A 72089-nucleotide genomic window follows, 5' to 3' on the forward strand; every position below is an offset into this window, starting at 1 on the left:
TTCTAATACCAAACCACAGACCCGTCCTATAACTTGAGATGTGATATCCAAATCCTTCCCCTTCCAAACCTGAGACCTTTCCTTTAGCATGAGATGTGATATCCCAATGCTTCTACCAAACCTGAGACCTTTCCGATGGCCTGAGATGTGATATCCAACTCCTTCCCATTCCAATCATGAGGCCCTTTCCTATAGCATGAGATGTGATATCTCAATGCTTCTACCAAATCTGAGACCCTTCCTATAGCATGAAATGTGATATCAAACTCCTTCCCATTCCAATCCTGAGACCCTTCCTATAGCATGAGATGTGATATCCAACTCCTTCCCATTCCAATCCTGAGACCCGTCCTATACCATGAGATGTGATATCTCAATGCTTCTAATACCAAACCTGAGACTGTTCTATAACATGAGATGTGATATCTCAATCCTTCTAATAACAAACCTGAGACCCTTCCTATAACATGATGTGATGTCCAAGTCCTTCCCATTCCAATCCTGAGACCCTTCCTATAGCATGAGATGTGATATTCAACTCCTTCCCATTCCAATCCTGAGACCCATACTATACCATGAGATATATCTCAATGCTTCTAATACCAAACCACAGACCCGTCCTATAACTTGAGATGTGATATCCAAATCCTTCCCCTTCCAAACCTGAGACCTTTCCTTTGCCATGAGATGTGATTTCCAACTCCTTCCCATTCCAATCCTGAGACCCTTCCTATAGCATGAGATGTGATATCCCAATGCTTCTACCAACCCTGAGACCTTTCCGATGGCATGAGATGTGATATCCAACTCATTCCGATTCCAATCCTGAGACCCTTCCTATACCATGAGATGTGATATCTCAATGTTTCTAATACCAGACCTGAGATCCTTCCTATTGCAAGAGATGTGATATCCAAATCCTTCCCATTCCAAACCTGAGACCTTTCCTATTGCATGAGATGTGATATCCAACTCCTTCCCAATCCAATCCTGAGACCCTTCCGATAGCATTAGATGTGATATCTCAATGCTTCTACTATCAAACCTGAGACCCTCCCTATAGCATGAGATGTGATATCCAACTCCTTCCCATTCCAATCCTGAGACCCTTCCGATAGCATGAGATGTGATATCCAACTCCTTCGAATTCCAACCTGTGACCCATCCTATAGCATGAGATGTGACATCCAACTCCTTCCCATTCCAATCCTGAGACCCGTCCTATACCATGAGATGTGATATCTCAATGCTTCTACCAAACCTGAGACCTTCCTATGGCATGAGATGTGATATCAAACTCCTTCCCATTCCAATCCTGAGACCCTTCCTATAGCATGAGATGTGATATCCAACTCCTTCCCATTCCAATCCTGAGACCCGTCCTATACCATGAGATATATCTCAATGCTTCTAATACCAAACCACAGACCCGTCCTATAACTTGAGATGTGATATCCAAATCCTTCCCCTTCCAAACCTGAGACCTTTCCTTTGCCATGAGATGTGATATCCAACTCCTTCCCATTCCAAACCTGAGACCCTTCCTATAGCATGAGATGTGATATCCCAATGCTTCTGCCAACCCTGAGACCTTTCCGATGGCATGAGATGTGATATCCAACTCCTTCCCATTCCAATCATGAGGCCCTTCCTATAGCATGAGATGTGATATCTCAATGCTTCTACTAAATCTGAGACCCTTCCTATAGCATGAAATGTGATATCCAACTTATTCCCATCCAATCCTGAGACCCTTCCTATAGCATGAGAAGTGATATCTCAATGCTATTAATACCAAACCTGAGACCCTCCCTATAGCATGAGATGTGATATCCAACTCCTTCCCATTCCAATCCTGAGTCCCTTCCGATAGCCTGAGATGTGATATCCAACTCCTCCCATTCCAATCATGAGGCCCTTCCTATAGCATGAGATGTGATATCTCAATGCTTCTACCAAACCTGAGACCCTTCCTATAGCATGAGATGTGATATCCAACTCCTTCCCGTTCCAATCCTGAGACCCTTCCTATAGCATGAGATGTGATATCCAACTCCTTCCCATTCCAATCCTGAGACCCATACTATACCATGAGATATTATATCTCAATGCTTCTAATACCAAACCACAGACCCGTCCTATAACTTGAGATGTGATATCCAAATCCTTCCCCTTCCAAACCTGAGACCTTTCCTTTAGCATGAGATGTGATACCCCAATGCTTCTACCAAACCTGAGACCTTTCCGATGGCCTGAGATGTGATATCCAACTCCTTCCCATTCCAATCATGAGGCCCTTTCCTATAGCATGAGATGTGATATCTCAATGCTTCTACCAAATCTGAGACCCTTCCTATAGCATGAAATGTGATATCAAACTCCTTCCCATTCCAATCCTGAGACCCTTCCTATAGCATGAGATGTGATATCCAACTCCTTCCCATTCCAATCCTGAGACCCGTCCTATACCATGAGATGTGATATCTCAATGCTTCTAATACCAAACCTGAGACTGTCCTATAACATGAGATGTGATATCTCAATCCTTCTAATAACAAACCTGAGACCCTTCCTATAACATGAGATGTGATGTCCAAGTCCTTCCCATTCCAATCCTGAGACCCTTCCTATAGCATGAGATGTGATATCCAACTCCTTCCCATTCCAATCCTGAGACCCATACTATACCATGAGATATATCTCAATGCTTCTAATACCAAACCACAGACCCGTCCTATAACTTGAGATGTGATATCCAAATCCTTCCCCTTCCAAACCTGAGACCTTTCCTTTGCCATGAGATGTGATATCCAAATCCTTCCCATTCCAAACCTGAGACCTTTCCTCTTGCATGAGATGTGATATCCAACTCCTTCCCAATCCAATCCTGAGACCCTTCCGATAGCATTAGATGTGATATCTCAATGCTTCTAATATCAAACCTGAGACCCTCCCTATAGCATGAGATGTGATATCCAACTCCTTCCCGATCCAATCCTGAGACCCTTCCTATAGCATGAGATGTGATATCTCAATGCTCTTAATACAAAACCTGCGATCATTCCTATAACATGAGATGTGATATCCAACTCCTTCCCATTCCAATCCTGAGCCCCTTCCATGAGATGTGCTATCTCAATGCTTCTAATACCAAAGTTGGACCGTTCCTATAGCATGAGATGTGATATCCAACTCCTTCCCATTCCAATCCTGCGTAGCTTCATGTAGCATAAGATTTGATATCTCAGTGCTTCTTATAACAAACCTGAGACCCTTCCTATAACATGAGATGTTATATCCAACTCCTTCCGATTCCAATCCTGAGACCCTTCCTATACCATGAGATGAGATATCTCAATGTTTCTAATACCGAACCTGAGACCCTTCCTATTGCAAGAGATGTGATATCCAAATCCTTCCCATTCTAAACCTGAGACCCTTCTGATAGCATGAGATGTGATATCCAACTCCTTCGAATTCCAACCTGTGACCCTTCCTATAGCATGAGATGGGATATCCAACTCCTTCCCAATCCAATCCTGAGACCCTTCCGATAGCATGAGATGTGATATTAATGCTTCTACCAAACCTGAGACCTTCATATGGCATGAGATGTGATATCAATCTCCTTCCCATTCCAATCCTGAGACCCTTCCTATAGCATGAGATGTGATATCCAACTCCTTCCCATTCCAATCCTGAGACCCGTCCTATACCATGAGATGTGATATATCAATGCTTCTAATACCAAACCTGAGACTGTCCTATAACATGAGATGTGATATCTCAATCCTTCTAATAACAAACCTGAGACCCTTCCTATAACATGAGATGTGATGTCCAAGTCCTTCCCATTCCAATCCTGAGACCCTTCCTATAGCATGAGATGTGATATCCAACTCTTTCCCATTCCAATCCTGAGACCCATACTATACCATGAGATATATCTCAATGCTTCTAATACCAAACCACAGACCCGTCCTATAACTTGAGATGTGATATCCAACTCCTTCCCATTCCAATCCTGAGACCCTTCCTATACCATGAGATGTGATATCTCAATGTTTCTAATACCAGACCTGAGTCCCTTCCTATTGCAAGAGATGTGATATCCAAATCCTTCCCATTCCAAACCTGAGACCTTTCCTATTGCATGAGATGTGATATCCAACTCCTTCCCAATCCAATCCTGAGACCCTTCCGATAGCATTAGATGTGATATCTCAATGCTTCTAATATCAAACCTGAGACCCTCCCTATAGCATGAGATGTGATATCCAACTCCTTCCCATTCCAATCCTGAGACCCTTCCGATAGCATGAGATGTGATATCCAACTCCTTCGAATTCCAACCTGTGACCCTTCCTATAGCATGAGATGGGATATCCAACTCCTTCCCAATCCAATCCTGAGACCCTTCCGATAGCATGAGATGTGATATCTTAATGCTTCTACCAAACCTGAGACCTTCCTATGGCATGAGATGTGATATCAAACTCCTTCCCATTCCAATCCTGAGACCCTTCCTATAGCATGAGATGTGATATCCAACTCCTTCCCATTCCAATCCTGAGACCCGTCCTATACCATGAGATGTGATATCTCAATGCTTCTAATAACAAACCTGAGACCCTCCTATAACATGAGATGTGATGTCCAAGTCCATCCCATTCCAATCCTGAGACCCTTCCTATAGCATGAGATGTGATATCCAACTCCTTCCCATTCCAATCATGAGACCCATACTATACCATGAGATATATCTCAATGCGTCTAATACCAAACCACAGACACGTCCTATAACCTGAGATGTGATATCCAAATCCTTCCCCTTTCAAACCTGAGACCTTTCCTTTGCCATGAGATGTGATATCCAACTCCTTCCCATTCCAATCTTGAGACCCTTCCTATAGCATGAGATGTGATATCCCAATGCTTCTACCAAACCTGAGACCTTTCCGATGGCCTGAGATGTGATATCCAACTCCTTCCCATTCCAATCATGAGGCCCTTCCTATAGCATGAGATGTGATATCTCAATGCTTCTACCAAATCTGAGACCCTTCCTATAGCATGAAATGTGATATCCAACTTATTCCCATCCAATCCTGAGACCCTTCCTATAGCATGAGAAGTGATATCTCAATGCTATTAATACCAAACCTGAGACCATCCCTATAGCATGAGATGTGATATCCAACTCCTTCCCATTCCAATCCTGAGTCCCTTCCGATAGCCTGAGATGTGATATCCAACTCCTCCCATTCCAATCAAGAGGCCCTTCCTATAGCATGAGATGTGATATCTCAATGCTTCTACCAAACCTGAGACCCTTCCTATAGCATGAGATGTGATATCCAACTCCTTCCCGTTCCAATCCTGAGACCCTTCCTATAGCATGAGATGTGATATCTCAATGTTTCTAATACCAAACCTGAGACCATTCCTATTGCAAGAGATGTGATATCCAAATTCTTCCCATTCCAAACCTGAGACCTTTCCTATTGCATGAGATGTGATATCCAACTCCTTCCCATTCCAATCCTGAGTCCCTTCCGATAGCCTGAGATGTGATATCCAACTCCTCCCATTCCAATCATGAGGCCCTTCCTATAGCATGAGATGTGATATCTCAATGCTTCTACCAAACCTGAGACCCTTCCTATAGCATGAGATGTGATATCCAACTCCTTCCCATTCCAATCCTGAGACCCTTCCTATAGCATGAGATGTGATATCCAACTCCTTCCCATTCCAATCCTGAGACCCGTCCTATACCATGAGATGTGATATCTCAATGCTTCTAATACCAAACCTGACACTGTCCTATAACATGAGATGTGATATCTCAATCCTTCTAATAACAAACCTGAGACCCTCCTATAACATGAGATGTGATGTCCAAGTCCATCCCATTCCAATCCTGAGACCCTTCCTATAGCATGAGATGTGATATCCAACTCCTTCCCATTCCAATCCTGAGACCCGTCCTATACCATGAGATGTGATATCTCAATGCTTCTAATAACAAACCTGAGACCCTCCTATAACATGAGATGTGATGTCCAAGTCCATCCCATTCCAATCCTGAGACCCTTCCTATAGCATGAGATGTGATATCCAACTCCTTCCCATTCCAATCATGAGACCCATACTATACCATGAGATATATCTCAATGCGTCTAATACCAAACCACAGACACGTCCTATAACCTGAGATGTGATATCCAAATCCTTCCCCTTTCAAACCTGAGACCTTTCCTTTGCCATGAGATGTGATATCCAACTCCTTCCCATTCCAATCTTGAGACCCTTCCTATAGCATGAGATGTGATATCCCAATGCTTCTACCAAACCTGAGACCTTTCCGATGGCCTGAGATGTGATATCCAACTCCTTCCCATTCCAATCATGAGGCCCTTCCTATAGCATGAGATGTGATATCTCAATGCTTCTACCAAATCTGAGACCCTTCCTATAGCATGAAATGTGATATCCAACTTATTCCCATCCAATCCTGAGACCCTTCCTATAGCATGAGAAGTGATATCTCAATGCTATTAATACCAAACCTGAGACCATCCCTATAGCATGAGATGTGATATCCAACTCCTTCCCATTCCAATCCTGAGTCCCTTCCGATAGCCTGAGATGTGATATCCAACTCCTCCCATTCCAATCAAGAGGCCCTTCCTATAGCATGAGATGTGATATCTCAATGCTTCTACCAAACCTGAGACCCTTCCTATAGCATGAGATGTGATATCCAACTCCTTCCCGTTCCAATCCTGAGACCCTTCCTATAGCATGAGATGTGATATCTCAATGTTTCTAATACCAAACCTGAGACCATTCCTATTGCAAGAGATGTGATATCCAAATTCTTCCCATTCCAAACCTGAGACCTTTCCTATTGCATGAGATGTGATATCCAACTCCTTCCCATTCCAATCCTGAGTCCCTTCCGATAGCCTGAGATGTGATATCCAACTCCTCCCATTCCAATCATGAGGCCCTTCCTATAGCATGAGATGTGATATCTCAATGCTTCTACCAAACCTGAGACCCTTCCTATAGCATGAGATGTGATATCCAACTCCTTCCCATTCCAATCCTGAGACCCTTCCTATAGCATGAGATGTGATATCCAACTCCTTCCCATTCCAATCCTGAGACCCGTCCTATACCATGAGATGTGATATCTCAATGCTTCTAATACCAAACCTGACACTGTCCTATAACATGAGATGTGATATCTCAATCCTTCTAATAACAAACCTGAGACCCTCCTATAACATGAGATGTGATGTCCAAGTCCATCCCATTCCAATCCTGAGACCCTTCCTATAGCATGAGATGTGATATCCAACTCCTTCCCATTCCAATCATGAGACCCATACTATACCATGAGATATATCTCAATGCGTCTAATACCAAACCACAGACACGTCCTATAACTTGAGATGTGATATCCAAATCCTTCCCCTTTCAAACCTGAGACCTTTCCTTTGCCATGAGATGTGATATCCAACTCCTTCCCATTCCAATCTTGAGACCCTTCCTATAGCATGAGATGTGATATCCCAATGCTTCTACCAAACCTGAGACCTTTCCGATGGCCTGAGATGTGATATCCAACTCCTTCCCATTCCAATCATGAGGCCCTTCCTATAGCATGAGATGTGATATCTCAATGCTTCTACCAAATCTGAGACCCTTCCTATAGCATGAAATGTGATATCCAACTTATTCCCATCCAATCCTGAGACCCTTCCTATAGCATGAGAAGTGATATCTCAATGCTATTAATACCAAACCTGAGACCCTCCCTATAGCATGAGATGTGATATCCAACTCCTTCCCATTCCAATTCTGAGTCCCTTCCGATAGCCTGAGATGTGATATCCAACTCCTCCCATTCCAATCAAGAGGCACTTCCTATAGCATGAGATGTGATATCTCAATGCTTCTACCAAACCTGAGACCCTTCCTATAGCATGAGATGTGATATCCAACTCCTTCCCGTTCCAATCCTGAGACCCTTCCTATAGCATGAGATGTGATATCTCAATGTTTCTAATACCAAACCTGAGACCATTCCTATTGCAAGAGATGTGATATCCAAATTCTTCCCATTCCAAACCTGAGACCTTTCCTATTGCATGAGATGTGATATCCAACTCCTTCCCATTCCAATCCTGAGTCCCTTCCGATAGCCTGAGATGTGATATCCAACTCCTCCCATTCCAATCATGAGGCCCTTCCTATAGCATGAGATGTGATATCTCAATGCTTCTACCAAACCTGAGACCCTTCCTATAGCATGAGATGTGATATCCAACTCCTTCCCGTTCCAATCCTGAGACCCTTCCAATAGCATGAGATGAGATATCCAACTCTTTCCCATTCCAATCCTGAGACCCATACTATACCATGAGATATATCTCAATGCTTCTAATACCAAACCACAGACCCGTCCTATAACTTGAGATGTGATATCCAAATCCTTCCCCTTCCAAACCTGAGACCTTTCCTTTAGCATGAGATGTGATATCCCAATGCTTCTACCAAACCTGAGACCTTTCCGATGGCCTGAGATGTGATATCCAACTCCTTCCCATTCCAATCATGAGGCCCTTTCCTATAGCATGAGATGTGATATCTCAATGCTTCTACCAAATCTGAGACCCTTCCTATAGCATGAAATGTGATATCAAACTCCTTCCCATTCCAATCCTGAGACCCTTCCTATAGCATGAGATGTGATATCCAACTCCTTCCCATTCCAATCCTGAGACCCGTCCTATACCATGAGATGTGATATCTCAATGCTTCTAATACCAAACCTGAGACTGTTCTATAACATGAGATGTGATATCTCAATCCTTCTAATAACAAACCTGAGACCCTTCCTATAACATGATGTGATGTCCAAGTCCTTCCCATTCCAATCCTGAGACCCTTCCTATAGCATGAGATGTGATATTCAACTCCTTCCCATTCCAATCCTGAGACCCATACTATACCATGAGATATATCTCAATGCTTCTAATACCAAACCACAGACCCGTCCTATAACTTGAGATGTGATATCCAAATCCTTCCCCTTCCAAACCTGAGACCTTTCCTTTGCCATGAGATGTGATTTCCAACTCCTTCCCATTCCAATCCTGAGACCCTTCCTATAGCATGAGATGTGATATCCCAATGCTTCTACCAACCCTGAGACCTTTCCGATGGCATGAGATGTGATATCCAACTCATTCCGATTCCAATCCTGAGACCCTTCCTATACCATGAGATGTGATATCTCAATGTTTCTAATACCAGACCTGAGATCCTTCCTATTGCAAGAGATGTGATATCCAAATCCTTCCCATTCCAAACCTGAGACCTTTCCTATTGCATGAGATGTGATATCCAACTCCTTCCCAATCCAATCCTGAGACCCTTCCGATAGCATTAGATGTGATATCTCAATGCTTCTACTATCAAACCTGAGACCCTCCCTATAGCATGAGATGTGATATCCAACTCCTTCCCATTCCAATCCTGAGACCCTTCCGATAGCATGAGATGTGATATCCAACTCCTTCGAATTCCAACCTGTGACCCATCCTATAGCATGAGATGTGATATCCAACTCCTTCCCATTCCAATCCTGAGACCCGTCCTATACCATGAGATGTGATATCTCAATGCTTCTACCAAACCTGAGACCTTCCTATGGCATGAGATGTGATATCAAACTCCTTCCCATTCCAATCCTGAGACCCTTCCTATAGCATGAGATGTGATATCCAACTCCTTCCCATTCCAATCCTGAGACCCGTCCTATACCATGAGATATATCTCAATGCTTCTAATACCAAACCACAGACCCGTCCTATAACTTGAGATGTGATATCCAAATCCTTCCCCTTCCAAACCTGAGACCTTTCCTTTGCCATGAGATGTGATATCCAACTCCTTCCCATTCCAAACCTGAGACCCTTCCTATAGCATGAGATGTGATATCCCAATGCTTCTGCCAACCCTGAGACCTTTCCGATGGAATGAGATGTGATATCCAACTCCTTCCCATTCCAATCATGAGGCCCTTCCTATAGCATGAGATGTGATATCTCAATGCTTCTACTAAATCTGAGACCCTTCCTATAGCATGAAATGTGATATCCAACTTATTCCCATCCAATCCTGAGACCCTTCCTATAGCATGAGAAGTGATATCTCAATGCTATTAATACCAAACCTGAGACCCTCCCTATAGCATGAGATGTGATATCCAACTCCTTCCCATTCCAATCCTGAGTCCCTTCCGATAGCCTGAGATGTGATATCCAACTCCTCCCATTCCAATCATGAGGCCCTTCCTATAGCATGAGATGTGATATCTCAATGCTTCTACCAAACCTGAGACCCTTCCTATAGCATGAGATGTGATATCCAACTCCTTCCCGTTCCAATCCTGAGACCCTTCCTATAGCATGAGATGTGATATCCAACTCCTTCCCATTCCAATCCTGAGACCCATACTATACCATGAGATATTATATCTCAATGCTTCTAATACCAAACCACAGACCCGTCCTATAACTTGAGATGTGATATCCAAATCCTTCCCCTTCCAAACCTGAGACCTTTCCTTTAGCATGAGATGTGATACCCCAATGCTTCTACCAAACCTGAGACCTTTCCGATGGCCTGAGATGTGATATCCAACTCCTTCCCATTCCAATCATGAGGCCCTTTCCTATAGCATGAGATGTGATATCGCAATGCTTCTACCAAATCTGAGACCCTTCCTATAGCATGAAATGTGATATCAAACTCCTTCCCATTCCAATCCTGAGACCCTTCCTATAGCATGAGATGTGATATCCAACTCCTTCCCATTCCAATCCTGAGACCCGTCCTATACCATGAGATGTGATATCTCAATGCTTCTAATACCAAACCTGAGACTGTCCTATAACATGAGATGTGATATCTCAATCCTTCTAATAACAAACCTGAGACCCTTCCTATAACATGAGATGTGATGTCCAAGTCCTTCCCATTCCAATCCTGAGACCCTTCCTATAGCATGAGATGTGATATCCAACTCCTTCCCATTCCAATCCTGAGACCCATACTATACCATGAGATATATCTCAATGCTTCTAATACCAAACCACAGACCCGTCCTATAACTTGAGATGTGATATCCAAATCCTTCCCCTTCCAAACCTGAGACCTTTCCTTTGCCATGAGATGTGATATCCAAATCCTTCCCATTCCAAACCTGAGACCTTTCCTCTTGCATGAGATGTGATATCCAACTCCTTCCCAATCCAATCCTGAGACCCTTCCGATAGCATTAGATGTGATATCTCAATGCTTCTAATATCAAACCTGAGACCCTCCCTATAGCATGAGATGTGATATCCAACTCCTTCCCGATCCAATCCTGAGACCCTTCCTATAGCATGAGATGTGATATCTCAATGCTCTTAATACCAAACCTGCGATCATTCCTATAACATGAGATGTGATATCCAACTCCTTCCCATTCCAATCCTGAGCCCCTTCCATGAGATGTGCTATCTCAATGCTTCTAATACCAAAGTTGGACCGTTCCTATAGCATGAGATGTGATATCCAACTCCTTCCCATTCCAATCCTGCGTAGCTTCATGTAGCATAAGATTTGATATCTCAGTGCTTCTTATAACAAACCTGAGACCCTTCCTATAACATGAGATGTTATATCCAACTCCTTCCGATTCCAATCCTGAGACCCTTCCTATACCATGAGATGAGATATCTCAATGTTTCTAATACCGAACCTGAGACCCTTCCTATTGCAAGAGATGTGATATCCAAATCCTTCCCATTCTAAACCTGAGACCCTTCTGATAGCATGAGATGTGATATCCAACTCCTTCGAATTCCAACCTGTGACCCTTCCTATAGCATGAGATGGGATATCCAACTCCTTCCCAATCCAATCCTGAGACCCTTCCGATAGCATGAGATGTGATATTAATGCTTCTACCAAACCTGAGACCTTCCTATGGCATGAGATGTGATATCAATCTCCTTCCCATTCCAATCCTGAGACCCTTCCTATAGCATGAGATGTGATATCCAACTCCTTCCCATTCCAATCCTGAGACCCGTCCTATACCATGAGATGTGATATATCAATGCTTCTAATACCAAACCTGAGACTGTCCTATAACATGAGATGTGATATCTCAATCCTTCTAATAACAAACCTGAGACCCTTCCTATAACATGAGATGTGATGTCCAAGTCCTTCCCATTCCAATCCTGAGACCCTTCCTATAGCATGAGATGTGATATCCAACTCTTTCCCATTCCAATCCTGAGACCCATACTATACCATGAGATATATCTCAATGCTTCTAATACCAAACCACAGACCCGTCCTATAACTTGAGATGTGATATCCAACTCCTTCCCATTCCAATCCTGAGACCCTTCCTATACCATGAGATGTGATATCTCAATGTTTCTAATACCAGACCTGAGTCCCTTCCTATTGCAAGAGATGTGATATCCAAATCCTTCCCATTCCAAACCTGAGACCTTTCCTATTGCATGAGATGTGATATCCAACTCCTTCCCAATCCAATCCTGAGACCCTTCCGATAGCATTAGATGTGATATCTCAATGCTTCTAATATCAAACCTGAGACCCTCCCTATAGCATGAGATGTGATATCCAACTCCTTCCCATTCCAATCCTGAGACCCTTCCGATAGCATGAGATGTGATATCCAACTCCTTCGAATTCCAAGCTGTGACCCATCCTATAGCATGAGATGTGATATCCAACTCCTTCCCATTCCAATCCTGAGACCCGTCCTATACCATGAGATGTGATATCTCAATGCTTCTACCAAACCTGAGACCTTCCTATGGCATGAGATGTGATATCAAACTCCTTCCCATTCCAATCCTGAGACCCTTCCTATAGCATGAGATGTGATATCCAACTCCTTCCCATTCCAATCCTGAGACCCGTCCTATACCATGAGATATATCTCAATGCTTCTAATACCAAACCACAGACCCGTCCTATAACTTGAGATGTGATATCCAAATCCTTCCCCTTCCAAACCTGAGACCTTTCCTTTGCCATGAGATGTGATATCCAACTCCTTCCCATTCCAAACCTGAGACCCTTCCTATAGCATGAGATGTGATATCCCAATGCTTCTACCAACCCTGAGACCTTTCCGATGGCATGAGATGTGATATCCAACTCCTTCCCATTCCAATCATGAGGCCCTTCCTATAGCATGAGATGTGATAACTCAATGCTTCTACCAAATCTGAGACACTTCCTATAGCATGAAATGTGATATCCAACTTATTCCCATCCAATCCTGAGACCCTTCCTATAGCATGAGAAGTGATATCTCAATGCTATTAATACCAAACCTGAGACCCTCCCTATAGCATGAGATGTGATATCCAACTCCTTCCCATTCCAATCCTGAGTCCCTTCCTATAGCATGAGATGTGATATCTCAATGCTTCTACCAAACCTGAGACCCTTCCTATAGCATGAGATGTGAAATCAAACTCCTTCCCATTCCAATCCTGAGACCCTTCCTATAGCATGAGATGTGATATCCAACTCCTTCCCATTCCAATCCTGAGACCCGTCCTATACCATGAGATATATCTCAATGCTTCTAATACCAAACCACATACCCGTCCTATAACTTGAGATGTGATATCCAAATCCTTCCCCTTCCAAACCTGAGACCTTTTCTTTGCCATGAGATGTGATATCCAACTCCTTCCCATTCCAAACCTGAGACCCTTCCTATAGCATGAGATGTGATATCCCAATGCTTCTACCAACCCTGAGACCTTTCCGATGGCATGAGATGTGATATCCAACTCCTTCCCATTCCAATCATGAGGCCCTTCCTATAGCATGAGATGTGATATCTCAATGCTTCTACCAAATCTGAGACCCTTCCTATAGCATGAAATGTGATATCCAACTTATTCCCATCCAATCCTGAGACCCTTCCTATAGCATGAGAAGTGATATCTCAATGCTATTAATACCAAACCTGAGACCCTCCCTATAGCATGAGATGTGATATCCAACTCCTTCCCATTCCAATCCTGAGTCCCTTCCGATAGCCTGAGATGTGATATCCAACTCCTCCCATTCCAATCAAGAGGCCCTTCCTATAGCATGAGATGTGATATCTCAATGCTTCTACCAAACCTGAGACCCTTCCTATAGCATGAGATGTGATATCCAACTCCTTCCCGTTCCAATCCTGAGACCCTTCCTATAGCATGAGATGTGATATCTCAATGTTTCTAATAGCAAACCTGAGACCATTCCTATTGCAAGAGATGTGATATCCAAAAACTTCCCAGTCCAATCCTTGAGACCCTTCCGATAGCATGAGATGTGAAATCCAACTCCTTCCCATTCCAATCCTGAGACCCTTCTGATAGCATGAGATGTGATAGCTCAGTGCTTCTAATACCAAACCTGTGACCCTTCCTATGGCATGACGTGATATCCAACTCCTTCCCTTTCCAATCCTGAGACTCAGATCTCCCTAACTTCTCACCACTCCTAGCTCCCGGATAGATCCTGATCGCTGTCTCGTCTCTCCCTTCTTCTGCTTCCTTCTTCCATTAACCTACAGGTTCCTGACCTGGACTCTAACGAAATCTGCAACTCTTCATGCCGCTGGCCCTACACACTCTGCAGGGAATACTCCGGTCTCAGAACTCTAATTTAGACGCGAGTTCCCTGCCTTCTCTCCTCTTTCCGCTGCCTTCAAAACAACAAATGAGCTCCAAAAGATACAGTGCTCAGAATTCTTTATAACACTCATTATTCAACTTATAGCCGTAACCCGCTAGACGTATTGAAACGTGCTAAAAACTAGCAAAAACAGCTAGAAAATGTACTTTCCTCGCGTTTTGGTAAATGCTAATTCTGTTGCGTTTCCTGCAGTGTCCGTGCGTTTGTTCAGTCGAACCTGATGTTTTTAACCACTCGTCTCCTATACAAGGGGGATCAAAATGTACTTTGTTTACAGGCTGAAGGTATACTGCTGAAATCTTCAATGCATTATCTGCTTTCCTGACTGTTCTGGAACGTGTATTTGCCATCTTTTAATCCAGTCACCATGTGTCCCTTCTAGTTTACAGGCTGCACTCCCCTGATGATCCCGTTCTCTCCAAAGTAGGTTAATCCAGTTGCTCCTCTTCAGAGGCGTTCTTCCTTTGTATCCTTGCCCTCTGCATCGTTTCGCGTTGCAAACACTCGCTTCCCTGCTCTCTGGTTTAGACGCTGTTCCTCCTCAGAGGAGTTCTTCCTTTCTTTTCCTGTTCCCTGCAGTTTCGCGTTGCAAGTGCCCGCTTCCCAGCTCTGGTTTAGACGCGTGTTCCCTGCCTTCTCTCCTCTTCCCGCTGCCTTCTAAACAACGAATGAGCTCCATAAGATACACAGTGCTCAGAATGCTTTATAACACACATTATTCAATTAATAGCCGTAACCCGCTAGACGTATTGAAACGTGCTAAAAACTAGCAAAAACAACTAGGAAATGTACTTTCCTCGCGTTTTGGTAAATGCTAATTCTGTTGCGTTACCTGTTCGTAGTGTCCTTGCGTTAGTGCAGTTGAACCTGATGTTTTTAACCACTCGTCTCCCATACAAGGAGGATCAAAATGTACTTTGTTTACAGGCTGAAGGTATACTGCTGAAATCTTCAATGCATTATCTGCTTTCCTGACTTTTCCGGAACGTGTATTTGCCATCTGTTAATCCAGTCACCATGTGTCCCTTCTAGTTTACAGGCTGCACTCCCCTGATGATCCCGTTCTCTCCAAAGTAGGTTAATCCAGTTGCTCCTCTTCAGAGGCGTTCTTCCTTTCTATACTTGCCCTCTGCATCGTTTCGCGTTGCAAACACTCGCTTCCCTGCTCTCTGGTTTAGACGCTGTTCCTCCTCAGAGGCGTTCTTCCTTACTTTTCCTGTTCCCTGCAGTTTCGCGTTGCAAGTGCCCGCTTCCCAGCTCTGGTTTAGACGCGTGTTCCCTGCCTTCTCTCCTCTTCCCGCTGCCTTCTAAACAACGAATGAGCTCCATAAGATACACAGTGCTCAGAATGCTTTATAACACACATTATTCAATTTATAGCCATAACCCGCTAGACGTATTGAAACGTGCTAAAAACTAGCAGAAACAGCTAGGAAATGTACTTTCCTCGCGTTTTGGTAAATGCTAATTGTTAAGACGGATTTCTGAACTCTGTCCTGGTGGCGCAGAGGTTCAGAAGGCCAACCTAATTACTTGGAACAGGGTAACCTCTGGACAAGCCAGACCAATCAAGGTAGCGATCGCGGCGGTCAAGACTAGGTCTCAAGAGGGGTGAGTGTGACTGAAAGCCCACAGTGAGCACACAAAGCAAGAGCGCTTACAAACTACTCCAAACAGTTGTTTATATCAAAAATAGATACACATTTATTATAAGGCCTTGAAACTAATAACCACAGTAAAAGCAGCAACATACAACGATATTAAACCAACACATACACTATCCACCCAATATATATACAGAATACACAGTTTCACAGCATTAGCAGCACGAAATATGTTATCCACCTGCAGGGGAAGGAAAACAGGCAGTGCGAACCAATGCGAGTGATATGTCCGCCTTCTGAGGCCCCTAACTGGATGGTAGTCCAATCCCTACGAAGAGTGGAGCCTAGCGCTCAAAAGTACCTGCACACGCCGGTGCCAATGGGCAGAAGGTGAAGCTCTTCGGAGGACGTTGAACAGCTCTGTAGGGAGCTCTAATGAAGGAGAACACGGTCCGCGACTCTAGCGCAGCCTCCACTGTGAGGCAGAAGCAGGGCGCGAGTACGGACAAGGGGTGCTGTATTTACAGCGGGGAAAAGCAAGGGGCACTGCAGGAGGGCGACCAGATCCTAGCTAATCTACTCACCGGTCCCCGAAGCAAGCAGGCCCGAGCTTCTCCTCGATAGATGCAGCTTCTGGCAGGTTCTGAAGAGCAGGGAACGTCTCGTCGTCGTGCAGAGTAAAAAGACGTCCCGATCGAAGAAACAAGCACAGTTTTGTCGCCACCGCAGGGCAACGGGACGGCCGGGTGTATTCAAGCCAAACGAGCACCGCTCACCTCTAGCTTAGGACTGCTAAGCAAACGAAGCGTGTGAGCATGCCCCGGACTCAGAATACCACCCAACCTGTCGGCGATTACAGAGCAGGCCTCCTTAGTAAGCTGGTCAGTCAACTGGATGGCCCAGAGACACTTCCGAAGGCTTACAGCAGGAGTTGATGAAGGTGCCGGGAATAGCTGGTCCTGCTATTCCAATAGGTCGAAGCGCCAGTACAGGCCTTCTTGTTCGATCTTAGGTGGAAAGGGCTTCACCGGACGACAGCAATGAGGAGCAGAAGTTCTTCAGGGGGTCACCAGCGATTCCTCGGTCCAGCCTCGTGTTCGCAGGATACTTGGCTCCTGTATCCCTGGGTTCGTAAGAACTCAGGAGATCGACATGGTAGTGGTGTTTCCAGCTCCCTCTTATCCACGGTTCCCTTCGCGCCAAAACGGAGGGGAGCCAATGGGAGATCCGCTCATCAACACACATACCATACGTGGACCAATCACGGACCACAGTGGTCCCAGGCATTCACACCACCCTAGACTCTCTGGCACCCAGGATGTGTATTGGGACCAGACAGCCCAGCCCACATCCTGGGGGCACTCAAACGACATGTAGAAGCCCGCGAAAGCAACCGTGTTTCGCGGGAAACTACATGCCCAAATAAGGAAGGCCCCGGGTCGCCTGACCTGGGGGAAGGTAAAGGGAGCAAGACGGACAGTGGACTAGACAAAGGAGCCTCGTGGTCCGGCCATTTTGTGTAGCCGGGCCACCCTTTTGTGTTCGCGGCAAAAACGTGCTCAGAACGGCAAAAGGAGCTCAAAATAAACCAAATGATCGCTGCCACCAGCCCAGTCCCTGAATGACTTGCACCGATCCAAAAACCATCCTATAAGAGTGTCTAGGGTCTGTAGAAGGCTAGAGACCCAAGAGAGCTGTAACTTAGCTTACAGTGCCCTCTTGTGTCGTGTTGCACTAAAATGGCGACACGATAAAAGAAACTACGGGAAACAGCGTTCCCCGGTACTGACTGTCTTAAGGGCATGTCAGTTTCCCCGTAAGAAAGGAGCGAAAGCCCAGAGGAGTACAGCAGAAGGCTGCACTTCTCTGGCAAAGTCAAGAAAACAGGTTGAAAACAATAGCAAAAAGTTTAGGGGTTGCCACATGGAAGGAAAGTTCCCTACAATAACGAAATCTTTCCTAACACTCGCCCCTCCCAGACTATGGACAGGGGGAACTAATCCACCCCTGGATGAGTCTCTTGTTCAGGTCGGTAAAACATTCTGGACAACCCATCAGCATTGCTATGTTGGACACCTGGCCTATGCTCAATAGTGAAGTCGAAGCCTTGTAGACTTATGGACCACCTAAGCAACTTTGGATTCTCCCCCTTCATGTTCATTAGCCACTTTAACGGCTTATGGTCAGTCTGCACAGTGAAGTGGGTCCCATAGAGGTAGGGCCGCAGCTTCCTTAGGGCCCACACAACAGAGAAACATTCTTTCTCTACCGTGGACCATCTGAGCTCTCTGTCCTTAAGCTGGCGACTAATAAAACCGATAGGGTGTTCCTTACCCTTCTCATCTACTTGTGATAGTACAGCTCCTATCCCAGTGTCAGAGGCATCCGTCTGCACGATAAAAGGTCTTTGATAATCAGGGGCCCTGAGCACAGGGGCCTGGCACAAGGAGTCTTTCAAGCCATTGAAGGCCTTCTCACACTCGTCAGTCCAAGTTACCTTCTTGGGTTTCTTCGGAGTTGTGAGGGCAGTCAGAGGAGCAGCTATGGTGCCATAGTCTGCCACAAAATTGCGGTAATAACCCGTGAGTCCTAAGAAGGCTCTCACTTGGGTTTGCGTAGTGGGGGTAGGCCAGTCTTGTACCGCTGGTACCTTACTGGATAGAGGCTGTCTCCTCCCTCCACCTACTTCATGTCCAAGGCAAACCACTGAGCCTTGTCCATTTTGGTGAGGGGCCACTCGGACACCCTCAAAAGAGCTTTCTGAAGGACTGCTTTGGAACAGGTCAGGGAGAGGTTCAGACTCCTCTTCCTCAACGTCTGAAGCCAATAGCAGTGCTGCGATTTCGCCGCTTGGGACGAAAGCCTTCAGCCTATTCACGGGAAACACTTTTAGAGCCTGTCCAGGCCTTCCAAGGTCCACTGAATAGCTAACCTCACCCAGGGGCTCCACCACTGGGTAAGGGCCTGACCATTTGTCCTGTAAAGCTCGAGGCCTTATGGGATTCACGATCAGGACTTGCTGGCCATGTGTAACGTTGATGAGGGAAGCTTTCTGGTCGTACCAATGTTTCACCAGCGCTTGCCCTGCCTTCAATTTAGCACTAGCCAAGCCCATCAGAAGTACCATCCGTTTTCTGAGCCCTAGCACATAATCAACTACATTGGTAGTAACAGGGGGAGTGGGCATCTCCCATCCCTCCTTGACAATGGCTAAGGGTCCCCGTACGGGATGACCGAACAGAAGTTCGAAGGGGCTGAAGCCAACACCCTCCTGTGGTACCTCTCGGTAGGCAAACAGTAAGCATGAAACAAGAAGATCCCATTCTCTTCTCTGAGGCTCCTCCAGAGCCCCAATCATGCTCGTTAACGTCCTGTTGAAACGCCCCCCCAGACCATCGGTCTGGGGGCGGTATGCAGAAGAGAACCTGTAGGTGACCCCACATTCTTTCCACATAGCCTGCCTATACTTCGACATAAAGTTGCTGCCATGATCCGACACAACTTCTTTAGGGAAGCCAACCCTAGTGAACATGCCGAGTAAAGCTTCTGCAACTGGCTTGGCAGTTACAGTTGTAAATGGGACGGCCTCAGGATACCGGGTTGCATGGTCGACCAGCACCAGGATAAACCTATTGCCTGAGGATGTTTGCGGGTCAAGGGGACCAACCATGTCGATCCCTACCCTTTCAAATGGTACCCCCACAACTGGGAGCGGTACCAACGGAGCTTGGATTGTCGCGCCAACCTTACCAGACAACTGGCAGGCGGCACAACTCCTGCAGTGACTTTCTACTTGCACCCCCATCTTGGGCCAGTAGAAGTGCATAGATAACCTTTGCTTGGTCCTCTTCATTCCAAGGTGACCAGCAAGGGGAACTTCATGCGCCAACTGCAGGAGGAAGGGTCTAACAGAAAGGGGAACCACCAACCTCCTATGGTCTCCTTCTGTAGACTCTGTGGGCTCACTGTACAGGAGTCCACCTTCCCAATAAATCCGATGCTTCCCAGGAGGTTCACCCTCAAGCTGGGAGCAGGCCTGTCTCCTTAGGCCTTCCAGAGATGGGCACTCACGTTGGCCCTTACTGAAGTCGTCCCTATCAGGACCTCCTTCAACTAACAAGTCTTTTAGTTCAGGATGGTCGTTGGGGTCGAACACTTCAGGCATCGCCACCTCCTCGTCAGGCTCGGGCGATTGACCAACTCCCTCCACCGCAGTGGTAGGCGAGCTCGGGGGAATATTCTCTTTCCCCCGTCGGGACTTGTTGACTCCTTTCGCCTTGGGTTTCCCCTTCGGCTGGGGCGGCGTATTGGACTTGGCCAATGCTGCCCGTGCTTGAGACCGTGTGTAGGGTCTTTCGGCAGTGTCTCCTACGAGCCCTAGAGCTCTGAGATCATTGCCCAACAAGACCTTTCCCGGGACGTTTCTCTGAATGCTCACTGGAATCCTAACTGCTGTACCATTTAAAGTTAGATTAACAGGGATCACGGGAAACATACGGAGGGGGCCGTCAGCCAACTTAGTGGGCATCAGAGTAGCTCTGGCAACTTCCTCTGAGTCTACCAAGGTAGAATCCACTACAGTTCGACTGCACCCACTATCCCTAAGAGCTGGAGTATCCACTCCATTGATCAGCACACTGTCTTTAAAGTAGTGCTTGGTATTATCCGGAATCCTAGCATACGCCTCTGCGACTTTAGGCTCCCAGGAACCCAGGGACACTAAAACTACCTCAGCCTCTATTCCGCTGGGAAATGAGTCTGAGGAGAAGGATGCTCCTGTAATCTCTTCTTCCTCGTAGGAGGAGAAGGCCAGATTAGCGGAGTGGACCCCCAAAGGTCTAACCTTACAACGGGGATCCCCCTTCACATGGTCAGTTGCTCCACAAGAAAAACAAGCCCCATTGGGTCTGTTTACGTAGGGAGGCTTATTATAACCAGAGTTCTGTTTCGGAGGCGAACCTCCACTACCCTGTGAGTTCTCGGATGGCTTACCCTTATTTTTCTTTTTGTGGCCCTTATGGGAAGAAGATTTAGCAGATTCCCCACCCTCCACATCTTTGGACTTTTTCCCTTCCTCCTGCTTACCAGGATGAGTTTTGTCCTTATGGGACACTCGATGTGACACCCATAAATCTGCTGCAATGGCCAGCTTCTTAGGATCTATCTCCTTCGAATCGGCCAAATGCTGCTTAAGCTCCGGGGAAGAAGAAGCAAAAATGTGTTCCAGCATGACCAGATTGATCATGCCTTCGAAGGTAGAAACCTTATAACCTTCAACCCAGCCAGTCAAGTTTTTCAGGGACTCAGCTACATACGACACCCAAGTACCACCTTCCTTTTTCTTATACTCTCTAAACCTTTTCAAATATTGGGTCGGAGTCTTCCCAAACTTTAAAATGAGAGTCTGCTTCAACATTGCAAAATCAGCGCGCTCAGCCTTCGACATTTCCATAATGGCACTGCAACCAGAATGGGGCAGTCTGCTGAGTAACCATGCAATCTTATCCGCATTATCAACCTCTTGAACCTCGCATGCATACTCAAACGCATTTAACCAGTCCATAATGTCATTTCGTTCCTCATACACACTGAGCAGATCTTTTGGAAACCGTGGATGAGAGGAAGCCCCAGAACCATGTCCAGGACCCTTGGACCCATTTGCGAACTGAAGCTTGGCCAGTTCCAACTGGTGATCCCTGTCTTTTTGTTTTTCTGCCTGGTCGATTTTCAGTTTGGCTATGCTGAATTCAAGCTCCTGCTGCCTAAACCGCAGCTCTTGCTTCTTGAATTCAAGCATAGCCTCCCCATCAACACTGGCAGAGGAAACGTTAGACATTACATCCTCCCTGTCCTCGTGGTCGTGATGGATCAGTGCAGCGGCAGAACCGTCGGTTCTGCCAGTGAGAGCAGCCCCACCACCTTCTGCACTGTCCTCGGAAGTTATAGCGTCAAGCTGCGCTTCTTGCCACGCCACGATTCTCTGGATCATTTCCAATTTAGTGCCTTGAGAGGAAACCCCTCTCTCCGCACACATCTTCTTCAATGTTTCAGATTTCGAAGCATTTAAGGTTAATAAAGTATTCGTTTCCATACTGTCGATAGGACTATGGCCTTTTTAACGTTATATTCAATACTTTACTGCGTGTCCTGGTTGGAATAACCTGAAAACGCCTTAGCTCGTGCGCAACACTGGATACCTTCAGTCGGATCCCACCGCTGTACACCAATTTGTTAAGACGGATTTCTGAACTCTGTCCTGGTGGCGCAGAGGTTCAGAAGGCCAACCTAATTACTTGGAACAGGGTAACCTCTGGACAAGCCAGACCAATCAAGGTAGCGATCGCGGCGGTCAAGACTAGGTCTCAAGAGGGGTGAGTGTGACTGAAAGCCCACAGTGAGCACACAAAGCAAGAGCGCTTACAAACTACTCCAAACAGTTGTTTATATCAAAAATAGATACACATTTATTATAAGGCCTTGAAACTAATAACCACAGTAAAAGCAGCAACATACAACGATATTAAACCAACACATACACTATCCACCCAATATATATACAGAATACACAGTTTCACAGCATTAGCAGCACGAAATATGTTATCCACCTGCAGGGGAAGGAAAACAGGCAGTGCGAACCAATGCGAGTGATATGTCCGCCTTCTGAGGCCCCTAACTGGATGGTAGTCCAATCCCTACGAAGAGTGGAGCCTAGCGCTCAAAAGTACCTGCACACGCCGGTGCCAATGGGCAGAAGGTGAAGCTCTTCGGAGGACGTTGAACAGCTCTGTAGGGAGCTCTAATGAAGGAGAACACGGTCCGCGACTCTAGCGCAGCCTCCACTGTGAGGCAGAAGCAGGGCGCGAGTACGGACAAGGGGTGCTGTATTTACAGCGGGGAAAAGCAAGGGGCACTGCAGGAGGGCGACCAGATCCTAGCTAATCTACTCACCGGTCCCCGAAGCAAGCAGGCCCGAGCTTCTCCTCGATAGATGCAGCTTCTGGCAGGTTCTGAAGAGCAGGGAACGTCTCGTCGTCGTGCAGAGTAAAAAGACGTCCCGATCGAAGAAACAAGCACAGTTTTGTCGCCACCGCAGGGCAACGGGACGGCCGGGTGTATTCAAGCCAAACGAGCACCGCTCACCTCTAGCTTAGGACTGCTAAGCAAACGAAGCGTGTGAGCATGCCCCGGACTCAGAATACCACCCAACCTGTCGGCGATTACAGAGCAGGCCTCCTTAGTAAGCTGGTCAGTCAACTGGATGGCCCAGAGACACTTCCGAAGGCTTACAGCAGGAGTTGATGAAGGTGCCGGGAATAGCTGGTCCTGCTATTCCAATAGGTCGAAGCGCCAGTACAGGCCTTCTTGTTCGATCTTAGGTGGAAAGGGCTTCACCGGACGACAGCAATGAGGAGCAGAAGTTCTTCAGGGGGTCACCAGCGATTCCTCGGTCCAGCCTCGTGTTCGCAGGATACTTGGCTCCTGTATCCCTGGGTTCGTAAGAACTCAGGAGATCGACATGGTAGTGGTGTTTCCAGCTCCCTCTTATCCACGGTTCCCTTCGCGCCAAAACGGAGGGGAGCCAATGGGAGATCCGCTCATCAACACACATACCATACGTGGACCAATCACGGACCACAGTGGTCCCAGGCATTCACACCACCCTAGACTCTCTGGCACCCAGGATGTGTATTGGGACCAGACAGCCCAGCCCACATCCTGGGGGCACTCAAACGACATGTAGAAGCCCGCGAAAGCAACCGTGTTTCGCGGGAAACTACATGCCCAAATAAGGAAGGCCCCGGGTCGCCTGACCTGGGGGAAGGTAAAGGGAGCAAGACGGACAGTGGACTAGACAAAGGAGCCTCGTGGTCCGGCCATTTTGTGTAGCCGGGCCACCCTTTTGTGTTCGCGGCAAAAACGTGCTCAGAACGGCAAAAGGAGCTCAAAATAAACCAAATGATCGCTGCCACCAGCCCAGTCCCTGAATGACTTGCACCGATCCAAAAACCATCCTATAAGAGTGTCTAGGGTCTGTAGAAGGCTAGAGACCCAAGAGAGCTGTAACTTAGCTTACAGTGCCCTCTTGTGTCGTGTTGCACTAAAATGGCGACACGATAAAAGAAACTACGGGAAACAGCGTTCCCCGGTACTGACTGTCTTAAGGGCATGTCAGTTTCCCCGTAAGAAAGGAGCGAAAGCCCAGAGGAGTACAGCAGAAGGCTGCACTTCTCTGGCAAAGTCAAGAAAACAGGTTGAAAACAATAGCAAAAAGTTTAGGGGTTGCCACATGGAAGGAAAGTTCCCTACAATAACGAAATCTTTCCTAACACTAATTCTGTTGCGTTTCCTGTTCGTAGTGTCCGTGCGTTAGTGCAGTTGAACCTGATGTTTTTAACCACTCGTCTCCCATACAAGGAGGATCAAAATGTACTTTGTTTACAGGCTGAAGGTATACTGCTGAAATCTTCAATGCATTATCAGCTTTCCTGACTGTTCTGGAACGTGTATTTGCCATCTGTTAATCCAGTCACCATGTGTCTCTTCTAGTTTACAGGCTGCACTCCCCTGATGATCCCGTTCTCTCCAAAGTAGGCTAATCCAGTTGCTCCTCTTCAGAGGCGTTCTTCCTTTCTATGCTTGCCCTCTGCATCGTTTCGCGTTGCAAACACTCGCTTCCCTGCTCTCTGGTTTAGACGCTGTTCCTCCTCATAACCTGGGCATTTGTCCATTTGCTATGCCATTTGTACCAACATTTCTCACTTGCAGCCCCTTTCCTTTCCCCTCCAGTAAGGTGCTTCATGAGACATTTCTTTTGTTTTGGCATAACAAGGCCGCAGATTTATTTTTACATGCACATAACCACTGCAAACAGGTATTAAAATTCGCTCCAAAAGGTGTGGCGACTGCTCCTCGTCCAGCTTCCCCCTTTACCTCCATGTTGAATTGCAGGCACAACTCCCCCAAGGCCTTCGATCCTGAGAAACTGCCTGCCCCTGCAGGTCTTTGCGGACTGGGAGAGCGCCGTTTGTTGGGGGGAAGTTAAGCCCCAATTGCTACCGGCAGACACCCCCGCCGTTTAGGCTCCCAGAAGGCGCTGTCTGGAATGGGCGAAGCCCTTCCGGTTTAGCAATGGCTCATTTGGAGTCTTTGTCTTATTCTAGGTTGCCACAACCCGCCTGGTCGTCCTGCGACAACGACGTCCAGGTTTCCTCCTAACTGTAGGGTGGGATGGTGGGAAAACGAAATCCTCCGATTTTGGCGGGCGCCCGGCTGCTGGAAGAGCTGGAAGTGCTTCAGTGCCGGGCGCCCGCCGCTTATGAAGCCCAAGCTCCTCCTCCTTCCTTTGTCCCCCTTCGCGGGCTTTGCGGGCTTTTTGGCGCCCTTTCTTCTGTTCACCTTGCCGCCCTCTCCCCTGCCCCTGTGGGGGAAGGGACGAGAGAGCGGCAGGAGGACGGCCCCTGCCCCGGTTATCGGGGTGCCTCCTCCATTCCCTTTGTTCACCCGTTCGTCACCTTCATAACCTGGGCATTTGTCCATTTGCTATGCCATTTGTACCAACATTTCTCACTTGCAGCCCCTTTCCTTTCCCCTCCAGTAAGGTGCTTCATGAGACATTTCTTTTGTTTTGGCATAACAAGGCCGCAGATTTATTTTTACATGCACATAACCACTGCAAACAGGTATTAAAATTCGCTCCAAAAGGTGTGGCGACTGCTCCTCGTCCAGCTTCCCCCTTTACCTCCATGTTGAATTGCAGGCACAACTCCCCCAAGGCCTTCGATCCTGAGAAACTGCCTGCCCCTGCAGGTCTTTGCGGACTGGGAGAGCGCCGTTTGTTGGGGGGAAGTTGAGCCCCAATTGCTACCGGCAGACACCCCCGCCGTTTAGGCTCCCAGAAGGCGCTGTCTGGAATGGGCGAAGCCCCTTCCGGTTTAGCAATGGCTCATTTGGAGTCTTTGTCTTATTCTAGGTTGCCACAACCCGCCACGCCAAAGGTGGGTTACCGCCCACCGTGGCTCCCCCCTTTTCCGGGCTTATAACTCCAGTAATTTTGTGCAGATATTCCAGAAAAACAAATCCATTCCTTGGTCCGACAAATGCACTCCGTCTTTCAAGTAGTATTCCCTGTTTTTCAGGTTGATCAAGCCATGCCTGATGTGCTGGAAGCCTCTTCCCTTGCAAAACTTAGCCATGGCCCAATTCAATTTCCGTCTTGAATTCTCCACAGCTGCCTGATTCTCAGCTCCCCTCCATTCGTATCTTGAAATGATTTCTGACCATACGATTTCAGTTTCTCCAATTACCGCCGATAGCTCCTGTAAGGATGACATCATCTCCTTGAGCAAAATCCCCCTCCCCAGCCTCGCCAAGTCGTTGCCCCCGAGGTGCACCACCAACACATCGGGTCTCCGATGCTCTTTCAAGAGTCGACGCACGTGCCCTTGTAGCTGTGCCCATCTCATACCCGGCACCCCATGCCACTGCACCTTGTATTCCCCGGCGGTCAACACCTCCTGCTTGGCTGTCCAGCTAGCCCTGGCCCTCGACACAAAGGAATGGCCCACCACCCAGGCGGACCGTCGCCTTCCTTTCCTTGATGCTACTGCGAGGAGATAGGGGAGGGAACTGTTAGACTTACATTTTTTCAGGCCTGACATAGCGCTTAAAACAACCGGACCTCCAGCCCCCAATCTGCTTTATTGCCTCTGCTCCCAAGCCCATCCCTGCTGCCGATGTGGCCGCCCCTATCCTGAAGGAATGCGTACCATAAACTCCCTTCAAAAACCCGGCCTCTGCCAATGTCATGTCCAACACTTTTTTAAATTGAAAAAGACTCAATGCTGAACCATCGTTGTGTACTAGGAAAGGAGCTGCATCCCCCGTGTAGATTCTATACCCCAGGTACTTGCTTACGCATCCTACTGGGCAAACCGGACTGCCCCGTATACCTCCTAATACAATGCTTCTGCCTTTCCCTGCCTGGTCGGTCTTGGATCTCCTCAGAAATACATATAATCGTTCTCCCTGCACCCCTATGTCGCAGCTCCTGAGGTAACTTGCCCCTTTGCCCCTCTTGTTGGCAGGCACCAGCTCGCTCACCCTTAACACCCCAAAAAACGCCAGTGAGAAGGCTGCTGTGAACAACGCTCTTTCGTACTCGTCCCTACCGACCACTTCCAAACTCCTGATTAATTCATGCAACTTCCCCACATCTATCGGCCGCCTCTCATCGGGTTTAACTGTCACCTGTTTGGCCCAACCCCTCATGGCCATAACGATGTAATGTTCTTTGGTAGGATCAGGCTTGCCCTCCAATTTGTAAAAATGCGCCACAGCTGCTAGATGATAAGCCACCCAAGACCTGGACTTCCCCTGTTGCCAACACCATCCTACGAAAGCCCGCACTGGCCTTTCCTTCTCACTCGCGGGCAAGGTGTTATTTTGAAAAGCCTTGAACTGTTCCCAACACCCTTTATATCTTCGCCTTGTGCCTGGTGCAAGCGCCGTGTCGATCAATGCACTCAAATCTCCCCAACCAGTCCCCACTATTGGGCCTGGAAGGGGGTCATCCTTGTGCTTGCCTCTGGATGATGTTCCCGAAACTTTCCCCACTGTAAACGAGAAAGAGAATCAGCGGCCACATTCTTCACCCCGGGTATATGTCGCACCCTGACCTCAGCATTCAACTGCAGCAAGCATTTCGTAAGCTCCCTGAGTAACCGTAGTGCCCTACCATTCTTGCATGCTCCTTGATTGATAATTTGCACCACAGCTAAGTTGTCCGACCAAACCATCACCTTTTTGTTTCTCATCTGTTCCGGCCATAGCTTGAATGCGACCACTATCGGGAACAACTCCAAAACTGTAATGTCCCCGGTGATCCCTTCTGTCCGCCAAGCGGCCGGCCAGGCCTGCCCGCACCAACCCTTACCCAGGATGGCACCAAAACCTAGTGCCCCTGATGAATCGGTAACCAGTTCTGGGCCTTTTACTGACCCCAGTGCTTCTTTTCATATCAGCACCCCGTTAAAATGCTCCAGGAAAGTCTCCCACATGCTCAGGTCTTCTTTGACCTCCTTCCCCAGGCGCACATGCTGGCCCGCATGCTTCAACCCCACTGTCTTCAACTCAATGCCCCTAGCGAACACTCTACCCGCCGGGATCACTTTGCCCGCAAAATTCAAGCTGCCCGCTAGTGACTGGAGGTCCCTCAGCGTGGCTTTCTCCTTGCCCAGCATCCCTGCAATTTCCTCCTTCAACTTCCGTACTTTCTCACCGGGGAGCCTGCACACCCCTGCCACTGAGTCAATTTCGATCCCCAAGAATACCAGGCTCGTGGCTGGACCCACCGTTTTACCTTTAGCCAGAGGGACCCCAAACTCCCCCATCAACACCTGAAACACTCCCATAAATTCATTGCAATCCCGCGTTCCTTCTCTCCCGATAAACATGAAATCATCGAGGTAGTGAAGCATACCCCCGACTTTGGTTCTTTGCCTCACAGCAAATTCCAAGAACCGGCTAAACTTCTCAAAATAGGCACACGAGATTGCACACCCCATCGGTAAACATCTGTCATAAAAGTACTCCTGTAATACCTTAAACCCCAGCAAGTGTTGGCTACCCTCGTGAATTGGCAGCAAACGAAAAGCCGACTCTATGTCGGCCTTCCCCATGAGGGCCCCCTTGCCCAAGGATTTCACTACCTCCACCGCCTCCTCAAATGATGTGTACTGGACCCTGCAGTACTCTTCCGCAATGCCATCATTAACTGACTCACCCTCCGGAAAAGACAGGTGTTGAATCAATCGGTATTGCCCCAACTCCTTCTTAGGTACCAGCCCCAACGGGGATACTACCAGGTTTTCGAGTGGTGGCGTGCTAAAGGGGCCTGCCACCCTCCCCAACTGCAGTTCTTTTCGCACTTTCTCTTTCAAGACGTCGGGCATAGCCAATGCTGACTTCAAATTGCAAGCCTCCTTTGGACCTATGTGTCCCTTGAATGGTATCTTAAAACCCCACCTGAAACCTTCCCACAACAATTTAGCATCGCCCTTGTCACCATATGCATTCAGAAATGGAATCATAGCCTGTAAACGTATTGGCGTTGGCAGTTGTGTTTTAATCGTGCTTGCTTTTTTCTCTGCTTTTCCCGCCGCCCCTTGACTTGCCATCTCGATTGGACGTGCTATGTTTCCCTGTGTCTGCGCCTTTTGAGTGCTTGAACCTGCATGCATTCCCAAAAGTACACTTCCCTTCTGCAAACAACCAACATTCCGGTAACTCCCCTTGGAAACTGGACCGGTTATTCCAAGAGGAGTTCCCTCGAAAGGACCCTCTACCCCTTGGGTAGAAACCCTTGCCCCTACCCTGGGCCACCCTTTGGCTCGTGACAGCCTCATCTACTGGCCTAGATGGAACCGCTTTCGTGTCTATGCGCCCCCCGACATCCACCTCATCCCAGGTCATTGCTGGCCATACTTGCATTTTCAGTCTAAAACCTTTATCGTAATTGCTCCATGTATCTCCCCCATGCTTCAAGTACTGCTCGTGAATGTACTGCTCGTATGCCATCAAAGCCACACCGTCCTGCGGGTATTTCTCCAACATAATAGTGGCATATATCCGGAAGGCCCTTAACCAAGTATGGATATTGAACTCAATTTTTGGCTTCTCCCTCTCCCTCTTCTCTTTTTCCCTTTCTGTTGGCTCGCTGAAACCCTGTCCCGCAGGGACCATCCCCAACAATTCCATAATATCCATAAACTCCTTCCTCCATACCCGCTCCTTGTATGCCAGAGGGATGTGCCACGCTAATGCATTGATTGCCACCCTGGCTGGTGCAAACCCCGGCATAGGTCTACCATATATTGTATTGTTACCAGCCTGTTCCTGCACCTGCAAATGAGCCTGTGTGCCCCACCACGGTGTTCCCCCTATCTGTGGGGTGTAGGGAGTGCTCGCCCCTTGCCCCGCTATCTGCCCCGGGTCCCTCCCAATTGTTGGCTGACCCGTGCTTACCCCGGGCGGCGTCCCCAACTGGCCCCCTTGCCCCGAGACCACACTTCCCCCTTGGGGCCCTTTGCATCCTAGATTCAAAGCATGCTCATTATTCACAGGTATTTGTCCATTCATACCAGCCCCCCATGCTACCATGCATTCCCTGAACATACCTTTCACTATCTCCAAGGTGGTTGGACCCTCAACAGCCACCGCCGGTGTGGCTACAGGTGCTTCTCGAGGACCTCCCGTTGGCCTTGGAGCCTCAGCAGGAACAGGTGCCGGTGTGGCTTCAACCTCCTGCACCCTCTCTTTTCCCTTAGGGTTCGATTTTTGCTTCCGTGCCGCCGCCGCCTGCTGCTGACTGTCCTTCGCTCTTTTGGTCATGACTCTCTTTCTCTTGCTGGCCGGCTCGATCTCCTCATCCAACTCCTCAATGTCCTGGGCTGCCCCCTCCTGGGAGTGTACCTCTACCCATGCCTCTTCCATGGGTGTTGGTGGAAATAGCAGTGGGGAGTCTGACCGCTGGGTCCGCCCTGCCACCTCAGCTCCCACTTGAGCTGCCATGTACTGCATCCAATTGTTGCCATATCTGTCGCCCGCCCTCCTTGCCATCATCAGGAAGGCCTCCAAGTCTTCCCTATGCTGCTCCTCCTGGCTCCTGCCCTGTACTTCCATGATCAATGCACCGCTGGTTAAGACCTCCTTTCAGCGCTGCCGTCCCCTTTTGCTGCCGATTTCCACCTTGCGACTCCTCTGCCCTCCTTTTCCGTGTGTGTGAGGAGAAGCGCCGCTCTCAGTTTGTTGCTCGGCTGCACCGCCCAAATCGTCTTAGCCCTGTGATGTTCTCCCACACGCACCGCTCCTTGCGCACGATTTTCACCGGGAGCTCACCGGAAGCTCGCAGGACCTGCCGCACCTCCTCACTGAGCCCCGGACTGCGAAATACTACTCCGCCTCTGCTTGGGCCCGCGCCGATGCCCGGTCACCTTCCAATCCTGCTCGACTTTGTTCGCCTGCCTCCTGCCGCCGTCCCGATCACCTTCCTGTCGGTACGTGCGGTCAGAGATTTCAACGTGCCGCCTACTTCGGTCCTCCGAGCTGCGCTGTTGCTGGCCCCGCTTCGTCTTCCCTCCGGCTGCGAGTGGCTGCTAGCTTCTCCCCGCGATCGGCTCAAGTCCTCGATCCGGGCCTTGCTTCTGCTGCGCGAAAACGAAATCCTGAAAACGAAATCCTCCGATTTTGGCGGGCGCCCGGCTGCTGGAAGAGCTGGAAGTGCTTCAGTGCCGGGCGCCCGCCGCTTATGAAGCCCAAGCTCCTCCTCCTTCCTTTGTCCCCCTTCGCGGGCTTTGCGGGCTTTTTGGTGCCCTTTCTTCTGTTCACCTTGCCGCCCTCTCCCCTGCCCCTGTGGGGGAAGGGACGAGAGAGCGGCAGGAGGACGGCCCCTGCCCCGGTTATCGGGGTGCCTCCTCCATTCCCTTTGTTCACCCGTTCGTCACCTTCAGAGGCGTTCTTCCTTTGTTTTCCTGTTCCCTGCAGTTTCGCGTTGCAAGTGCTCGCTTCCCAGCTCTGGTTTAGACGCGTTTTCCCTGCCCTCTCTCCTCTTCCCGCTGCCTTCAAATCAACAAATGAGCTCATAAAGTGCAGCTTGTAAACTAGAAGGGACGACTGGATTAACAGATGTCACATACACGTTCCAGAACAGTCAGGATAGCTGATAATGCATTGAAGATTTCAGCAGTATACCTTCAGCCTGTAAACAAAGTACATTTTGATCCTCCTTGTATGGGAGACGAGTGGTTAAAAACGTCAGGTTCAACTGAACTAACGCACGGACACTACAAACAGGAAACGCAACAGAATTAGCATTTACCAAACCGCGAGGAAAGTACATTTTCTAGCTGTTTTTGCTAGTTGTTAGCACATTTCAATACGTCTAGCGGGTTACGGCTATTAGTTGAATAATGGGTGTTATAAAGCATTCTGAGCACTGTGTATATTTTGGAGCTCATGTGTTGTTTTGAAGGCAGCGGGAAGAGGAGAGAAGTCAGGGAACACGCGTCTAAACCAGAGCTGGGAAGCGAGCACTTGCAACGCGAAACTGCAGGGAACAGTAAAAGAAAGGAATAACGCCTCTGAGGAGGAACAGCGTCTAAACCAGAGCTGGGAAGCGAGCACTTGCAATGCGAAACTGCAGGGAACAAGAAAAGAAAGGAAGAACGCCTCTGAGGAGGAGCAACTGGATTAGCCTACTTTGGAGAGAACGGGATCACCAGGGGAGTGCAGCTTGTAAACTAGAAGGCACACATGGTGACTGGATTAACAGATGGCAAATACACGTTCCAGAACAGTAAGGAAAGCTGATAATGCATTGAAGATTTCAGCAGTATACCCTCAGCCTGTAAACAAAGTACAGTTTGATCCCCCTTGTATGGGAGACGAGTGGTTAAAAACATCAGGTTCGACTGAACAAACGCACGGACACTGTACAAACAAGAAACGCAACAAAATTAGCATTTACCAAAACGCGAGGAAAGTACATTTTCTAGCTGTTTTTGCTAGTTTTTAGCACGTTTCAATACGTCTAGCGGGTTACGGCTATAAGTTGAATAATGGGTGTTATAAAGCATTCTGAGCACTGTATCTTTTGGAGCTCATTTGTTGTTTTGAAGGCAGCGGGAAGAGGAGAGAAGGCAGGGAACTCGCGTCTAAAATAGAGGTCTGAGACCAGAAAATCCAGAGTATTCCCTGCAGTGTGTGTAGGGCCAGAGTTGCAGATTTCGTTAGAGTCCAGGTCAGGAACCTGTAGGTTAATGGAAGAAGAAAGCCGAAGAAGGCAGAGACGAGACAGCGAACGGGATCAATCCGGGAGCTAGGAGTGTTGAGAAGTTAGGGAGATCTGAGTCTCAGGATTGGAAAGGGAAGGAGTTGGATATCACATGTCATGCCATAGGAAGGGTCTCAGGTTTGGTATTAGAAGCACTGAGATATCACATCTCATGCTATCGGAAGGGTCTCAGGATTGGAATGGGAAGGTTTTGAATATCAAATCTCATGCTATAGGAACGATATCAGGTTTGGTAGAAGCATTGAGAATTGGAATGGGAAGGATTTGGATATCACATCTCATGCTAAAGGAAGGGTCTCAGGTTTGGAAGGTGAATGATTTGGATATCATATCTCATGTTATAGGACGGGTCCCAGGTTTGGTATTAGAAGCATTGAGATATCACATCTCATGGTATAGGAAGGGTCTCAGGATTGGAATGGGAAGGAGTTGGATATCCCTTCCCATGCTATAGGAAGGGTCTCAGGTTGGAATGGGAAGGAGTTGGATATCACATCTCATGTTATAGGAAGGGTCTCAGGATTCAAATGGGAAGGATTTGGATATCACATCTCTTGCTATAGGAAGGGTCTCAGGTTTTTTATTAGAAACATTGAGATATCACATCTCATGCTATAGGAAGGGTTTCAGGATTGGAATGGGAAGGATTTGGATATCACATCTCATGCTAAAGGAAGGGTCTCAGGTTTGGAAGGGGAAGGATTTGGATATCATATCTCATGTTATAGGACGGGTCCTAGGTTTGGTATTAGAAGCATCGAGATATCACATCTCATGGTATAGGAAGGGTCTCAGGATTGGAATGGGAAGGAGTTGGATATCCCTTCTCATGCTATAGGAAGGGTCTCAGGTTGGAATGGGAAGGAGTTGGATATCACATCTCATGTTATAGGAAGGGTCTCAGGATTCAAATGGGAAGGATTTGGATATCACATCTCTTGCTATAGGAAGGGTCTCAGGTTTTTTATTAGAAACATTGAGATATCACATCTCATGGTATAGGAAGGGTCTCAGGATTGGAATGGGAAGGAGTTGGATATCCCTTCTCATGCTATAGGAAGGGTCTCAGGTTGGAATGGGAAGGAGTTGGATATCACATCTCATGTTATAGGAAGGGTCTCAGGATTCAAATTGGAAGGATTTGGATATCATTATTGCTATAGGAAGGGTTTCAGGATTGGAATGGGAAGGATTTGGATATCACATCTCATGCTAAAGGAAGGGTCTCAGGTTTGGAAAGGGAAGGATTTGGATATCATATCTCATGTTATAGGACGGGTCCCAGGTTTGGTATTAGAAGCATTGAGATATCACATCTCATGGTATAGGAAGGGTCTCAGGATTGGAATTGGAAGGAGTTGGTTATCACATCTCATCCAATAGGAAGGGTCTCAGGTTTGGAATGGGAAGGAATTGGATATCACATCTCATGTTATAGGAAGGATCTCAGGATTGGAATGGGAAGGATTTGGATATCACATCTCTTGCTATAGGAAGGGTCTCAGGTTTTTTATTAGAAACATTGAGATATCCCATCTCATGCTATAGGAAGGGTTTCAGGATTGGAATGGGAAGGATTTGGATATCACATCTCATGCTAAAGGAAGGGTCTCAGGTTTGGAAGGGGAAGGATTTGGATATCACATCTCATTTTATAGGAAGGGGAAGGATTTGGATATCATATCTCATGCTTGGATATCCCTTCTCATGCTACAGGAAGGGTCTCAGGTTGGAATGGGAAGGAGTTGGATATCACATCTCATGTTATAGGAAGGGTCTCAGGATTCAAATGGGAAGGATTTGGATATCACATCTCTTGCTATAGGAAGGGTCTCAGGTTTTTTATTAGAAACATTGAGATATCACATCTCATGCTATAGGAAGGGTTTCAGGATTGGAATGGGAAGGATTTGGATATCACATCTCATGCTAAAGGAAGGGTCTCAGGTTTGGAAGGGGAAGGATTTGGATATCATATCTCATGTTATAGGACGGGTCCCAGGTTTGGTATTAGAAGCATTGAGATATCACATCTCATGGTATAGGAAGGGTCTCAGGAGTGGAATGGGAAGGAGTTGGATATCCCTTCTCATGCTATAGGAAGGGTTTCAGGTTGGAATGGGAAGGATTTGGACATCATATCCATTGTTATAGGACGGGTCCCAGGTTTGGTCTTAGAAGCATTGAGATATCACATCTCATGGTATAGGAAGGGTCTCAGGATTGGAATGGGAAGGAATTGTATATCACATCTCATCCAATAGGAAGGATCTCAGGTTTGGAATGGGAAGGAATTGGATATCACATCTCATGTTATAGGAAGGATCTCAGGATTGGAATGGGAAGGATTTGGATATCACATCTCTTACTATAGGATGGGTCTCAGGTTTTTTATTAGAAACATTGAGATATCACATCTCATGCTATAGGAAGGGTTTCAGGATTGGAATGGGAAGGATTTGGATATCACATCTCATGCTAAAGGAAGGGTCTCAGGTTTGGAAGGGTAAGGATTTGGATATAATATCTCATGTTATAGGACGGGTCCCAGGTTTGGTATTAGAAGCATTGAGATATCACATCTCATGGTATAGGAAGGGTCTCAGGATTGGAATGGGAAGGAGTTGGATATCCCTTCTCATGCTATAGGAAGGGTCTCAGGTTGGAATGGGAAGGAGTTGGATATCACATCTCATGTTATAGGAAGGGTCTCAGGATTCAAATGGGAAGGATTTGGATATCACATCTCTTGCTATAGGAAGGGTCTCAGGTTTTTTATTAGAAACATTGAGATATCACATCTCATGGTATAGGAAGGGTCTCAGGATTGGAATGGGAAGGAGTTGGATATCCCTTCTCATGCTATAGGAAGGGTCTCAGGTTGGAATGGGAAGGAGTTGGATATCACATCTCATGTTATAGGAAGGGTCTCAGGATTCAAATTGGAAGGATTTGGATATCCCTTATGCTATAGGAAGGGTTTCAGGATTGGAATGGGAAGGATTTGGATATCACATCTCATGCTAAAGGAAGGGTCTCCGGTTTTGAAGGGGAAGGATTTGGATATCATATCTCATGTTATAGGACGGGTCCCAGGTTTGGTATTAGAAGCATTGAGATATCACATCTCATGGTATAGGAAGGGTCTCAGGATTGGAATTGGAAGGAGTTGGTTATCACATCTCATCCAATAGGAAGGGTCTCAGGTTTGGAATGGGAAGGAATTGGATATCACATCTCATGTTATAGGAAGGATCTCAGGATTGGAATGGGAAGGATTTGGATATCACATCTCTTGCTATAGGAAGGGTCTCAGGTTTTTTATTAGAAACATTGAGATATCCCATCTCATGCTATAGGAAGGGTTTCAGGATTGGAATGGGAAGGATTTGGATATCACATCTCATGCTAAAGGAAGGGTCTCAGGTTTGGAAGGGGAAGGATTTGGACATCATATCTCATGTTATAGGACTGGTCCCAGGTTTGGTCTTAGAAGCATTGAGATATCACATCTCATGGTATAGGAAGGGTGTCAGGATTGGAATGGGAAGGAGTTGGATATCCCTTCTCATGCTATAGGAAGGGTCTCAGGTTGGAATTGGAAGGAGTTGGATATCACATCTCATGTTATAGGAAGGGTTTCAGGATTCAAATTGGAAGGATTTGGATATCACATCTCTTGCTATAGGATGGGTTTCAGGTTTTTTATTAGAAACATTGAGATATCACATCTCATGCTATAGGAAGGGTTTCAGGATTGGAATAGGAAGGATTTGGATATCCCTTCTCATGCTATAGGAAGGGTCTCAGGTTGGAATGGGAAGGAGTTGGATATCACATCTCATGTTATAGGAAGGGTCTCAGGATTGGAATGGGAAGGATTTGGATATCACATCTCTTGCTATAGGATGGGTCTCAGGTTTTTTATTAGAAACATTGAGATATCACATCTCATGCTATAGGAAGGGTTTCAGGATTGGAATGGGAAGGATTTGGATATCACATCTCATGCTAAAGGAAGGGTCTCAGGTTTTGAAGGGGAAGGATTTGACATCATATCTCATGTTATTGGACGGGTCCCAGGTTTGGTCTTAGAAGCATTGAGATATCACATCTCATGGTATAGGAAGGGTCTCAGGATTGGAATGGGAAGGAATTGGATATCACATCTCATCCAATAGGAAGGATCTCAGGTTTGGAATGGGAAGGAATTGGATATCACATCTCATGTTATAGGAAGGATCTCAGGATTGGAATGGGAAGGATTTGGATATCACATCTCTTGCTATAGGAAGGGTTGCAGGTTTTTTATTAGAAACATTGAGATATCACATCTCATGCTATAGGAAGGGTTTCAGAATTGGAATGGGAAGGAGTTGGATATCCCTTCTCATGCTATAGGAAGGGTCTCAGGTTGGAATGGGAAGGAGTTGGATATCACATCTCATGTTATAGGAAGGGTTTCAGGATTGGAATGGGAAGGATTTGGATATCACATCTCATGCTAAAGGAAGGGTCTCAGGTTTGGAAGGGGAAGGATTTTGATATCATATCTCATGTTATAGGACGGGTCCCAGGTTTGGTATTAGAAGCATTGAGATATCACATCTCATGCTATAGGAAGGGTCTCAGGATTGGAATGGGAAGGAGTTGGATATCACATCTCATGCTAAAGGAAGGGTCTCAGGTTTGATAGAAGCATTGGGATATCACATCTCATGCTATCGGAAGGGTCTCAGGATTGGAATGGGAAGGAGTTGGATATCACATCTCAAGCTATAGGAAGGGTCTCAGGTTTGGAAAGGGAAGGATTTGGATTTCACATCTCATGTTATAGGATGGTTCTCATGTTTGGTTTAGAAGCATTGAGATATCACATCTCAAGCTATAGGAAGGGTCTCAGGTTTGGAAAAGAAGGATTTGGATTTCACATCTCATGTTATAGGATGGTTCTCATGTTTGGTTTTAGAAGCATTGAGATATCACATCTCATGCTATAGGAAGGGTCTCAGGATTGGAATGGGAAGGAGTTGGATATCACATCTCATGCTATAGGAAGGATCTCAGGTTTGGTATTAGAAGCATTGAGATATCACATCTCATGCTATCGGAAGGATCTCAGGTTGGTATAAGCATTGAGATATCACATCTCTGCTATCGGAAGTCTCTCATGATTGGGATGGGAAGGAGTTGGATATCACATCTCATGCTATACGAAGGGTCTCAGATTTGGAATGGGAAGGAGTTGGATATCGCATCTCATGTTATAGGACGGGTCTCAGGTTTGGTATTAGAAGCATTGAGATATCACATCGCATGCTGTAAGAAGGGTCTCAGGTTTGGAATGGGAAGGAATTGGATATAACATCTCATGTCATAGGAAGGATCTCAGGTTTGGTATTAGAAGCATTGAGATATCACATCTCATGCTATAGGAATGGTATCAGGATTGGAATGGGAAGGAGTTGGACATTACATTCTTGCTATTGGAAGGGTCTCATGTTTGGAATGGGAAGGAGTTGGATATCACATATGCTATAGGAAGGGTCTCAGGTTTGGAACGGGAAGGAGTTGGGTATCACATCTCATGTTATAGGAATGGTCTCAGGTTTGGTATTAGAAGCATTGAGATGTCACGTCTCATGATATAGGAAGGGTCTCAGGATTGGAATAGGAAGGAGTTGGATATCACATCTCATGCTATATGAAGGGACTCAGGTTTGGTATTACAAGCATTGTGATATTACATCTCATGCTATAGGAAGGGTCTCAGGATTGGATTGGGAAGGAGTCGGATATCACATCTCATGCTATAGGAAGGGTCTCAGGTTTGGAATGGGAAGGATTTGGATATCCCATCTCATGTTATAGGAAGGATATCAGGTTGGGTATTAGAAGCATTGAGATATCACATCTCATGCTATAGGAAGGGTCTCCGGATTGGAATGGGAAGGAGTTGGATATCACATCCCATGCTATAGGAAGGATCTCAGATTTGGTAGAAGCATTGAGATATCATATCTCATGCTATAGGCAGGGTCTCAGGATTGGAATGGGAAGGAGTAGTATATGAAATCTCATGTCATAGGAAGGGTCTCAGGTTTGGTATAAGCATTGATATATCACATCTCATGCTATAGGAAGGGCCTCATGATTGGAATGGGAAGGAGTTGGATATCACATCTCATGCCATCGGAAAGGTCTCAGGTTTGGTAGAAGCATTGGGATATCACATCTCATGCTATAGGAAGGGTCTCAGGATTGGAATGGGAAGGATTTGGATATCACATCTCAAGTTATAGGACGGGTCTGTGGTTTGGTATTAGAAGCATTGAGATATATCTCATGGTATAGTATGGGTCTCAGGATTGGAATGGGAAGGAGTTGGATATCACATCTCATGCTATAGGAAGGGTCTCAGGATTGGAATGGGAAGGACTTGGACATCACATCTCATGTTATAGGAAGGGTCTCAGGTTTGTTATTAGAAGGATTGAGATATCACATCTCATGTTATAGGACAGTCTCAGGTTTGGTATTAGAAGCATTGAGATATCACATCTCATGGTATAGGACGGGTCTCAGGATTGGAATGGGAAGGAGTTGGATATCACATCTCATGCTATAGGAAGGATCTCAGGATTGGAATGGGAAGGTGTTTGATATCACATCTCATGCCATAGGAAGGTCTCAGGTTTGGTAGAAGCATTAATATCACATCGCATGCTATCGGAAGGGTCTCAGGATTGGATTGGGAAGGAGTTGGATATCCCATCTCATGCTATAGGAAGGGTCACAGGTTGGAATTCGAAGGAGTTGGATATCACATCTCATGCTATCGGAAGGGTCTCAGGATTGGAATGGGAAGGAGTTGGATATCACATAGCATGAGATGTGATATCCAACTCCTTCCCATTCCAATCATGAGGCCCTTCCTATAGCATGAGATGTGATATCTCAATGCTTCTACCAAATCTGAGACCCTTCCTATAGCATGAAATGTGATATCCAACTTATTCCCATCCAATCCTGAGACCCTTCCTATAGCATGAGAAGTGATATCTCAATGCTATTAATACCAAACCTGAGACCCTCCCTATAGCATGAGATGTGATATCCAACTCCTTCCCATTCCAATCCTGAGACCCTTCCGATAGCCTGAAATGTGATATCCAACTCCTTCCCATTCCAATCATGAGGCCCTTCCTATAGCATGAGATGTGATATCTCAATGCTTCTAACAAACCTGAGACCCTTCCTATAGGATGAGATGTGATATCCAACTCCTTGCCATTCCAATCCTGAGACCCTTCCTATAGCATGAGATGTGATATCTCAATGCTTCTACCAAACCTGAGATCCTTCCTATAGCATGAGATGTGATATTCAACTCCTTCACATTCCAATCCTGAGACCCTTCCGATAGGATGAGATTTATTATCTCACTCCTTCAAATACCAAACTTGAGTCCCTTCCTAAAGGATGAGATCTGATATCTCAGTGCTTCTAATACCAAACCTGAGTCCCTTCCTATAACATGAGATGTGATATCCAACTCCTTCCCATTCCCATCATGAGGCCCTTCCTATAGCATGAGATGTGATATCTCAATGCTTCTACCAAACCTGAGACCCTTCCTATAGCATGAGATGTGATATCCAACTCCTTCCCGATCCAATCCTGAGACCCTTCCTATAGCATGAGATGTGATATCTCAATGCTCTTAATACCAAACCTGCGATCATTCCTATAACATGAGATGTGATATCCAACTCCTTCCCATTCCAATCCTGAGCCCCTTCCATGAGATGTGCTATCTCAATGCTTCTAATACCAAAGTTGGACCGTTCCTATAGCATGAGATGTGATATCCAACTCCTTCCCATTCCAATCCTGCGTCCCTTCATGTAGCATAAGATTTGATATCTCAGTGCTTCTAATAACAAACCTGAGACCCTTCCTATTGCAAGAGATGTGATATCCAAATCCTTCCCATTCCAAACCTGAGACCCTTCCTATAGCATGAGATGTGATATCCAACTTCTTCCCATTCCAATCCTGCGTCTCTTCATACAGCATGAGATTTGATATCTCAGTGCTTCTAATACAAAACCTGAGACCCTTCCTATAACATGAGATGTGATATCCAACTCCTTCCGATTCCAATCCTGAGACCCTTCCTATACAATGAGATGTGATATCTCAATGTTTCTAATACCAGACCTGAGACCCTTCCTATTGCAAGAGATGTGATATCCAAATTCTTCCCATTCCAAACCTGAGACCTTTCCTATTGCATGAGATGTGATATCCAACTCCTTCCCAATCCAATCCTGAGACCCTTCCGATAGCATTAGATGTGATATCTCAATGCTTCTAATATCAAACCTGAGACCCTCCCTATAGCATGAGATGTGATATCCAACTCCTTCCCATTCCAATCCTGAGACCCTTCCGATAGCATGAGATGTGATATCCAACTCCTTCGAATTCCAACCTATGACCCTTCCTATAGCATGAGATGGGATATCCAACTCCTTCCCAATCCAATCCTGAGACCCTTCCGATAGCATGAGATGTGATATTAATGCTTCTACCAAACCTGAGACCTTCCTATGGCATGAGATGTGATATCAAACACCTTCCCATTCCAATCCTGAGACCCTTCCTATAGCATGAGATGTGATATCCAACTCCTTCCCATTCCAATCCTGAGACCCGTCCTATACCATGAGATGTGATATCTCAATGCTTCTAATACCAAACCTGAGACTGTCCTATAACATGAGATGTGATATCTCAATCCTTCTAATAACAAACCTGAGACCCTTCCTATAACATGAGATGTGATGTCCAAGTCCTTCCCATTCAAATCCTGAGACCCTTCCTATAGCATGAGATGTGATATCCAACTCCTTCCCATTCCAATCCTGAGACCCATACTATACCATGAGATATATCTCAATGCTTCTAATACCAAACCACAGACCCGTCCTATAACTTGAGATGTGATATCCAAATCCTTCCCCTTCCAAACCTGAGACCTTTCCTTTGCCATGAGATGTGATATCCAACTCCTTCCCATTCCAATCCTGAGACCCTTCCTATAGCATGAGATGTGATATCCCAATGCTTCTACCAAACCTGAGACCTTTCCGATGGCATGAGATGTGATATCCAACTCCTTCCCATTCCAATCATGAGGCCCTTCCTATAGCATGAGATGTGATATCTCAATGCTTCTACCAAACCTGAGACCCTTCCTATAGCATGAGATGTGATATCCAACTCCTTCCCGATCCATCCTGAGACCCTTCCTATAGTATGAGATGTGATATCTCAATGCTCTTAATACCAAACCTGCGATCATTCCTATAACATGAGATGTGATATCCAACTCCTTCCCATTCCAATCCTGAGCCCCTTCCATGAGATGTGCTATCTCAATGCTTCTAATACCAAAGTTGGACCGTTCCTATAGCATGAGATGTGATATCCAACTCCTTCCCATTCCAATCCTGCGTCCCTTCATGTAGCATAAGATTTGATATCTCAGTGCTTCTAATAACAAACCTGAGACCCTTCCTATTGCAAGAGATGTGATATCCAAATCCTTCCCATTCCAAACCTGAGACCCTTCCTATAGCATGAGATGTGATATCCAACTTCTTCCCATTCCAATCCTGCGTCTCTTCATACAGCATGAGATTTGATATCTCAGTGCTTCTAATACAAAACCTGAGACCCTTCCTATATAATGAGATGTGATATCCAACTCCTTCCGATTCCAATCCTGAGACCCTTCCTATACCATGAGATGTGATATCTCAATGTTTCTAATACCAGACCTGAGACCCTTCCTATTGCAAGAGATGTGATATCCAAATTCTTCCCATTCCAAACCTGAGACCTTTCCTATTGCATGAGATGTGATATCCAACTCCTTCCCAATCCAATCCTGAGACCCTTCCGATAGCATTAGATGTGATATCTCAATGCTTCTAATATCAAACCTGAGACCCTCCCTATAGCATGAGATGTGATATCCAACTCCTTCCCATTCCAATCCTGAGACCCTTCCGATAGCATGAGATGTGATATCCAACTCCTTCGAATTCCAACCTGTGACCCTTCCTATAGCATGAGATGGGATATCCAACTCCTTCCCAATCCAATCCTGAGACCATTCCGATAGCATGAGATGTGATATTAATGCTTCTACCAAACCTGAGACCTTCCTATGGCATGAGATGTGATATCAAACACCTTCCCATTCCAATCCTGAGACCCTTCCTATAGCATGAGATGTGATATCCAACTCCTTCCCATTCCAATCCTGAGACCCGTCCTATACCATGAGATGTGATATCTCAATGCTTCTAATACCAAACCTGAGACTGTCCTATAACATGAGATGTGATATCTCAATCCCTCTAATAACAAACCTGAGACCCTTCCTATAACATGAGATGTGATGTCCAAGTCCTTCCCATTCCAATCCTGAGACCCTTCCTATAGCATGAGATGTGATATCCAACTCCTTCCCATTCCAATCCTGAGACCCATACTATACCATGAGATATATCTCAATGCATCTAATACCAAACCACAGACCCGTCCTATAACTTGAGATGTGATATCCAAATCCTTCCCCTTCCAAACCTGAGACCTTTCCTTTGCCATGAGATGTGATATCCAACTCCTTCCCATTCCAATCCTGAGACCCTTCCTATAGCATGAGATGTGATATCCCAATGCTTCTACCAAACCTGAGACCTTTCCGATGGCATGAGATGTGATATCCAACTCCTTCCCATTCCAATCATGAGGCCCTTCCTATAGCATGAGATGTGATATCTCAATGCTTCTACCAAATCTGAGACCCTTCCTATAGCATGAAATGTGATATCCAACTTATTCCCATCCAATCCTGAGACCCTTCCTATAGCATGAGAAGTGATATCTCAATGCTATTAATACCAAACCTGAGACCCTCCCTATAGCATGAGATGTGATATCCAACTCCTTCCCATTCCAATCCTGAGTCCCTTCCGATAGCCTGAGATGTGATATCCAACTCCTCCCATTCCAATCAAGAGGCCCTTCCTATAGCATGAGATGTGATATCTCAATGCTTCTACCAAACCTGAGACCCTTCCTATAGCATGAGATGTGATATCCAACTCCTTCCCGTTCCAATCCTGAGACCCTTCCTATAGCATGAGATGTGATATCTCAGTGCTCTTAATACCAAACCTTGGATCATTCCTATTGCAAGAGATGTGATATCCAAATGCTTCCCATTCCAAACCTGAGACCCTTCCTATAGGATGAGATGTGATATCCAAAACCTTCCCATTCCAATCCTGAGACCCTTCCTATAGCATGAGATGATATCCAACTCCTTCCCATTCCAATCCTGAAACCCGTCCTATACCATGAGATGTGATATCTCAATGCTTCTACCAAACCTGAGACCTTCCTATGGCATGAGATGTGATATCAAACTCCTTCCCATTCCAATCCTGAGACCCTTCCTATAGAATGAGATGTGATATCCAACTCCTTCCCATTCCAATCCTGAGAACCGTCCTATACCATGAGATGTGATATCTCAATGCTTCTAATACCAAACCTGAGACTGTCCTATAACATGAGATGTGATATCTCAATCCTTCTAATAACAAACCTGAGACCCTTCCTATAACATGAGATGTGATGTCCAAGTCCTTCCCATTCCAATCCTGAGACCCTTCCTATAGCATGAGATGTGATATCCAACTCCTTCCCATTCCAATCCTGAGACCCATACTATACCATGAGATAAATCTCAATGCTTCTAATACCAAACCACAGACCCGTCCTATAACTTGAGATGTGATATCCAAATCCTTCCCGTTCCAAACCTGAGACCTTTCCTTTGCCATGAGATGTGATATCCAACTCCTTCCCATTCCAATCCTGAGACCCTTCCTATAGCATGAGATGTGATATCCCAATGCTTCTACCAACCATGAGACCGTTCCGATGGCATGAGATGTGATATCCAACTCCTTCCGATTCCAATCCTGAGACCTTTCCTATACCATGAGATGTGATATCTCAATGTTTCTAATACCAGACCTGAGACCCTTCCTATTGCAAGAGATGTGATATCCAAATCCTTCCCATTCCAAACCTGAGACCTTTCCTATTGCATGAGATGTGATATCCAACTCCTTCCCAATCCAATCCTGAGACCCTTCCGATAGCATTAGATGTGATTTCTCAATGCTTCTAATATCAAACCTGAGACCCTCCCTATAGCATGAGATGTGATATCCAACTCCTTCCCATTCCAATCCTGAGACCCTTCCGATAGCATGAGATGTGATATCCAACTCCTTCGAATTCCAACCTGTGACCCATCCTATAGCATGAGATGTGATATCCAACTCCTTCCCATTCCAATCCTGAGACCCATCCTATACCATGAGATGTGATATCTCAATGCTTCTACCAAACCTGAGACCTTCCTATGGCATGAGATGTGATATCAAACTCCTTCCCATTCCAATCCTGAGACCCTTCCTATAGCATGAGATGTGATATCCAACTCCTTCCCAATCCAATCCTGAGACCCTTCCGATAGCATTAGATGTGATTTCTCAATGCTTCTAATATCAAACCTGAGACCCTCCCTATAGCATGAGATGTGATATCCAACTCCTTCCCATTCCAATCCTGAGACCCTTCCGATAGCATGAGATGTGATATCTAACTCCTTCGAATTCCAACCTGTGACCCATCCTATAGCATGAGATGTAATATCCAACTCCTTCCCATTCCAATCCTGAGACCCATCCTATACCATGAGATGTGATATCCCAATGCTTCTACCAAACCTGAGACCTTTCCGATGGCATGAGATGTGATATCCAACTCCTTCCCATTCCAATCATGAGGCCCTTCCTATAGCATGAGATGTGATATCTCAATGCTTCTACCAAATCTGAGACCCTTCCTATAGCATGAAATGTGATATCCAACTTATTCCCATCCAATCCTGAGACCCTTCCTATAGCATGAGAAGTGATATCTCAATGCTATTAATACCAAACCTGAGACCCTCCCTATAGCATGAGATGTGATATCCAACTCCTTCCCATTCCAATCCTGAGTCCCTTCCGATAGCCTGAGATGTGATATCCAACTCCTCCCATTCCAATCAAGAGGCCCTTCCTATAGCATGAGATGTGATATCTCAATGCTTCTACCAAACCTGAGACCCTTCCTATAGCATGAGATGTGATATCCAACTCCTTCCCGTTCCAATCCTGAGACCCTTCCTATAGCATGAGATGTGATATCTCAATGCTCTTAATACCAAACCTTGGATCATTCCTATTGCAAGAGATGTGATATCCAAATGCTTCCCATTCCAAACCTGAGACCCTTCCTATAGGATGAGATGTGATATCCAAAACCTTCCCATTCCAATCCTGAGACCCTTCCTATAGCATGAGATGATATCCAACTCCTTCCCATTCCAATCCTGAAACCCGTCCTATACCATGAGATGTGATATCTCAATGCTTCTACCAAACCTGAGACCTTCCTATGGCATGAGATGTGCTATCAAACTCCTTCCCATTCCAATCCTGAGACCCTTCCTATAGAATGAGATGTGATATCCAACTCCTTCCCATTCCAATCCTGAGAACCGTCCTATACCATGAGATGTGATATCTCAATGCTTCTAATACCAAACCTGAGACTGTCCTATAACATGAGATGTGATATCTCAATCCTTCTAATAACAAACCTGAGACCCTTCCTATAACATGAGATGTGATGTCCAAGTCCTTCCCATTCCAATCCTGAGACCCTTCCTATAGCATGAGATGTGATATCCAACTCCTTCCCATTCCAATCCTGAGACCCATACTATACCATGAGATATATCTCAATGCTTCTAATACCAAACCACAGACCCGTTCTATAACTTGAGATGTGATATCCAAATCCTTCCCGTTCCAAACCTGAGACCTTTCCTTTGCCATGAGATGTGATATCCAACTCCTTCCCATTCCAATCCTGAGACCCTTCCTATAGCATGAGATGTGATATCCCAATGCTTCTACCAACCCTGAGACCGTTCCGATGGCATGAGATGTGATATCCAACTCCTTCCGATTCCAATCCTGAGACCTTTCCTATACCATGAGATGTGATATCTCAATGTTTCTAATACCAGACCTGAGACCCTTCCTATTGCAAGAGATGTGATATCCAAATCCTTCCCATTCCAAACCTGAGACCTTTCCTATTGCATGAGATGTGATATCCAACTCCTTCCCAATCCAATCCTGAGACCCTTCCGATAGCATTAGATGTGATTTCTCAATGCTTCTAATATCAAACCTGAGACCCTCCCTATAGCATGAGATGTGATATCCAACTCCTTCCCATTCCAATCCTGAGACCCTTCCGATAGCATGAGATGTGATATCCAACTCCTTCGAATTCCAACCTGTGACCCATCCTATAGCATGAGATGTGATATCCAACTCCTTCCCATTCCAATCCTGAGACCCATCCTATACCATGAGATGTGATATCTCAATGCTTCTACCAAACCTGAGACCTTCCTATGGCATGAGATGTGATATCAAACTCCTTCCCATTCCAATCCTGAGACCCTTCCTATAGCATGAGATGTGATATCCAACTCCTTCCCATTCCAATCCTGAGACCCGTCCTATGCCATGAGATGTGATATCTCAATGCTTCTAATACCAAACCTGAGACTGTCCTATAACATGAGATGTGATATCTCAATCCTTCTAATAACAAACCTGAGACCCTTCCTATAACATGATGTGATGTCCAAGTCCTTCCCATTCCATTCCTGAGACCCTTCCTATAGCATGAGATGTGATATCCAACTCCTTCCCATTCCAATCCTGAGACCCATACTATACCATGAGATATATCTCAATGCTTCTAATACCAAACCACAGACCCGTCCTATAACTTGAGATGTGATATCCAAATCCTTCCCCTTCCAAACCCGAGACCTTTCCTTTGCCATGAGATGTGATATCCAACTCCTTCCCATTCCAAACCTGAGACCCTTCCTATAGCATGAGATGTGATATCCCAATGCTTCTACCAACCCTGAGACCTTTCCGATGGCATGAGATGTGATATCCAACTCCTTCCCATTCCAATCATGAGGCCCTTCCTATAGCATGAGATGTGATATCTCAATGCTTCTACCAAATCTGAGACCCTTCCTATAGCATGAAATGTGATATCCAACTTATTCCCATCCAATCCTGAGACCCTTCCTATAGCATGAGAAGTGATATCTCAATGCTATTAATACCAAACCTGAGACCCTCCCTATAGCATGAGATGTGATATCCAACTCCTTCCCATTCCAATCCTGAGTCCCTTCCGATAGCCTGAGATGTGATATCCAACTCCTCCCATTCCAATCATGAGGCCCTTCCTATAGCATGAGATGTGATATCCCAATGCTTCTGCCAAAACTGAGACCTTTCCGATGGCATGAGATGTGATATCCAACTCAATTCCAATCATGAGGCCCTTCCTATAGCATGAGATGTGATATCTCAATGCTTCTACCAAATCTGAGACCCTTCCTATAGCATGAAATGTGATATCCAACTTATTCCCATCCAATCCATAGACCCTTCCTATAGCATGAGAAGTGATATCTCAATGCTATTAATACCAAACCTGAGACCCTCCCTATAGCATGAGATGTGATATCCAACTCCTTCCCATTCCAATCCTGAGTCCCTTCCGATAACCTGAGATGTGATATCCAACTCCTTCCCATTCCAATCCTGAGACCCTTCCTATAGCATGAGATGTGATATCCCAATGCTTCTGCCAAACCTGAGACCTTTCCGATGGCATGAGATGTGATATCCAACTCCTTCCCATTCCAATCATGAGGCCCTTCCTATAGCATGAGATGTGATATCTCAATGCTTCTACCAAATCTGAGACCCTTCCTATAGCATGAAATGTGATATCCAACTTATTCCCATCCAATCCTGAGACCCTTCCTTTAGCATGAGAAGTGATATCTCAATGCTATTAATATCAAACCTGAGACCCTCCCTATAGCATGAGATGTGATATCCAACTCCTTCCCATTTCAATCCTGAGTCCCTTCCGATAGCCTGAGATGTGATATCCAACTCCTCCCATTCCAATCATGAGGCCCTTCCTATAGCATGAGATGATATCCAACTCCTTCCCATTCCAATCCTGAGACCCTTCCTATAGCATGAGATGTGATATCTCAATGCTTCTACCAAACCTGAGATCCTTCCTATAGCATGAGATGTGATATTCAACTCCTTCCCATTCCAATCCTGAGACCCTTCCGATAGGATGAGATTTATTATCTCACTCCTTCAAATACCAAACTTGAGTCCCTTCCTAAAGGATGAGATCTGATATCTCAGTGCTTCTAATACCAAACCTGAGTCCCTTCCTATAACATGAGATGTGATATCCAACTCCTTCCCATTCCAATCATGAGGCCCTTCCTATAGCATGAGATGTGATATCTCAATGCTTCTACCAAACCTGAGACCCTTCCTATAGCATGAGATGTGATATCCAACTCCTTCCCGATCCAATCCTGAGACCCTTCCTATAGCATGAGATGTGATATCTCAATGCTCTTAATACCAAACCTGCGATCATTCCTATAACATGAGATGTGATATCCAACTCCTTCCCATTCCAATCCTGAGACCCTTCCTATAGCATGAGATGTGATATCCCAATGCTTCTGCCAAACCTGAGACCTTTCCGATGGCATGAGATGTGATATCCAACTCCTTCCCATTCCAATCATGAGGCCCTTCCTATAGCATGAGATGTGATATCTCAATGCTTCTACCAAATCTGAGACCCTTCCTATGGCATGAAATGTGACATCCAACTTATTCCCATCCAATCCTTAGACCCTTCCTTTAGCATGAGAAGTGATATCTCAATGCTATTAATACCAAACCTGAGACCCTCCCTATAGCATGAGATGTGATATCCAACTCCTTCCCATTCCAATCCTGAGTACCTTCTGATAGCCTGAGATGTGATATCCAACTCCTCCCATTCCAATCATGAGGCCCTTCCTATAGCATGAGATGATATCCAACTCCTTCCCATTCCAATCCTGAGACCCTTCCTATAGCATGAGATGTGATATCTCAATGCTTCTACCAAACCTGAGATCCTTCCTATAGCATGAGATGTGATATTCAACTCCTTCCCATTCCAATCCTGAGACCCTTCCGATAGGATAAGATTTATTATCTCACTCCTTCAAATACCAAACTTGAGTCCCTTCCTAAAGGATGAGATCTGATATCTCAGTGCTTCTAATACCAAACCTGAGTCCCTTCCTATAACATGAGATGTGATATCCAACTCCTTCCCATTCCAATCATGAGGCCCTTCCTATAGCATGAGATGTGATATCTCAATGCTTCTACCAAACCTGAGACCCTTCCTATAGCATGAGATGTGATATCCAACTCCTTCCCGATCCAATCCTGAGACCCTTCCTATAGCATGAGATGTGATATCTCAATGCTCTTAATACCAAACCTGTGATCATTCCTATAACATGAGATGTGATATCCAACTCCTTCCCATTCCAATCCTGAGACCCTTCCTATAGCATGAGATGTGATATCCCAATGCTTCTGCCAAACCTGAGACCTTTCCGATGGCATGAGATGTGATATCCAACTCCTTCCCATTCCAATCATGAGGCCCTTCCTATAGCATGAGATGTGATATCTCAATGCTTCTACCAAATCTGAGACCCTTCCTATAGCATGAAATGTGATATCCAACTTATTCCCATCCATCCCTGAGACCCTTCCTATAGCATGAGAAGTGATATCCAACTCCTTCCCATTCCAATCCTGAGACCATTCCTATAGCATGAGATGTGATATCTCAATGCTTCTACAAAACCTGAGATCCTTCCTATAGCATGAGATGTGATATTCAACTCCTTCCCATTCCAATCCTGAGACCCTTCCGATAGGATGAGATTTATTATCTCACTCCTTCAAATACCAAACTTGAGTCACTTCCTAAAGGATGAGATCTGATATCTCAGTGCTTCTAATACCAAACCTGAGTCGCTTCCTATAACATGAGATGTGATATCCAACTCCTTCCCATTCCAATCATGAGGCCCTTCCTATAGCATGAGATGTGATATTTCAATGCTTCTACCAAACCTGAGACCCTTCCTATAGCATGAGATGTGATATCCAACTCCTTCCCGATCCAATCCTGAGACCCTTCCTATAGCATGAGATGTGATATCTCAATGCTCTTAATACCAAACCTGCGATCATTCCTATAACATGAGATGTGATATCCAACTCCTTCCCATTCCAATCCTGAGCCCCTTCCATGAGATGTGCTATCTCAATGCTTCTAATACCAAAGTTGGACCGTTCCTATAGCATGAGATGTGATATCCAACTCCTTCCCATTCCAATCCTGCGTCCCTTCATGTAGCATAAGATTTGATATCTCAGTGCTTCTAATAACAAACCTGAGACCCTTCCTATAACATGAGATGTTATATCCAACTCCTTCCGATTCCAATCCTGAGACCCTTCCTATACCATGAGATGAGATATCTCAATGTTTCTAATACCAAACCTGAGACCCTTCCTATTGCAAGAGATGTGATATCCAAATCCTTCCCATTCCAAACCTGAGACCCTTCCTATAGCATGAGATGTGATATCCAACGTCTTCCCATTCCAATCCTGCGTCTCTTCATACAGCATGAGATTTGATATCTCAGTGCTTCTAATACAAAACCTGAGACCCTTCCTATAACATGAGATGTGATGTCCAACTCCTTCCGATTCCAATCCTAAGACCCTTCCTATACCATGAGATGTGATATCTCAATGTTTCTAATACCAGACCTGAGACCCTTCCTATTGCAAGAGATGTGATATCCAAATCCTTCCCATTTCAAACCTGAGACCTTTCCTATTGCATGAGATGTGATATCCACCTCCTTCCCAATCCAATCCTGAGACCCTTCCGATAGCATTAGATGTGATATCTCAATGCTTCTAATATCAAACCTGAGACCCTCCCTATAGCATGAGATGTGATATCCAACTCCTTCCCATTCCAATCCTGAGACCCTTCCGATAGCATGAGATGTGATATCCAACTCCTTCGAATTCCAACCTGTGACCCTTCCTATAGCATGAGATGGGATATCCAACTCCTTCCCAATCCAATCCTGAGACCCTTCCGATAGCATGAGATGTGATATCTTAATGCTTCTACCAAACCTGAGACCTTCCTATGGCATGAGATGTGATATCAAACTCCTTCCCATTCCAATCCTGAGACCCTTCCTACAGCATGAGATGTGATATCCAACTCCTTCCCATTCCAATCCTGAGACCCGTCCTACACCATGAGATGTGATATCTCAATGCTTCTAATACCAAACCTGACACTGTCCTATAACATGAGATGTGATATCTCAATCCTTCTAATAACAAACCTGAGACCCTCCTATAACATGAGATGTGATGTCCAAGTCCATCCCATTCCAATCCTGAGACCCTTCCTATAGCATGAGATGTGATATCCAACTCCTTCCCATTCCAATCATGAGACCCATACTATACCATGAGATATATTTCAATGCGTCTAATACCAAACACAGACCCGTCCTATAACTTGAGATGTGATATCCAAATCCTTCCCCTTTCAAACCTGAGACCTTTCCTTTGCCATGAGATGTGATATCCAACTCCTTCCCATTCCAATCCTGAGACCCTTCCTATAGCATGAGATGTGATATCCCAATGCTTCTACCAAACCTGAGACCTTTCCGATGGCCTGAGATGTGATATCCAACTCCTTCCCATTCCAATCATGAGGCCCTTCCTATAGCATGAGATGTGATATCTCAATGCTTCTACCAAATCTGAGACCCTTCCTATAGCATGAAATGTGATATCCAACTTATTCCCATCCAATCCTGAGACCCTTCCTATAGCATGAGAAGTGATATCTCAATGCTATTAATACCAAACCTGAGACCCTCCCTATAGCATGAGATGTGATATCCAACTCCTTCCCATTCCAATCCTGAGTCCCTTCCGATAGCCTGAGATGTGATATCCAACTCCTCCCATTCCAATCAAGAGGCCCTTCCTATAGCATGAGATGTGATATCTCAATGCTTCTACCAAACCTGAGACCCTTCCTATAGCATGAGATGTGATATCCAACTCCTTCCCGTTCCAATCCTGAGACCCTTCCTATAGCATGAGATGTGATATCTCAATGTTTCTAATACCAAACCTGAGACCATTCCTATTGCAAGAGATGTGATATCCAAATTCTTCCCATTCCAAACCTGAGACCTTTCCTATTGCATGAGATGTGATATCCAACTCCTTCCCATTCCAATCCTGAGTCCCTTCCGATAGCCTGAGATGTGATATCCAACTCCTCCCATTCCAATCATGAGGCCCTTCCTATAGCATGAGATGTGATATCTCAATGCTTCTACCAAACCTGAGACCCTTCCTATAGCATGAGATGTGATATCCAACTCCTTCCCGTTCCAATCCTGAGACCCTTCCTATAGCATGAGATGAGATATCCAACTCTTTCCCATTCCAATCCTGAGACCCATACTATACCATGAGATATATCTCAATGAAACCACAGACCCGTCCTATAACTTGAGATGTGATATCCAAATCCTTCCCCTTCCAAACCTGAGACCTTTCCTTTAGCATGAGATGTGATATCCCAATGCTTCTACCAAACCTGAGACCTTTCCGATGGCCTGAGATGTGATATCCAACTCCTTCCCATTCCAATCATGAGGCCCTTTCCTATAGCATGAGATGTGATATCTCAATGCTTCTACCAAATCTGAGACCCTTCCTATAGCATGAAATGTGATATCAAACTCCTTCCCATTCCAATCCTGAGACCCTTCCTATAGCATGAGATCTGATATCCAACTCCTTCCCATTCCAATCCTGAGACCCGTCCTATACCATGAGATGTGATATCTCAATGCTTCTAATACCAAACCTGAGACTGTCCTATAACATGAGATGTGATATCTCAATCCTTCTAATAACAAACCTGAGACCCTTCCTATAACATGATGTGATGTCCAAGTCCTTCCCATTCCAATCCTGAGACCCTTCCTATAGCATGAGATGTGATATTCAACTCCTTCCCTTTCCAATCCTGAGACCCATACTATACCATGAGATATATCTCAATGCTTCTAATACCAAACCACAGACCCGTCCTATAACTTGAGATGTGATATCCAAATCCTTCACCTTCCAAACCTGAGACCTTTCCTTTGCCATGAGATGTGATATCCAACTCCTTCCCATTCCAATCCTGAGACCCTTCCTATAGCATGAGATGTGATATCCCAATGCTTCTACCAACCCTGAGACCTTTCCGATGGCATGAGATGTGATATCCAACTCATTCCGATTCCAATCCTGAGACCCTTCCTATACCATGAGATGTGATATCTCAATGTTTCTAATACCAGACCTGAGACCCTTCCTATTGCAAAAGATGTGATATCCAAATCCTTCCCATTCCAAACCTGAGACCTTTCCTATTGCATGAGATGTGATATCCAACTCCTTCCCAATCCAATCCTGAGACCCTTCCGATAGCATTAGATGTGATATCTCAATGCTTCTAATATCAAACCTGAGACCCTCCCTATAGCATGAGATGTGATATCCAACTCCTTCCCATTCCAATCCTGAGACCCTTCCGATAGCATGAGATGTGATATCCAACTCCTTCGAATTCCAACCTGTGACCCATCCTATAGCATGAGATGTGATATCCAACTCCTTCCCATTCCAATCCTGAGACCCGTCCTATACCATGAGATGTGATATCTCAATGCTTCTACCAAACCTGAGACCTTCCTATGGCATGAGATGTGATATCAAACTCCTTCCCATTCCAATCCTGAGACCCTTCCTATAGCATGAGATGTGATATCCAACTCCTTCCCATTCCAATCCTGAGACCCGTCCTATACCATGAGATATATCTCAATGCTTCTAATACCAAACCACAGACCCGTCCTATAACTTGAGATGTGATATCCAAATCCTTCCCCTTCCAAACCTGAGACCTTTCCTTTGCCATGAGATGTGATATCCAACTCCTTCCCATTCCAAACCTGAGACCCTTCCTATAGCATGAGATGTGATATCCCAATGCTTCTACCAACCCTGAGACCTTTCCGATGGCATGAGATGTGATATCCAACTCCTTCCCATTCCAATCATGAGGCCCTTCCTATAGCATGAGATGTGATATCTCAATGCTTCTACTAAATCTGAGACCCTTCCTATAGCATGAAATGTGATATCCAACTTATTCCCATCCAATCCTGAGACCCTTCCTATAGCATGAGAAGTGATATCTCAATGCTATTAATACCAAACCTGAGACCCTCCCTATAGCATGAGATGTGATATCCAACTCCTTCCCATTCCAATCCTGAGTCCCTTCCGATAGCCTGAGATGTGATATCCAACTCCTCCCATTCCAATCATGAGGCCCTTCCTATAGCATGAGATGTGATATCCAACTCCTTCCCGTTCCAATCCTGAGACCCTTCCTATAGCATGAGATGTGATATCCAACTCCTTCCCATTCCAATCCTGAGACCCATACTATACCATGAGATATTATATCTCAATGCTTCTAATACCAAACCACAGACCCGTCCTATAACTTGAGATGTGATATCCAAATCCTTCCCCTTCCAAACCTGAGACCTTGCCTTTAGCATGAGATGTGATACCCCAATGCTTCTACCAAACCTGAGACCTTTCCGATGGCCTGAGATGTGATATCCAACTCCTTCCCATTCCAATCATGAGGCCCTTTCCTATAGCATGAGATGTGATATCTCAATGCTTCTACCAAATCTGAGACCCTTCCTATAGCATGAAATGTGATATCAAACTCCTTCCCATTCCAATCCTGAGACCCTTCCTATAGCATGAGATGTGATATCCAACTCCTTCCCATTCCAATCCTGAGACCCGTCCTATACCATGAGATGTGATATCTCAATGCTTCTAATACCAAACCTGAGACTGTCCTATAACATGAGATGTGATATCTCAATCCTTCTAATAACAAACCTGAGACCCTTCCTATAACATGAGATGTGATGTCCAACTCCTTCCCATTCCAATCCTGAGACCCTTCCGATAGCATGAGATGTGATATCCAACTCCTTCGAATTCCAACCTGTGACCCTTCCTATAGCATGAGATGGGATATCCAACTCCTTCCCAATCCAATCCTGAGACCCTTCCGATAGCATGAGATGTGATATCTTAATGCTTCTACCAAACCTGAGACCTTCCTATGGCATGAGATGTGATATCAAACTCCTTCCCATTCCAATCCTGAGACCCTTCCTATAGCATGAGATGTGATATCCAACTCCTTCCCATTCCAATCCTGAGACCCGTCCTATACCATGAGATGTGATATCTCAATGCTTCTAATACCAAACCTGACACTGTCCTATAACATGAGATGTGATATCTCAATCCTTCTAATAACAAACCTGAGACCCTCCTATAACGTGAGATGTGATGTCCAAGTCCATCCCATTCCAATCCTGAGACCCTTCCTATAGCATGAGATGTGATATCCAACTCCTTCCCATTCCAATCATGAGACCCATACTATACCATGAGATATATCTCAATGCGTCTAATACCAAACCACAGACACGTCCTATAACTTGAGATGTGATATCCAAATCCTTCCCCTTTCAAACCTGAGACCTTTCCTTTGCCATGAGATGTGATATCCAACTCCTTCCCATTCCAATCTTGAGACCCTTCCTATAGCATGAGATGTGATATCCCAATGCTTCTACCAAACCTGAGACCTTTCCGATGGCCTGAGATGTGATATCCAACTCCTTCCCATTCCAATCATGAGGCCCTTCCTATAGCATGAGATGTGATATCTCAATGCTTCTACCAAATCTGAGACCCTTCCTATAGCATGAAATGTGATATCCAACTTATTCCCATCCAATCCTGAGACCCTTCCTATAGCATGAGAAGTGATATCTCAATGCTATTAATACCAAACCTGAGACCCTCCCTATAGCATGAGATGTGATATCCAACTCCTTCCCATTCCAATCCTGAGTCCCTTCCGATAGCCTGAGATGTGATATCCAACTCCTCCCATTCCAATCAAGAGGCCCTTCCTATAGCATGAGATGAGATATCTCAATGCTTCTACCAAACCTGAGACCCTTCCTATAGCATGAGATGTGATATCCAACTCCTTCCCGTTCCAATCCTGAGACCCTTCCTATAGCATGAGATGTGATATCTCAATGTTTCTAATACCAAACCTGAGACCATTCCTATTGCAAGAGATGTGATATCCAAATTCTTCCCATTCCAAACCTGAGACCTTTCCTATTGCATGAGATGTGATATCCAACTCCTTCCCATTCCAATCCTGAGTCCCTTCCGATAGCCTGAGATGTGATATCCAACTCCTCCCATTCCAATCATGAGGCCCTTCCTATAGCATGAGATGTGATATCTCAATGCTTCTACCAAACCTGAGACCCTTCCTATAGCATGAGATGTGATATCCAACTCCTTCCCGTTCCAATCCTGAGACCCTTCCTATAGCATGAGATGTGATATCCAACTCCTTCCCATTCCAATCCTGAGACCCGTCCTATACCATGAGATGTGATATCTCAATGCTTCTAATACCAAACCTGACACTGTCCTATAACATGAGATGTGATATCTCAATCCTTCTAATAACAAACCTGAGACCCTCCTATAACATGAGATGTGATGTCCAAGTCCATCCCATTCCAATCCTGAGACCCTTCCTATAGCATGAGATGTGATATCCAACTCCTTCCCATTCCAATCATGAGACCCATACTATACCATGAGATATATCTCAATGCGTCTAATACCAAACCACAGACACGTCCTATAACTTGAGATGTGATATCCAAATCCTTCCCCTTTCAAACCTGAGACCTTTCCTTTGCCATGAGATGTGATATCCAACTCCTTCCCATTCCAATCTTGAGACCCTTCCTATAGCATGAGATGTGATATCCCAATGCTTCTACCAAACCTGAGACCTTTCCGATGGCCTGAGATGTGATATCCAACTCCTTCCCATTCCAATCATGAGGCCCTTCCTATAGCATGAGATGTGATATCCAACTTATTCCCATCCAATCCTGAGACCCTTCCTATAGCATGAGAAGTGATATCTCAATGCTATTAATACCAAACCTGAGACCCTCCCTATAGCATGAGATGTGATATCCAACTCCTTCCCATTCCAATCCTGAGTCCCTTCCGATAGCCTGAGATGTGATATCCAACTCCTCCCATTCCAATCAAGAGGCCCTTCCTATAGCATGAGATGTGATATCTCAATGCTTCTACCAAACCTGAGACCCTTCCTATAGCATGAGATGTGATATCCAACTCCTTCCCGTTCCAATCCTGAGACCCTTCCTATAGCATGAGATATCTCAATGTTTCTAATACCAAACCTGAGACCATTCCTATTGCAAGAGATGTGATATCCAAATTCTTCCCATTCCAAACCTGAGACCTTTCCTATTGCATGAGATGTGATATCCAACTCCTTCCCATTCCAATCCTGAGTCCCTTCCGATAGCCTGAGATGTGATATCCAACTCCTCCCATTCCAATCATGAGACCCTTCCTATAGCATGAGATGAGATATCCAACTCTTTCCCATTCCAATCCTGAGACCCATACTATACCATGAGATATATCTCAATGCTTCTAATACCAAACCACAGACCCGTCCTATAACTTGAGATGTGATATCCAAATCCTTCCCCTTCCAAACCTGAGACCTTTCCTTTAGCATGAGATGTGATATCCCAATGCTTCTACCAAACCTGAGACCTTTCCGATGGCCTGAGATGTGATATCCAACTCCTTCCCATTCCAATCATGAGGCCCTTTCCTATAGCATGAGATGTGATATCTCAATGCTTCTACCAAATCTGAGACCCTTCCTATAGCATGAAATGTGATATCAAACTCCTTCCCATTCCAATCCTGAGACCCTTCCTATAGCATGAGATGTGATATCCAACTCCTTCCCATTCCAATCCTGAGACCCGTCCTATACCATGAGATGTGATATCTCAATGCTTCTAATACCAAACCTGAGACTGTCCTATAACATGAGATGTGATATCTCAATCCTTCTAATAACAAACCTGAGACCCTTCCTATAACATGATGTGATGTCCAAGTCCTTCCCATTCCAATCCTGAGACCCTTCCTATAGCATGAGATGTGATATTCAACTCCTTCCCATTCCAATCCTGAGACCCATACTATACCATGAGATGTGATATCTCAATGTTTCTAATACCAGACCTGAGATCCTTCCTATTGCAAGAGAAGTGATATCCAAATCCTTCCCATTCCAAACCTGAGACCTTTCCTATTGCATGAGATGTGATATCCAACTCCTTCCCAATCCAATCCTGAGACCCTTCCGATAGCATTAGATGTGATATCTCAATGCTTCTAATATCAAACCTGAGACCCTCCCTATAGCATGAGATGTGATATCCAACTCCTTCCCATTCCAATCCTGAGACCCTTCTGATAGCATGAGATGTGATATCCAACTCCTTCGAATTCCAACCTGTGACCCATCCTATAGCATGAGATGTGATATCCAACTCCTTCCCATTCCAATCCTGAGACCCGTCCTATACCATGAGATGTGATATCTCAATGCTTCTACCAAACCTGAGACCTTCCTATGGCATGAGATGTGATATCAAACTCCTTCCCATTCCAATCCTGAGACCCTTCCTATAGCATGAGATGTGATATCCAACTCCTTCCCATTCCAATCCTGAGACCCGTCCTATACCATGAGATATATCTCAATGCTTCTAATACCAAACCACAGACCCGTCCTATAACTTGAGATGTGATATCCAAATCCTTCCCCTTCCAAACCTGAGACCTTTCCTTTGCCATGAGATGTGATATCCAACTCCTTCCCATTCCAAACCTGAGACCCTTCCTATAGCATGAGATGTGATATCCCAATGCTTCTACCAACCCTGAGACCTTTCCGATGGCATGAGATGTGATATCCAACTCCTTCCCATTCCAATCATGAGGCCCTTCCTATAGCATGAGATGTGATATCTCAATGCTTCTACTAAATCTGAGACCCTTCCTATAGCATGAAATGTGATATCCAACTTATTCCCATCCAATCCTGAGACCCTTCCTATAGCATGAGAAGTGATATCTCAATGCTATTAATACCAAACCTGAGACCCTCCCTATAGCATGAGATGTGATATCCAACTCCTTCCCATTCCAATCCTGAGTCCCTTCCGATAGCCTGAGATGTGATATCCAACTCCTCCCATTCCAATCATGAGGCCCTTCCTATAGCATGAGATGTGATATCTCAATGCTTCTACCAAACCTGAGACCCTTCCTATAGCATGAGATGTGATATCCAACTCCTTCCCGTTCCAATCCTGAGACCCTTCCTATAGCATGAGATGTGATATCCAACTCCTTCCCATTCCAATCCTGAGACCCATACTATACCATGAGATATTATATCTCAATGCTTCTAATACCAAACCACAGACCCGTCCTATAACTTGAGATGTGATATCCAAATCCTTCCCCTTCCAAACCTGAGACCTTTCCTTTAGCATGAGATGTGATACCCCAATGCTTCTACCAAACCTGAGACCTTTCCGATGGCCTGAGATGTGATATCCAACTCCTTCCCATTCCAATCATGAGGCCCTTTCCTATAGCATGAGATGTGATATCTCAATGCTTCTACCAAATCTGAGACCTTTCCTATAGCATGAAATGTGATATCAAACTCCTTCCCATTCCAATCCTGAGACCCTTCCTATAGCATGAGATGTGATATCCAACTCCTTCCCATTCCAATCCTGAGACCCGTCCTATACCATGAGATGTGATATCTCAATGCTTCTAATACCAAACCTGAGACTGTCCTATAACATGAGATGTGATATCTCAATCCTTCTAATAACAAACCTGAGACCCTTCCTATAACATGAGATGTGATGTCCAAGTCCTTCCCATTCCAATCCTGAGACCCTTCCTATAGCATGAGATGTGATATCCAACTCCTTCCCATTCCAATCCTGAGACCCATACTATACCATGAGATATATCTCAATGCTTCTAATACCAAACCACAGACCCGTCCTATAACTTGAGATGTGATATCCAAATCCTTCCCCTTCCAAACCTGAGACCTTTCCTTTGCCATGAGATGTGATATCCAAATCCTTCCCATTCCAAACCTGAGACCTTTCCTATTGCATGAGATGTGATATCCAACTCCTTCCCAATCCAATCCTGAGACCCTTCCGATAGCATTAGATGTGATATCTCAATGCTTCTAATATCAAACCTGAGACCCTCCCTATAGCATGAGATGTGATATCCAACTCCTTCCCGATCCAATCCTGAGACCCTTCCTATAGCATGAGATGTGATATCTCAATGCTCTTAATACCAAACCTGCGATCATTCCTATAACATGAGATGTGATATCCAACTCCTTCCCATTCCAATCCTGAGCCCCTTCCATGAGATGTGCTATCTCAATGCTTCTAATACCAAAGTTGGACCGTTCCTATAGCATGAGATGTGATATCCAACTCCTTCCCATTCCAATCCTGCGTAGCTTCATGTAGCATAAGATTTGATATCTCAGTGCTTCTTATAACAAACCTGAGACCCTTCCTATAACATGAGATGTTATATCCAACTCCTTCCGATTCCAATCCTGAGACCCTTCCTATACCATGAGATGAGATATCTCAATGCTTCTAATACCGAACCTGAGACCCTTCCTATTGCAAGAGATGTGATATCCAAATCCTTCCCATTCTAAACCTGAGACCCTTCCTATAGCATGAGATGTGATATCCAACTTCTTCCCATTCCAATCCTGCGTCTCTTCATACAGCATGAGATTTGATATCTCAGTGCTTCTAATACAAAACCTGAGACCCTTCCTATAACATGAGATGTGATATCCAACTCCTTCCGATTCCAATCCTGAGACCCTTCCTATACCATGAGATGTGATATCTCAATGTTTCTAATACCAGACCTGAGACCCTTCCTATTGCAAGAGATGTGATATCCAAATCCTTCCCATTCCAAACCTGAGACCTTTCCTATTGCATGAGATGTGATATCCAACTCCTTCCCAATCCAATCCTGAGACCCTTCCGATAGCATTAGATGTGATATCTCAATGCTTCTAATATCAAACCTGAGACCCTCCCTATAGCATGAGATGTGATATCCAACTCCTTCCCATTCCAATCCTGAGACCCTTCTGATAGCATGAGATGTGATATCCAACTCCTTCGAATTCCAACCTGTGACCCTTCCTATAGCATGAGATGGGATATCCAACTCCTTCCCAATCCAATCCTGAGACCCTTCCGATAGCATGAGATGTGATATTAATGCTTCTACCAAACCTGAGACCTTCCTATGGCATGAGATGTGATATCAATCTCCTTCCCATTCCAATCCTGAGACCCTTCCTATAGCATGAGATGTGATATCCAACTCCTTCCCATTCCAATCCTGAGACCCGTCCTATACCATGAGATGTGATATATCAATGCTTCTAATACCAAACCTGAGACTGTCCTATAACATGAGATGTGATATCTCAATCCTTCTAATAACAAACCTGAGACCCTTCCTATAACATGAGATGTGATGTCCAAGTCCTTCCCATTCCAATCCTGAGACCCTTCCTATAGCATGAGATGTGATATCCAACTCTTTCCCATTCCAATCCTGAGACCCATACTATACCATGAGATATATCTCAATGCTTCTAATACCAAACCACAGACCCGTCCTATAACTTGAGATCTGATATCCAACTCCTTCCCATTCCAATCCTGAGACCCTTCCTATACCATGAGATGTGATATCTCAATGTTTCTAATACCAGACCTGAGTCCCTTCCTATTGCAAGAGATGTGATATCCAAATCCTTCCCATTCCAAACCTGAGACCTTTCCTATTGCATGAGATGTGATATCCAACTCCTTCCCAATCCAATCCTGAGACCCTTCCGATAGCATTAGATGTGATATCTCAATGCTTCTAATATCAAACCTGAGACCCTCCCTATAGCATGAGATGTGATATCCAACTCCTTCCCATTCCAATCCTGAGACCCTTCCGATAGCATGAGATGTGATATCCAACTCCTTCGAATTCCAACCTGTGACCCATCCTATAGCATGAGATGTGATATCCAACTCCTTCCCATTCCAATCCTGAGACCCGTCCTATACCATGAGATGTGATATCTCAATGCTTCTACCAAACCTGAGACCTTCCTATGGCATGAGATGTGATATCAAACTCCTTCCCATTCCAATCCTGAGACCCTTCCTATAGCATGAGATGTGATATCCAACTCCTTCCCATTCCAATCCTGAGACCCGTCCTATACCATGAGATATATCTCAATGCTTCTAATACCAAACCACAGACCCGTCCTATAACTTGAGATGTGATATCCAAATCCTTCCCCTTCCAAACCTGAGACCTTTCCTTTGCCATGAGATGTGATATCCAACTCCTTCCCATTCCAAACCTGAGACCCGTCCTATACCATGAGATGTGATATCTCAATGCTTCTACCAAACCTGAGACCTTCCTATGGCATGAGATGTGATATCAAACTCCTTCCCATTCCAATCCTGAGACCCTTCCTATAGCATGAGATGTGATATCCAACTCCTTCCCATTCCAATCCTGAGACCCGTCCTATACCATGAGATATATCTCAATGCTTCTAATACCAAACCACAGACCCGTCCTATAACTTGAGATGTGATATCCAAATCCTTCCCCTTCCAAACCTGAGACCCTTCCTATAGCATGAGATGTGATATCCCAATGCTTCTACCAACCCTGAGACCTTTCCGATGGCATGAGATGTGATATCCAACTCCTTCCCATTCCAATCATGAGGCCCTTCCTATAGCATGAGATGTGATATCTCAATGCTTCTACCAAATCTGAGACCCTTCCTATAGCATGAAATGTGATATCCAACTTATTCCCATCCAATCCTGAGACCCTTCCTATAGCATGAGAAGTGATATCTCAATGCTATTAATACCAAACCTGAGACCCTCCCTATAGCATGAGATGTGATATCCAACTCCTTCCCATTCCAATCCTGAGTCCCTTCCGATAGCCTGAGATGTGATATCCAACTCCTCCCATTCCAATCAAGAGGCCCTTCCTATAGCATGAGATGTGATATCTCAATGCTTCTACCAAACCTGAGACCCTTCCTATAGCATGAGATGTGATATCCAACTCCTTCCCGTTCCAATCCTGAGACCCTTCCTATAGCATGAGATGTGATATCTCAATGTTTCTAATACCAAACCTGAGACCATTCCTATTGCAAGAGATGTGATATCCAAAAACTTCCCAGTCCAATCCTTGAGACCCTTCCGATAGCATGAGATGTGAAATCCAACTCCTTCCCATTCCAATCCTGAGACCCTTCTGATAGCATGAGATGTGATAGCTCAGTGCTTCTAATACCAAACCTGTGACCCTTCCTATGGCATGACGTGATATCCAACTCCTTCCCTTTCCAATCCTGAGACTCAGATCTCCCTAACTTCTCACCACTCCTAGCTCCCGGATTGATCCTGATCGCTGTCTCGTCTCTCCCTTCTTCTGCTTCCTTCTTCCATTAACCTACAGGTTCCTGACCTGGACTCTAACGAAATCTGCAACTCTTCATGCCGCTGGCCCTACACACTCTGCAGGGAATACTCTGGTCTCAGAACTCTAATTTAGACGCGAGTTCCCTGCCTTCTCTCCTCTTTCCGCTGCCTTCAAAACAACAAATGAGCTCCAAAAGATACAGTGCTCAGAATTCTTTATAACACTCATTATTCAACTTATAGCCGTAACCCGCTAGACGTATTGAAACGTGCTAAAAACTAGCAAAAACAGCTAGAAAATGTACTTTCCTCGCGTTTTGGTAAATGCTAATTCTGTTGCGTTTCCTGCAGTGTCCGTGCGTTTGTTCAGTCGAACCTGATGTTTTTAACCACTCGTCTCCTATACAAGGGGGATCAAAATGTACTTTGTTTACAGGCTGAAGGTATACTGCTGAAATCTTCAATGCATTATCTGCTTTCCTGACTGTTCTGGAACGTGTATTTGCCATCTTTTAATCCAGTCACCATGTGTCCCTTCTAGTTTACAGGCTGCACTCCCCTGATGATCCCGTTCTCTCCAAAGTAGGTTAATCCAGTTGCTCCTCTTCAGAGGCGTTCTTCCTTTCTATCCTTGCCCTCTGCATCGTTTCGCGTTGCAAACACTCGCTTCCCTGCTCTCTGGTTTAGACGCTGTTCCTCCTCAGAGGAGTTCTTCCTTTCTTTTCCTGTTCCCTGCAGTTTCGCGTTGCAAGTGCCCGCTTCCCAGCTCTGGTTTAGACGCGTGTTCCCTGCCTTCTCTCCTCTTCCCGCTGCCTTCTAAACAACGAATGAGCTCCATAAGATACACAGTGCTCAGAATGCTTTATAACACACATTATTCAATTTATAGCCGTAACCCGCTAGACGTATTGAAACGTGCTAAAAACTAGCAAAAACAGCTAGGAAATGTACTTTCCTCGCGTTTTGGTAAATGCTAATTCTGTTGCGTTACCTGTTCGTAGTGTCCTTGCGTTAGTGCAGCTGAACCTGATGTTTTTAACCACTCGTCTCCCATACAAGGAGGATCAAAATGTACTTTGTTTACAGGCTGAAGGTATACTGCTGAAATCTTCAATGCATTATCTGCTTTCCTGACTTTTCCGGAACGTGTATTTGCCATCTGTTAATCCAGTCACCATGTGTCCCTTCTAGTTTACAGGCTGCACTCCCCTGATGATCCCGTTCTCTCCAAAGTAGGTTAATCCAGTTGCTCCTCTTCAGAGGCGTTCTTCCTTTCTATACTTGCCCTCTGCATCGTTTCGCGTTGCAAACACTCGCTTCCCTGCTCTCTGGTTTAGACGCTGTTCCTCCTCAGAGGCGTTCTTCCTTACTTTTCCTGTTCCCTGCAGTTTCGCGTTGCAAGTGCCCGCTTCCCAGCTCTGGTTTAGACGCGTGTTCCCTGCCTTCTCTCCTCTTCCCGCTGCCTTCTAAACAACGAATGAGCTCCATAAGATACACAGTGCTCAGAATGCTTTATAACACACATTATTCAATTTATAGCCGTAACCCGCTAGACGTATTGAAACGTGCTAAAAACTAGCAGAAACAGCTAGGAAATGTACTTTCCTCGCGTTTTGGTAAATGCTAATTCTGTTGCGTTTCCTGTTCGTAGTGTCCGTGCGTTAGTGCAGTTGAACCTGATGTTTTTAACCACTCGTCTCCCATACAAGGAGGATCAAAATGTACTTTGTTTACAGGCTGAAGGTATACTGCTGAAATCTTCAATGCATTATCAGCTTTCCTGACTGTTCTGGAACGTGTATTTGCCATCTGTTAATCCAGTCACCATGTGTCTCTTCTAGTTTACAGGCTGCACTCCCCTGATGATCCCGTTCTCTCCAAAGTAGGCTAATCCAGTTGCTCCTCTTCAGAGGCGTTCTTCCTTTCTATGCTTGCCCTCTGCATCGTTTCGCGTTGCAAACACTCGCTTCCCTGCTCTCTGGTTTAGACGCTGTTCCTCCTCATAACCTGGGCATTTGTCCATTTGCTATGCCATTTGTACCAACATTTCTCACTTGCAGCCCCTTTCCTTTCCCCTCCAGTAAGGTGCTTCATGAGACATTTCTTTTGTTTTGGCATAACAAGGCCGCAGATTTATTTTTACATGCACATAACCACTGCAAACAGGTATTAAAATTCGCTCCAAAAGGTGTGGCGACTGCTCCTCGTCCAGCTTCCCCCTTTACCTCCATGTTGAATTGCAGGCACAACTCCCCCAAGGCCTTCGATCCTGAGAAACTGCCTGCCCCTGCAGGTCTTTGCGGACTGGGAGAGCACCGTTTGTTGGGGGGAAGTTGAGCCCCAATTGCTACCGGCAGACACCCCCGCCGTTTAGGCTCCCAGAAGGCGCTGTCTGGAATGGGCGAAGCCCCTTCCGGTTTAGCAATGGCTCATTTGGAGTCTTTGTCTTATTCTAGGTTGCCACAACCCGCCTGGTCGTCCTGCGACAACGACGTCCAGGTTTCCTCCTAACTGTAGGGTGGGATGGTGGGAAAACGAAATCCTCCGATTTTGGCGGGCGCCCGGCTGCTGGAAGAGCTGGAAGTGCTTCAGTGCCGGGCGCCCGCCGCTTATGAAGCCCAAGCTCCTCCTCCTTCCTTTGTCCCCCTTCGCGGGCTTTGCAGGCTTTTTGGCGCCCTTTCTTCTGTTCAGCTTGCCGCCCTCTCCCCTGCCCCTGTGGGGGAAGGGACGAGAGAGCGGCAGGAGGACGGCCCCTGCCCCGGTTATCGGGGTGCCTCCTCCATTCCCTTTGTTCACCCGTTCGTCACCTTCATAACCTGGGCATTTGTCCATTTGCTATGCCATTTGTACCAACATTTCTCACTTGCAGCCCCTTTCCTTTCCCCTCCAGTAAGGTGCTTCATGAGACATTTCTTTTGTTTTGGCATAACAAGGCCGCAGATTTATTTTTACATGCACATAACCACTGCAAACAGGTATTAAAATTCGCTCCAAAAGGTGTGGCGACTGCTCCTCGTCCAGCTTCCCCCTTTACCTCCATGTTGAATTGCAGGCACAACTCCCCCAAGGCCTTCGATCCTGAGAAACTGCCTGCCCCTGCAGGTCTTTGCGGACTGGGAGAGCGCCGTTTGTTGGGGGGAAGTTGAGCCCCAATTGCTACCGGCAGACACCCCCGCCGTTTAGGCTCCCAGAAGGCGCTGTCTGGAATGGGCGAAGCCCCTTCCGGTTTAGCAATGGCTCATTTGGAGTCTTTGTCTTATTCTAGGTTGCCACAACCCGCCACGCCAAAGGTGGGTTACCGCCCACCGTGGCTCCCCCCTTTTCCGGGCTTATAACTCCAGTAATTTTGTGCAGATATTCCAGAAAAACAAATCCATTCCTTGGTCCGACAAATGCACTCCGTCTTTCAAGTAGTATTCCCTGTTTTTCAGGTTGATCAAGCCATGCCTGATGTGCTGGAAGCCTCTTCCCTTGCAAAACTTAGCCATGGCCCAATTCAATTTCCGTCTTGAATTCTCCACAGCTGCCTGATTCTCAGCTCCCCTCCATTCGTATCTTGAAATGATTTCTGACCATACGATTTCAGTTTCTCCCATTACCGCCGATAGCTCCTGTAAGGATGACATCATCTCCTTGAGCAAAATCCCCCTCCCCAGCCTCGCCAAGTCGTTGCCCCCGAGGTGCACCACCAACACATCGGGTCTCCGATGCTCTTTCAAGAGTCGACGCACGTGCCCTTGTAGCTGTGCCCATCTCATACCCGGCACCCCATGCCACTGCACCTTGTATTCCCCGGCGGTCAACACCTCCTGCTTGGCTGTCCAGCTAGCCCTGGCCCTCGACACAAAGGAATGGCCCACCACCCAGGCGGACCGTCGCCTTCCTTTCCTTGATGCTACTGCGAGGAGATAGGGGAGGGAACTGTTAGACTTACATTTTTTCAGGCCTGACATAGTGCTTAAAACAACCGGACCTCCAGCCCCCAATCTGCTTTATTGCCTCTGCTCCCAAGCCCATCCCTGCTGCCGATGTGGCCGCCCCTATCCTGAAGGAATGCGTACCATAAACTCCCTTCAAAAACCCGGCCTCTGCCAATGTCATGTCCAACACTTTTTTAAATTGAAAAAGACTCAATGCTGAACCATCGTTGTGTACTAGGAAAGGAGCTGCATCCCCCGTGTAGATTCTATACCCCAGGTACTTGCTTACGCATCCTACTGGGCAAACCGGACTGCCCCGTATACCTCCTAATACAATGCTTCTGCCTTTCCCTGCCTGGTCGGTCTTGGATCTCCTCAGAAATACATATAATCGTTCTCCCTGCACCCCTATGTCGCAGCTCCTGAGGTAACTTGCCCCTTTGCCCCTCTTGTTGGCAGGCACCAGCTCGCTCACCCTTAACGCCCCAAAAAACGCCAGTGAGAAGGCTGCTGTGAACAACGCTCTTTCGTACTCGTCCCTACTGACCACTTCCAAACTCCTGATTAATTCATGCAACTTCCCCACATCTATCGGCCGCCTCTCATCGGGTTTAACTGTCACCTGTTTGGCCCAACCCCTCATGGCCATAACGATGTGATGTTCTTTGGTAGGATCAGGCTTGCCCTCCAATTTGTAAAAATGCGCCACAGCTGCTAGATGATAAGCCACCCAAGACCTGGACTTCCCCTGTTGCCAACACCATCCTACGAAAGCCCGCACTGGCCTTTCCTTCTCACTCGCGGGCAAGGTGTTATTTTGAAAAGCCTTGAACTGTTCCCAACACCCTTTATATCTTCGCCTTGTGCCTGGTGCAAGCGCCGTGTCGATCAATGCACTCAAATCTCCCCAACCAGTCCCCACTATTGGGCCTGGAAGGGGGTCATCCTTGTGCTTGCCTCTGGATGATGTTCCCGAAACTTTCCCCACTGTAAACGAGAAAGAGAATCAGCGGCCACATTCTTCACCCCGGGTATATGTCGCACGCTAACCTCAGCATTCAACTGCAGCAAGCATTTCGTAAGCTCCCTGAGTAACCGTAGTGCCCTACCATTCTTGCATGCTCCTTGATTGATAATTTGCACCACAGCTAAGTTGTCCGACCAAACCATCACCTTTTTGTTTCTCATCTGTTCCGGCCATAGCTTGAATGCGACCACTATCGGGAACAACTCCAAAACTGTAATGTCCCTGGTGATCCCTTCTGTCCGCCAAGCGGCCGGCCAGGCCTGCCCGCACCAACCCTTACCCAGGATGGCACCAAAACCTAGTGCCCCTGATGAATCGGTAACCAGTTCTGGGCCTTTTACTGACCCCAGTGCTTCTTTCCATATCAGCACCCCGTTAAAATGCTCCAGGAAAGTCTCCCACATGCTCAGGTCTTCTTTGACCTCCTTCCCCAGGCGCACATGCTGGCCCGCATGCTTCAACCCCACTGTTTTCAACTCAATGCCCCTAGCGAACACTCTACCCGCCGGGATCACTTTGCCCGCAAAATTCAAGCTGCCCGCTAGTGACTGGAGGTCCCTCAGCGTGGCTTTCTCCTTGCCCAGCATCCCTGCAATTTCCTCCTTCAACTTCAGTACTTTCTCACCGGGGAGCCTGCACACCCCTGCCACTGAGTCAATTTCGATCCCCAAGAATACCAGGCTCGTGGCTGGACCCACCGTTTTACCTTTAGCCAGAGGGACCCCAAACTCCCCCATCAACACCTGAAACACTCCCATAAATTCATTGCAATCCCGCGTTCCTTCTCTCCCGATAAACATGAAATCATCGAGGTAGTGAAGCATACCCCCGACTTTGGTTCTTTGCCTCACAGCAAATTCCAAGAACCGGCTAAACTTCTCAAAATAGGCACACGAGATTGCACACCCCATCGGTAAACATCTGTCATAAAAGTACTCCTGTAATACCTTAAACCCCAGCAAGTGTTGGCTACCCTCGTGAATTGGCAGCAAACGAAAAGCCGACTCTATGTCGGCCTTCCCCATGAGGGCCCCCTTGCCCAAGGATTTCACTACCTCCACCGCCTCCTCAAATGATGTGTACTGGACCCTGCAGTACTCTTCCGCAATGCCATCATTAACTGACTCACCCTCCGGAAAAGACAGGTGTTGAATCAATCGGTATTGCCCCAACTCCTTCTTAGGTACCAGCCCCAACGGGGATACTACCAGGTTTTCGAGTGGTGGCGTGCTAAAGGGGCCTGCCACCCTCCCCAACTGCAGTTCTTTTCGCACTTTCTCTTTCAAGACGTCGGGCATAGCCAATGCTGACTTCAAATTGCAAGCCTCCTTTGGACCTATGTGTCCCTTGAATGGTATCTTAAAACCCCACCTGAAACCTTCCCACAACAATTTAGCATCGCCCTTGTCACCATATGCATTCAGAAATGGAATCATAGCCTGTAAACGTATTGGCGTTGGCAGTTGTGTTTTAATCGTGCTTGCTTTTTTCTCTGCTTTTCCCGCCGCCCCTTGACTTGCCATCTCGATTGGACGTGCTATGTTTCCCTGTGTCTGCGCCTTTTGAGTGCTTGAACCTGCATGCATTCCCATAAGTACACTTCCCTTCTGCAAACAACCAACATTCCGGTAACTCCCCTTGGAAACTGGACCGGTTATTCCAAGAGGAGTTCCCTCGAAAGGACCCTCTACCCCTTGGGTAGAAACCCTTGCCCCTACCCTGGGCCACCCTTTTGCTCGTGACAGCCTCATCTACTGGCCTAGATGGAACCGCTTTCGTGTCTATGCGCCCCCCGACATCCACCTCATCCCAGGTCATTGCTGGCCATACTTGCATTTTCAGTCTAAAACCTTTATCGTAATTGCTCCATGTATCTCCCCCATGCTTCAAGTACTGCTCGTGAATGTACTGCTCGTATGCC

Source organism: Ambystoma mexicanum, chromosome 10, assembly GCF_040938575.1.
Source record: "Ambystoma mexicanum isolate Mex_15411 chromosome 10, UKY_AmexF1_1, whole genome shotgun sequence".
In the NCBI taxonomy this organism is placed as follows: domain Eukaryota; kingdom Metazoa; phylum Chordata; class Amphibia; order Caudata; family Ambystomatidae; genus Ambystoma; species Ambystoma mexicanum.